Source organism: Anomaloglossus baeobatrachus, chromosome 4 (genome assembly GCF_048569485.1).
Source record: "Anomaloglossus baeobatrachus isolate aAnoBae1 chromosome 4, aAnoBae1.hap1, whole genome shotgun sequence".
Classification (NCBI taxonomy): Eukaryota; Metazoa; Chordata; class Amphibia; order Anura; family Aromobatidae; genus Anomaloglossus; species Anomaloglossus baeobatrachus.
The window spans coordinates 454,702,807-454,772,138 of record NC_134356.1 but is presented as its reverse complement, the minus strand read 5'-3'; the positions used below and the strand labels follow the sequence as shown (position 1 = coordinate 454,772,138).

The window sequence follows — 69,332 nt, the reverse complement described above, 5'->3', positions numbered from 1 at the left end:
GGCCCTTGTTTCGGCTGGAGACAGTGGATATATCCGTCCTCGAGGTGGTGTAGTTCCCGGGAGCAGGTCGATGGCACAATCGTAAGGACGATGTGGCGGAAGTACCTCTGACTCCTTTTTATCAAAGACGTCCGCGAAGGACCAATAGGCCGAGGGCAGTCCCGGTAGGGACTCTGGAACCGGAGGTCGTCGGATGGGTTGTATGGTCTTCAGACAGTTCTCATGGCAAGAAGAGCCCCATCAGGTGATTTCACCAGTGCCCCAGCTGACTGATGGTTCGTGTGTCCGTAACCAGGGAAGTCCCAGCAGGATTTGATGGGACATGTGTGGGAGGACGTAGAGAGCGATGTTCTCGGTGTGCAGGGCACCGATACGCAGTTCGACCGGCCTGGTGATCCAGGAGATGGTGTCAGAGAGGGGTCTCCCATCCACAGAGGCTATCACGAGGGGTTTGTCGAGTGGAGTAACAGGCACCTGGTACTTGTCCACCGTGGCCTGCTGGATGAAATTGCCTGCTGCCCCAGAATCGAGGTACGCCTCAGCCGTGAACCGCGTCTCTCCCGTTGTCACTTGCACAGTCCACGTAACCGGGTCTGAGAGAGTCCCAGCACCTAGGGTGGCCTCTCCTACCAACCCTAGGCTTTGGAGTTTCCCGGCCTCTCTGGACAGGAGCGTAGCAGGTGTGTGCCCTCTCCGCAGTAGAAGCAGAGGCCCTTAGCGAGCCGCTCTGCTCGACGTTGTTCAGACTGCCGCACACGGTCGATCTGCATGGGCTCGTGGAAGGAGACACCAGATGCCGTTGACTGGAGTACGGCGGGCTTCTGCGGAGGAGAGGAATGCCGTACCAGACGTCTCTCACGGGACACCTCTTTGGATCGCTCCTGAAAGCGAATGTCCACTCGAGTCGCTAGGGTAATCAGGGCATCCAGGGTGGACGGTACGTCACGACCAGCCAGCTCATCTTTAATTCGACCCGAGAGACCTTCCCAGAAGGCGGCGGTTAGGGCCTCGTTGTTCCACCCGAGTTCCGAAGCCAAGGTGCGAAAACGGATGGCGTATTGACCCACCGTCAGAGTCCCCTGACGTAACCGGAGAATAGATGAGGCAGACGCGGAGGCGCGTCCGGGCTCGTCAAAGGTGCCACGAAATGCCTGCAGGAACTCCTGGATGTTCGTGGTCACAGGATCCTCCCTTTCCCACAAGGGGTTCATCCACGCCAGTGCCTCACCCTCTAGATGGGACATGATGAAGGCGACCTTGGCTTGGTCGGAGGCAAACAAATGCGGCAGCTGCGTGAAATGGAGGGAGCATTGGTTTATGAATCCCCTGCAGGTCTTGGGATCTCCGGCGTACCGGGGTGGTGAGGCCAAACGAAGTCTGGAAGCATCCGAAGAGGCTGCCACGGGAGCTGGAGCCGTGGATTGTCTAGTGGAAGCCCGAGATGCTGAAGATGTAACTGACGCTTGTAGCGTGTTCAGGCGGGCATCCACAGAAGACATGAATTGCAGCATGCGGGTCTGAGTCTCATGCTGGCGTGAGAGTTCCTCCTGTAAGGCGGCTAGTGCTTCAGCGGGATCCATGGCCTGTTCTTACTGTTAGGGCCAGGTGGACGGGCAGACCCAGGAGGTGGATCAACTGGGCCGAACTCCTTGATGATGGTAAGGGGTCCGGTAGCTGGAGCACTACAGGTAGCAGGACAGTCCGTGCACAAGAGTATAATGGAGAAGTCCCTGGGACCACGGAGTCACTGATGGTAGTCCGGGTGACGGAGCTCAGGTTCGGAAGCCGAGATGATGTCAGGCGGAGTCCCGAACCGTTGGAGCGAGATGACGGGTCACCGCAGGGATCAGAGATGGTACGGACTGTCAGGATGGCAGATAGACAGCGTTCGGGATTCGGCAGGACCGGATGGCAAGGCAGGATCGGCTCTAGAAGAGAGAGAGGTGAGTATCTCACAGGAACACAAGGAGACCTGACTCCTAGCTTGGGAAACACGAAGAACAGGCCCCGCCCACTTGGACACTAAACCCCTTTATACCCTGTACCTGTGTGCTTCATTTCCTGTCAGTGGACGCTGGCCCTTTAAGAAAGGGTCAATGACCGCGCGCGCGCCCTAATGCGCATGCGCGCGGCCCGGGTGCCAGAAGCCAGAGCAGGAAGCGGTGAGGAGGAAGCAGCAGAGCCGGGCTGGGGCTGGGAAGCCGACGGGCGCCGGGAGCGGGGACCAGGACGCCTGGGAAGCGCAAGCAATGGAGGCTGGAGAGCGGGGAGCGACGGAGACCGGACCGAAGAACCGGGGAGCGAGGCAGGGGAGCCGAGGAGCGTGGCAGGTGAGCCGGGGAGCAGAGCAGGGGACCCGGGGAGCGTGACACCCACCCTGCAAAGTGTGTTTCGGACGCATGCGCCTGCAGGGCCATTCACTGTAATTGAGCACACTACATTAGCGTGTGCTCTGTTTTGTGCTATTTTTGCACATATACGTTTTCTGCAGACGGACACCTGAACGTAGTCGACTACATTCGGGTGTCCGTCTGCAGAAAACGTATATGTGCAACAATGGTACAAAACAGAGCACACGCTAACGTAGTCAATTACAGTGAATGGCCCTGCCGGCGCATGCGTCCGAAACACGCTTTGCGTGGTGGGGGAGGGGCTGTTCGGACGGATGCCCCGACAGGACCTGTGAATGTAAGGCAAAACGCAATGTGAAAGGAGCCTTAGGAAAGCCAAGTCCCCATCGGCGATTGCACCTGGCACAGCTGGTGTGCCTCCAAGATTGCCATGATGTACCTCTATGTCCTAGGCTGGGAAATACTTCCTTTCTACGATTTATAGGTAGTTCTAGCTATGATGTAAGGTGCAGTCAGAGAGGTCTCGCACTGCTGATCTTACTAACGGCAGACTAGAAGACGCACATAAATTTTAGCAAGACATTATCTTACTAAAAAGTGCGTCTTATAGCCAGAAAAATACAGTACTTTATACAGTCCCCGTTGTGTTATAGTTTTATTCATGTTAGACTACTTTCACATCACATTTTGTGTCATACTACACATATGACTTTTTTTGTCATTTACTAATTCCTCAACTGTATGTTGAATTTGATATGGAAAACTAGATCTAAAACCTCAGTTGAATAAATAAGTGGCTTCCATTGACCTGTTAACAGGTGACGGGAGCATTGAGATCTGCAGAATCCGCCATGTCTCGCCTCACTGAACTTAATAAAGTGGTTATGAGCCATCTAAGTCAAGCAGTATCAGCCGGAACACAGGCTAAACGGTAAATGTATAGTCCTCTTGGGGGCAGTAGGTAGCTGTTTAATATGATATTGTTAATCATTTGCATTTGGGTTATTTTATATAGAATATTTTGTGCTTAGTTTTTTTACAAATAGTTTTTTTGTCTCTGTGAACACAATGTCATTATAAACCTGACTATTTGTGAGACTACAGTGCAAGCAATTTATTCATTGTGTATAAATCTACTTTGCTAAAGCTGTAAATGAGTATGTACTCTGAGTTAAATAAAAAAACACCACAAAAACTTAAAGGGATTGTCCACTTATTGAACAACAGCTACTCATTCCCCTTGTTCGCCCCTGTAAAAATAAATAATCCTATACTCACCTCCAGTGCGGCCGCAGTTCCAGCAAGGTCTGAAGCCGAGTTCCCAGGGCCCACGTGACATTGTTATGACACGTGGGCTCCAAGCCCAATCAGCACCCCGCGTCTGTCTCCCTGCCTTCGGACGTTTGAGCAGGAAGTTAGGTTAGGAGGTGAGTATAGGATTACCACATTTATTTTTCCGGGGACAAAAAAGGGGAATGATTAGTGGTTGTCCAAATAGTGGACAACACCTTTAATGTGTGAATTGAAGGGAAGCTCCAGCAAAAAAAAAGATTTCCTATTATTCAGTATATAGAGTCCAAGTATAATATGCAATGGAAACCCAATACAGACTGTGAGCCCTCGCAGGCAGGGACCTCTGTCCTCCTATACCTGTCTGTGCCTTGTATTGTTTATGATTATTGTACTTGTCGCTGTTATGTACACCCCTTTCACATGTAAAGCGCGATGGAATTGATGGCGCTATAATAATAAATAATAATAATAATTTTATCCCAGTATCAAAAGATATACAGAATAAAAAACAACTGTGTATTTAATCATTATAATTTTCATTAATGGCACACATTAAAAACAACATAAAAAAAGGCAATATTAAAATAGTTAAATAAACAATGGGCATAGGGAGCAGGACATCACCCAGATGAAAAATATATATAACACACCGAATAGGTCATTAAATTGGATAAAAAAAGTTTTTGAAAAATTCAATATAAAAGTAGAAAAGTATAAATAAATATGTAAATAATAAATAAATAGTAATATAATATACCATATGTGATATATACTCAAAAGTGGTTCATTAAGTCACCAGAAATGATTCCATAGGATCAGTAAATATAATTGTAACTAGATAGAAAAAAGTGCTAGTGCAATAAATACCTAGCATATAGTACATCCATTTCATATATAAAGTGCAAGTGGTATGCGTATCATACAAAAAAATAAAAACAGGGATTATATCAATTGAACAATAGAACTGCTAAAAGATTAAATTAATGACCTTAAATAAGGATATCCCATCTACAGACCTGACGATATAATACTGGTGTGTTCCTGCTCCCCTGCTATGCACCCCAACACGCGTTTCACATTCACTTCTTTAGGGAAATACTTACACGCAGTTACATACCATCAAAGAAATTATTAATGGTTGTCTGAAGAATGTTCTGCTACTCTGAATGCGCTTAGGCAAATCATCAAGATTCACTGCTGGCAGTTCCCCTTGCAAGTAGCAACCAATGACAGCCCAGATGTGCTTGATGGGAGGCAAATCCAGAGATGCTTCAGGCCATAGTAGCATGATTAGGCCAGACGGTGTGCTCACAGTAGCATGAGTAACATTGTCATGTTGAAAAATGGCTCCTGGGAAACTTTGGAGAAATGGCCTTACCGATAATTTTAGGATTGATCCATTCTGTCCTGCAAGTGAAATTGGACATCACATCACAAACCTATGAATGAATCTTAAAGATGAAGAGGCTTTCACAAGGTAAAACCACACTGTTTCTACTTCCGGGATTATAGTGTGGGGTGGCATAATGTAAGGTAGCCGGACTGCACCGGTCTTCATTTTTAGTACACTAACAGCTTGCCCGAACATTGATTTGTTCATGGATCCAGTGGTACAGCCATTTCTCCAAAGTGTCTCAGGAGCCGTTTTTCGATGCAACATCAGGCCCCATGTTGCTCATGGTACTAAACATGCTACCATGGCCTGCAGCATCTCTGGACTTGTCTCCCATCAAGCACACCTGGGACCTCATTGCTTGGCAGATGTAAAGAGAGCTGCCGATCTAGATTAATTGCGTGCACAAATTAATTCAGTGAGGCAGAACAGTCTTAAGACAAGTACTAATAACGAAATAACAGCCAAGGTGTGTAAGTGTGTGTATTTATATGAATCACCTTGGGATTACACAGAACCAGTTATTTATTTTAAAGCTCGATTGACACTTTGGGCAAAATCGTACCCAGTAGTATAACCATGTTAGAATATCATTAATCTGTTCGAGTGTTGGTTTCACCCTAATGTATATCTATAATGATCATTTAGGATTACAACTGGTGAAAAAACAAACCACGCCAAATAGGATAGTATTGTAAAGACAAATCGAATATAAGGGTTCTCATCTTTTTGCGTGAAAAGTCAAATTAGCTGTTGTTGCATTTTGTATAAATGCCTGAAGTATGGCATGGCCACCTTGAGGTCTAGCTTCCATTCCAGGTGTATAATCAGATATAAGAACAAAATAACATGACAAGCACCTAGTTTCTACAAAAAAAAAGACAGGCTCTAGCGCTACTTGTAAAAAACGTAATATTTTATTAAATTACAATACCTGTTTTGGAGCAGACCTCTTCAGGTGAACAAGACAGGTATTATTGCTATAGTTACTTGTTTGTATTCATAAGATTAGGTTCACACGACAGAGTAAAATATCTGTCCAATTTTCATCCAGAAAAGTGGGCAGATTTTTTCCTCACGTGTCATCTGTGTGCCATCCGTGTACAATCCGTTTTTTTTACAGTAGCAGTTATTAATCATTTTCAGCAGCATTTTCAGTTTCCTATGCTACAGATTTGTAATGTACAGTTGAAACCAGAAGTTTACATACACTATCTTAAAAGACACATACATAGTCCCATCTTGTTTGTACTTACGTATTATTGTTTGTACAGATGAACAAGGCACCTTCAGGTATCTGTAAATTGCACCCAAAGGTAAACCAGACTTGTGCTAGTCCACAATTCTCTTCCTGAGATCTTGGCTGATATCTTTTGACTTTCCCAAAGAAGCAATGTGTTTCAGGTGTGCATTAAAATACATCCACAGGTGTGTTTCTAACTCAGATGTTGCCAATAAACCTATCAGAAGCTTCCAAAGACATGACATCATCATATGGGCTGTCCCATATTGTCCAAAGGCATAGTACTCTTCGTGTATGTAAACTGTTGACTTTGTGGAAAGTAATAAAAATGCCTTAAAATATTCTCTCTCATTATTCTGGCATTTGGCAAATATAAATGATTTTGGTTCCTAACTGACCTAAAACGGTAAAAGTTTATTCTAATTTCATGTTAGATAGTGGGAAAAAACATGCAGATGTGTCTTTTTAGATAGTGTATGTAAACTTCTGGTTTTAACGGTATCCATAAAAACCTGATACCATACTGTTGCCCTGGATATTTTTCTCGCACCCGTACACTTGAATAGGTGCGTCGCATCCAATTTCAGAGTCAAAACGGAGCATGCTCCGATTTTTTTTCACAGACAGATTCTCCGTGAAAAACATAGGTCATCTGTGCTGCCCCATTAAATAACATGGGTCAATGTGCGAGCTGATAAAAAAAATTGGATAGCACTCGGCCGATTTATACTTTTGTGTGCATGAGCTCTAATGATAATGTTTTTAATAATAAGTGATACATGCAAACATAGAAACTGTTTCTGGATATCTTCTAATCATATTTTCCCTCTTTTAAATGTTTAGAAACATTTTCAGTAATTGCAAAAAAAAAAGAAAATTCCTCTTCAGAAAAAAACGAGTTCAGACACAAGATATATAAGAGGCTACAGAACCAGCCTTCAAATACACACCAACATTTTTAATGTGATATTTAGATGAAGATTTAACAATAAAATCCTCTGCAAATAACGCTAACAAATAGGCGTATGATGTGAATATTCAACAGTAACAAACAGTATAGTTATCTATGTAAATTAATGCATTCACACACTTGTCTCTTTGCTTTTATTTTTCAGGAAACCTCTAGATGACAGGTATGTAACACTGAAGGATAAAGCACGGACATCAGGCCTGATGGATAAGTAGTGAACAGTGATCAAATGTTATAAAATTTCATACATCATATGACTACTTACATGCTACCACATGGTTTTTGCCATATAGGGGCAGGAAAAAGATGGACAAATTGCTACAACAAGCAAGACAAGATATTGGCCAGCTGACCGATCAGCTGTTACAGACACAGGAAGGTGAGCAGCTTTGCGCCATTTTTTTTTATTATAGGCAGGGAGTGTCGTAGTGACTAGTAAATGCCTGAAGCACGCAGTATCTCATCTCATTCAGTGTTCAACAAGGTTTGAGTGCAAAAAAAAGCATAGCTGCCGGCTAACGATAATGGCCTCTCATGCATAATGTTCTAGCGAAAAAGTGTCGGCATTTCTCATAACAACTAATCAGCTGAAAGATGTGAACTGACTATTATAGGGAATGCAGAGACTTTCTCTTATAACATATTTAATATTATTATTTGCCTATTTTACTTGTTATCTTGATGTTTCATTTTATATAGATGCGGAAAGTTCAGTATATAATTTATCATGGCGCTTGAGCTACCCATACTTGTAAACATATATGAAGTCTGTGTAGTCATGCAACATCAGATGCAGCTGTAAAGAGAAAAATGAGCAAATAGGGTCTTATCCAATGTCTAAATTATGAGGCATATCCTGGAGAGGCTCACCTCTTATGGTTGTGAGGGTCACAACCATCATGAAGGCATGTACGCCGCTGCAGACCCACATGGAGATCAAATAATAGTGTAGGAGAAAGGGTTAATCTTCCACGCAGCCACACAGTCTAAAAGCTGTAGATCAAATATGACTTATTAGTCAACGCGTTTCAAAGTTCCTATAGACTTCTTCATCAGGACAATCGTCCTGATGAAGAAGTCTGTAGTGACTTTGAAACGTGTTGACTAAGAAATCATATTTGATCTACAGCGTTTGGACTGTGTGGCTGCGTGGAAGATTAACCCTTTCTCCAACTATATTGTGCAGTCATGCAACATGTGATCCTCCACCAGCTGGAAGTATATAACCTGCTAGCAATGCCAGATCTCATACAAATATGTATTGGGAGCTCCAGCATCTTTAGAAACAACAGAAATATTCATTCCTCAAGCTTATAGGAGACTTCTATACTATATATTGGCAGTAAGACCATTCTATATAAATGGCTAGCACCTAATAAACCCACACTTTGGCAATGATTATTCGAGGCCTAAATCTGAATTGAGAGAAACTTAAAGGGGTTTTCCGATGAACAACATTAAATTGTTTGACTGTGCAGGGACATGATCTGATCATATCACAGCTCCTGAACAGCAAACAAGTATACAGATATTACAGCATGGTATCGCAAATTATTTTTTCTTTGAGGTAAAACATTATTTAAAATTAGAAAGGGAAATGTTTTACCTCACAAAAAGAGTACGTTATGATCCCGTGCTGTAAAATCTTTACGCTCTTTTGTGTCCTTCCCTGCCCAGGAGATGTGGTATGAATAGACCATGTCCCTGTACAGTCAGACACATCCATTACACAGTACATAGTAGGGGTTCATATATAAGATGAAATCAGGAAATGAACATTTTTTTTTAGTCACATCCAAATGTAGAACTTATTCTTATTGAAGATCTATTGATTACATTTTTTTTGTGTAAGAAAGCCCCTTTAACCCATTCAAGACCTTTGACATACCCATACATCATGGTCTGGAAGGGGTTCCCAACTTGTGATGAATGGGTACATCATGGCGATTGCATGGGGCACAGAAGTTGTGCCATGGCAACCAGAGTTCAAATAATGAACTCTGGGTTTGGTGGCTTAAGTGGCATGTTAGACGATGCCAGTAGCATGGTCTAAGAGGCTAATTGTCAGTGTCATACTGACAGGTGTGATCCATGGCAATGCATTATACCAATGTTCAGACTATTAAATGTTAATGACCCATAAAGTGCTAAGCAAAAAAAAGTTAAAAAAACCCCGTAAAAACATTTGTAAGTTTTTTTTTTCAAAAAAATCCCAAAATAAAGAGCAAACAAAGTGAATATACCTATAAACACATATATTTAAGTAATAATAAAAATAAAACAAATATTTTATTTTTATCATTAGTATTGCTGTGTCTGGAATAACCCGATCTATAAAACTATAACACTATTTAAACCGTTCAGTGAACACAGTAAAAAAAGAAATAAGTAAACAAACTTGCAAAAAGGATGTTTTTTTATCATACCACCTAAAAAAAGTGAATTGACATGCAATGAAAAAAAATCACATGAATATAAAAATGGTATTGCTGAAGCCATCATCTTGTTATGCAAAAAAACAATGTGCTACACAGCTCCATCAGTGGAGAAATGAAGAAAAGCTATAGCTCTCAGAATGAAGTGATGTAAAAACAATTATTTCATGTTTATTCTGCCTCCCAAAAATCGGAATAAAAAAAAGTGATTCACAGATGTTATGTCCTCGAAAATGGTGACAATAAAAAGATCTATTCATCCCGCAAAAACACAAGACCTCACATGAAGCCCTCATATTCAAAAACTTTTTTGTAAAAAAAAAAAGAAAAAAAAAAGTGTTTTTAGTGTGCGATAGTAGATAAACCTAAAAAACAATTTATCTGGTATTGCTGCAATCGCACCAACTGGAAGAATAAAGTCGCCTAATCATTTAAACCATACATTGAAAGGCCCAAAAAAATAAATAAAAGCAATTTTTTACCTGCTGTTCATTTATTCATTCCTCCTCCCAAAGATCGCATTAAAAAGGACAACTCTGAAGAGAGTTCAGACAGAGTCTATAATATCTCAGGTGCTTCATTATAGTGAATGGATTTCTCGGAGTATCATCTGAATCATGTCAGCCAGAGATTTAGATGGAAACTGCGATCTAAGTGTTCAGAGTAGAGCAAAATCAATTCAAATCTTTATTTTTATATAGCGCTAACATATTCCGCAGCGCTTTACATACATCAGGAACACTGTCCCCATTGGGGCTCACAACCTACAGTCCCTATCTGTATGTCTTTGGAGTGTGGGAGGAAACCGGAGGAAACCCACGCAAACACGGGGAGAACATACAAACTCCTTGCAGATGGTGTCCTTGGTGGGATTTGAACCCAGGACCCCAGTGCTGCAAGACCGCAGTGCTAACCACTGAGCCACGAGCACAGGATAAATGTGATCCAAACCTTTTATGTAAAATTTTCCCAATAAAAGCTTTAACACAAGCCACAAAAAAAAAACCAAAAAAAAAACCATAGGTCACAAGTCAGGTCTGTCATCTGTCAATGGAAATATAGGGGATCACCAAGTTACTGGCAACACAAAGGCTCTGGAAAATTGCTATGGCCCCTTGCCACCCAAAAGAAATCCAGCAAATCCTGTGCTCACAAATCTAAATGCCCCCTCCCTTCTGAGCACCACAATGTGCCTAAACCATATACAGTGGGGAAAAAATAAGAATTATTCTTACCGTTAATTCGGTTTCTAGGACCTTCCACGACAGCATAGGAGGTTGTCTCTCCACGCCCTAATTGGGACAGGAAGCACAAGAGAGGTTAAAAGGACCCTCCCACCTCCCATAGCCAGTGTCTTACAAAGAACCCATAGCATATGAGAAGTACAAACATATCCAGGAATATCGAGGATAAGGGAGGGAATTACGTGCTGTCGTGGAAGGTCCTAGGAACCGAATTAACGGTAAGAATAATTCTTATTTCTCTAGTCCCTTCCACGACAGCATAGGAGGAATACCAATGAATTGATACCTAGGGGGGGACCACATCCTGCAGGAGCTTCCTGCCAAAAGCCAAATCCCTGTTGGAATCCAGATCCAAACGATAATGCTTCGTGAAAGTATGGAGAGAAGACCACGTAGCCGCCTTGCAGATCTGCTCAGGAGAAGCCCCTGCCCGTTCAGCCCAGGAGACAGAGGTAGCCTTGGTGGAGTGCGCCGTAAATCCGGTAGGCGGAGGCAGATGCTGAGCGAGGTAGGCGTCTCTAATGGCCCGCACAATCCAGTTGGCGACGGTACTCTTAGCCACCTTCCTGCCCTTATTTCTACCAAAGGGCTGGATAAATAGGTTATGATCAATACGCCAAGGTGCAGTAATATCTAGGTAGCGCAACACTGTCTGACGAACGTCCAAAGAATGGAACACTTCCTCCCCCGGAGTCCTAGGATGCTGACAGAAGGAAGGCAGGACGATGGACTGAGAACGGTGAAAATCCGAAACCACTTTGGGAAGGAAGGAAGGGTCCAGCTGAAAGACAATGCTGTCATCTCTGACGGTCAGGTAAGGCTCCCGAATAGACAATGCTTGAAGTTCCCCGACTCTCCGAGCGGACGTAATAGCCACGAGAAAGGCAGTCTTGTGAGAGAGAGAACGGATGCTACAGGAGGACAGAGGCTCAAAGGGCGACTGAGATAGTCCGGTAAGGACCACATTGAGATCCCAGCAAGGTGTCAGGACCCTCTGCCGCGGACAGAGCCTACTAGCGGACACCAAGAAACGGCGGATCCAGCGATGATCTGTCAGAGCCGTGTCAAAGACTGCACTGAGCACCGATACCTGCACCTTCAGGGTACTGGGCCGAAGGCCTAAGTCCAATCCACTCTTGAGGAAGTCGAGAATCTGCGCAATGTTAGGCCGGAGCGGGTCAGGAGGCCGAGAACCGCACCAGGAGGAAAATCTCATCCAGATTTTATTGTAAATACTATTAGTCACTGGTTTACGGTTGTTCTGTAGAGTAGCCACGACCTTGTCAGAAAGTCCTTGGGCGTTCAGTACCCGGGCCTCAGAAGCCAGGCAGCCAACTTGAGTTTCCGGGGGTCCGGATGGAATATCGGACCCTGAGACAGTAAACTGGGGTCTGAACCCAGGAGGTCCGGTCCGTCGATCCCGAGAGTCAAGATCAGGCTGTACCAACTCCGCCGCGGCCACAGAGGAGCTACCAGGATAGTTACGGCTCCGTCGTCTCTGATCTTCCTCAGGGTTCGTGCAAGAAGAGGAATTGGGGGGAAGGCGTAGGCAAGGCAAAATGACCAATTGTGGCAGAAGGCGTCCACCCCCAACGCATTGTCCCGAGGGTTCAGGGAGAAAAATGTTGCGACCTTGCGATTTCCTGCTGAAGCAAAGAGGTCTACTTCTGGAGTACCCCACCTTGCCACCAGAGAGCAGAACGCTGCTTGGTCCAGGCTCCACTCCTCTGGGTGAACATCCCGACGACTCAGGAAATCTGCTTGAAGGTTTAGGGATCACTTTAGATGGACTGCAGAAAGGGATAGCAGGGACCGTTCTACCCAGTGGAAGATCCGGGATGACACAGACTTCAGGGCGCCTGATCTTGTACTGCCCTGATGGCGGAGATGTGCCACTGTGGTGACATTGTCTGAGTAGACCAGGACGTGAGTGTCCCGGACGAGATCCTGAGCAGCAAGGAGGGCTTCCCTGACCGCCCTGAGCTCCCGGTAGTTGGAGGATTGGGAGCTGACATAAGGACTCCAGACCCCCTGAAATGGGGAGTTTGCCACCATAGCACCCCATCCCCGCAGGCTGGCATCGGTTGTTAGTGTAACTAGGGGCGTCCGAGTCCAGGCAACCCCCACCTTCAGGTTGTTGGGACGCAGCCACCAGAGAAGGGATGAGGAGACGGTCCCTGAGAGGCGAAACCGTTTGTTCAGGGAGGAAGGGAGTCTGTCCCAATGCACCAGGATATGATCCTGTAGACAACGAGAGTGGGCCTGAGCCCACATGACTGAGGGAATGCAGGACGTCATAGAACCTAGAGCCGACATAGCCGCTCGAAGGGTCGGGCGAGCCTGTCGGCGAAGCATTGAGATTTTGGTTAGCAGGGTCAACCTGTGGTCTCCCGGGAGAAAGGATGCCTGTCTGTCGGAGTCCAGCAGCACCCCGAGAAACCGCAGAATGGAGGAGGGTTGCAGCTGGGACTTCTTGAGATTGGGGATCCAGCCCAAGGAACGAAGAATGCTTAACGACTTCTCCACATGGCTCCGAGGGTCTGAGCGGAGGGAGCCACGAGAAGAAAGTCGTCCAAATACGGAACCAGACCGACACCTTGCAATCGTATGAAGGTGACCACCTCTGCCATGATCTTTGAAAAGATCCTTGGAGCCGAGGAGATCCCGAAGGGAAGTACATTGAATTGGAAATGAAGCACCTCCTCCCCGTGCAGAACCGCAAACTTGAGGTATTGCCTGTGACACGGATGGATGGGCACATGGAAGTAGGCGTCCTTCAGGTCTATTGAGGCCATCTGGTGGTGCAGACCTATCAGTGGGATAGCCGATTTCACAGACTCCATCTTGAAACGCCGGTATCTGACCTGCCGGTTGAGACGCTTCAGATTGATGATAATCCGGACGTCGCCAGACGGATTTTTGACAAGGAAGAGACGGGAGTAGTGGCCTACCCCTCCTTCCTGACTCGGGACTGAGGAAACGACCCCCGAGTGCATTAGCTCCTCAATCTTTGAGTACAGGAGGGCCTGCGAACCCTGTGACGCCAGAGCCGTGACTCGGAGGCCCGGTAGAGGGGGGGAGATGAATTCTATCAATAGACCCTCGGAGACTATCTTCAGGACCCATTGGCAGGTGGTGATGGACTGCCACTGGGGAAGAAAGGCCGAGAGTCGTCCCCCTACCCGAGCCGAGTCACGATTTGTCCTGCTGAGGACGTTGTTGATGGGAAGGGATGAGAATGTTTCTCCCTCTTCCCTTAGGATAGCTTCACCGGCCCGACTTCCCTTTCCCCCTGGGATGGGAGGCCTGAGACATCGGGGAACGAAAGGACCGCTTCCTGGAGGGTTTAGGATCTGGCAAGGCCTTACGATCATTCGCCTTGTCCAGAATGTCATCCAGGGCAGGCCCAAACACTAAATCCCCTTTAAACGGAAGGGAGCAAAGTCTCATTTTGGAGGTGGAGTCTCCACTCCAGGCCTTAAGCCAGAGAGCACGTCTGGCAGAGTTAGACAAGACCGAGGTCCTGGCAGCCAGGCGGACCGACTCCACCGAGGTATCCGCCAAAAAACTGGTAGCTTTCCTAAGTAAGGGAAGGGATTCCAGCAACTCATCCCGAGGGGTACCCTGGGAAATATGAGCCTCCAACTGGTCGAGCCACCTAAGTAGGGACCGGGAGACACAAGTGGAGGCAATATTGGCCTGAATGGTAGAAGACGATGCCTCCCAGGATCGCTTCATGAGGCCCTCGACCTTCCTATCCATCTGATCTCTAAGCTGGGAAGTATCTTCAAAGGGGAGCGCCGTTTGTTTAGCGACCCTGGCCACCTGTACATCCACTTTGGGGACCTCCCAATGCAACCCAGAAGCCTCCAGGGGAAAACGGCGCCTGGGGTCACCCCGGAAACGCTTCTCAGGAAATTCCCATTCCTGAGAGACAATATCCAGAATATTGGCATGAACCGGAAACCCTAATTGTTTGACGGTTTTCAGGCCAGCGAACATTTCATCCTGGACCGAGGGAAGAACCTGCACCTCCTCTAACCCCATAGTGCTCCTAACCGCCCCAATAAGATCCCCCAAATCTTCTGAGGGGAAAAGGAAGGACTGGTCAGACCTCCCGGAGGAAGAACCTTCATCGGGACCCTCCGAGGCGGAATCAGCCTCCTCATGATCAGACGGGGCTGACTGGAGTTTCCTTTTCTTTGGGGGAGAAGGGCCAGGAGCAGGGAGGGAGGCTAGTGAGGCTTGAATCTCCTGTTTCATCATGGACCGCAGCTCGTCTACCAGGGACGGTTGTTCAGCCCTAACAATCTGGTCCGTACACTGTTGGCAAAGCTTCTTATCCCAGACTGCAGGGAGCTTTTTTATACAGACTGGACACTTTTTAATCTTTTCAGTCCTTTTATAGCGGTCAGGCTTATCAGACTTCTCAGACTTCTCTGACTTGTCACATTTGTCAGATTTCTTAGCAGCCTTGTCCTCCTGGAAAACACAGACCAGAAGGAGCCATAAATACCAGCCTGAGACCATGCATGAGGGACCACCCCCCTCCTTACTTACTGTGGCAGGGGGAACACTGGGCTCTGCAGATGCAGATGCAGGGGAAGACATGTCAGGAAGCACAGTAGAAGTCCTTACCATGATTCTGAAGTCTTCAGGGTGGCCTTTATGTAGAAGGGCCTGCCCCCCCCCCCCCCAGTGACAGGGAACGTTCCCCGCCTCCCGCATCAGGTCCCTGACAGGCCGTGGAAGCGACGGCGTGTCCGTCACGCTGCCTCCGCTACCGGAAGTGCCCATACCGGAAGTCGCGAGACTAGAAGTCCCGCTCGCGGTAGCACTTCCGGGTCGTACTGCAGCGTGCATACAGGAGGCGGCCGGCGGCTCAGGGAGGACGCCGGCCGGGGAGCTACACAGCCTGCATCACCCCAGAGGAGCTCCGGAAGGCTGGAGCAGCGGTCCCACACAGGGTGAGGGAACAGTATGGGAGGAGCGGCAAAGGCCCGACCGATACTGCCCGGCTAAGGTAGGGGGAAAAAAAAAAAAAAAAATCTATACTGCAGTTTGCCGGCCACCACAGCATAGGAGAAAAATAAAACCTCTTCATGCCCTATGGGGACAGGAAAGACACTGGCTATGGGAGGTGGGAGGGTCCTTTTAACCTCTTTTGTGCTTCCTGTCCCAATTAGGGCGTGGAGAGACAACCTCCTATGCTGTCGTGGAAGGGACTAGAGAAAAGTATTTAGTCATCCACCAATTGTGCAAGGTCTCCCACTTATAAAGATGAGAGAGGCCTGTGATTGACATCATAGGTAGACCACAACTATGAGAGACAAAATGAGAAAACAAATCCAGAACATCACCTTGTCTGATTTAGCAAGATTTTATTTGCAAATTATGGTGGAAAATAAGTAATTTGTTATCTAAAAACATGCAAGATTTCTGGCTCTCACAGACCTGTAACTTCTTCTTTAAGAGGCTCCGCTGTCCTTCACTCTTTACCTGTAGTAATAGCACCTGTTTGAACTTGTTATCAGTATAAAAGATACCTGTAAACAACCTCAAACAGTCACACTCCAAACTCTACTTTGGTCAAAACCAAAAAGCTGTCGAAGGACACCAGAAACAAAATTGAAGCCCTGCACCAGGCTTGGAAGACTGAATTTGCAATAGGCAAGCAGCTTGATGTGATGAAATTAACTGTGGGAGCAATAATAAGAAACTGGAAGACATAAAAACCACTGATAATCTCCTTCGATCTGGTACTCCATGCAAAATCTCACCACGTGGGGTCAAAATAACCACAAGAACGGTGAGCAAAAATCCCAGAACCACACGGGGGGACCTAGGGAATGACCTGCATAGAGCTGGGACCACCCTAACAAAGGCTACCATCAGTAACACACTACGCCGCCAGGGACTTAGATCCTGCAATGCCAGACATGTTCTCCTGCTTAAGCCAGTACAAGTATTGTGAGAATGTCATATGGTCTGCTGAAACCAAAGTAGAACTGTTTGGTGGAAACACAACTTGTTGCGTTTAGAAGAAACAGAATGCAGAGTTGCATCCAAAGAACACCATACCTACTGTGAAGCATGGGGGTGGCAACATCATGCTTTGGGGCTGTTTCTCTGCAAAGGGACCAGGACACCTGATCTGTGTACATGAAAGAATGAATGGGGCCATGTATTGTGAGATTTGAGTGCAAACCTTCTTCCATCAACAAGGGCATTGAAGATGAAATGTGGCTGGGTCTTTCAGCATGATAATGATCCCAAGCACACCATCAGGGCAACAAAGGAGTGGCTTTGTAAGAAGCATATGAAGGTCCTGCAGTGGCCTAGCCAGTCTCCAGATCTCAACCCCCTAGAAAGCCTTTGGAGGGAGTTGAAAGTCTGTGTTGCCCAGCAACAGGCCCAAAACATCACTGCTCTAGAGGAGATCTGCATGGAGGAATGAGCCAACATACCACCAACAGTGTGTGCCAACTATATGAAGACTTACAGAAAACGTTTGACCTCTGTCATTGCCAACAAAGGATATATAATAAAATATTGAGATGAACTTTTGTTATTAACCAAATACTTATTCTCCACCATAATTTGCAAAAAAAAAATCTTGCCAAATCAGACAAGGTGATTTTCTGGATTTGTTTTCTCATTTTGTCTCTCATAGTTCTGGTCTACCTATGATGTCAATTACATGTCTCGCCTTTTTAAGTGGGAGAACTTCCACAATTGGTGGCTGACTAAATACTTTTTTTTCCCCACTGTATTGCATCCACACGTGTATTGCCATGTTGAGCAGAAATTGTGTGACAGGTTTTGGTGCCATGTGATAGTGCATTCTTTTGCTCATTTAAAAAAAATAAATAAAAAAATGTCTAATATTTTTTATTTATTTGTTTGATTTGATTCTCTTTATTTATGTTTCTTACTTGTGTGAAAATGTGTTTTAGGTCAAGGTTAGCGAAAATTTTAAAGGGTTCACAATTTTCAAGCACCACTGTATGTGATTGACTTTACACAGAGATATGAAGGGCTATGTCAGTGCAGAAAACGTTTCATGGTTTATTTCCCTTCATAATCATTGTCGTTATCCTATTCAGATCTAACATTGAAAGAGCAGATGATGAAGGAGCTCCAAAAACAGAATGAAGTGCGAGTGATGGAGATCCATCATGTTAAAAGCCAAATGGAGGTCACTAAAGTAAGTATCTAAAATGAATTGAGGTTGTACACATACAATCGCATTAACATTTTATTAGTAGAGAACAAATTAAATTGTGTTACTATTTTAGGCCTGCAACACACATCCGTGCCGCCGGTATGTGTTTGGGACTTTTTGACACATACCGGCGGCAAGAGCACACGTGCACCAATGTTACCCTATGGTAACAGGCACACACACAAAGCCACACGGAACGTGTGTCCGTGTGGTTTGTACGTGTGTGCGCTTTTTAACACGGATGACATGACCGCGTTTCTCCGGCATCACGCAGACACAGACCCGCTAAAGTCAATGGGTCCGTGTCTGCACGTTCGTGACACGGACCATGTACCTATGCTTTCCGTACGGTCCGTGTGCGTTTTTTTTTTAATGGTGAAACGGCTCAAGACACACGGACTGCACACGGACATGACACGTACATATCTCACGCATACACGGACATTCAACACGCACGCACGGCAAGCATACGCCATCATTGTGATGTCATACGTACCGGAGAAACGGACATCCAAAACGGAACACGGACCCGAAAAACGGACCGCGAGACACGCACGCGTTTTCTGCGGACGTGTGTTTCAGGCCTTAATGTGCGTAGTTGCTAGTTACAAATAATTGGTTGCCAAATAATTCAGTGATCAAATAAGCACTGGAGGCTCCATTAAAATCTTTTGCTACAGATTCTCTCAAAAAAGTTGGAAAAAATGATAGACTCCATAATGGAAACCTGACAGAACCCATTGTTATGAATATATATGACAGATTTGGCATTGCTTCTTTTTATAATTTATCTCAAATACTTTTGTATAATCTCAATATAAGCCGTTGTCTGAGGCCAATTTTCATTTTTTTCTACCCTTCCTCCCATTGCCATATTTTTTTTTATTGTTCTGTCTACATAGCTGCATAATGGCGCTTTTTTTTGCAGGACAAGTTTTAGTTTTAAAACATTTTTAACATTCACTGCACTGGAAAAAAATTCCAAGTGCAGTAAGATTGTGAAAAAAATGAGTTCTGCCATGTTTTCGGGGGGGGGGGGGGTGGGTATTACTAATCTAGGGCTTAGTGGCAGCTGTGAGCTGTTATTAACCTCTTATTGCACAGATTGCCGCCACACCAGAGCAATCAAGATGAGCCTAGTAAAGTTCCAGGTTTGTCACATCAAATGGATGCAACAATCCTGGGTGGCTGCAGTCTACTATTTTTAGGCTGGGGAGGCCCAATAAGAATGGGCCTCCCCAGCCTGAGAATACCAGCCCCGAGCTGTCGGCTTTCATCATGGCTGAGAATCAAAATTGGGGGAACCACACACTGTTTTTTAAACATTTTTATTGAAGAAAAGAAAAAAAAAAGGCGCATACGGTCCATCTTATTTTGATATACAGCTAATATAACTACACAGCTGGGGGCTGCAGCTTGTAGTCGTATGCTTTATCTGTGCTGGGTATCATAATATGGAGGGACCCTACGCCAATTTTTTTATTTTTTTATTTATTTTTATAACAATAGAGAAACACACAGTGCCTTTGGTTGCAGTCAGCCACTCTGTCACACAGGGTGGGGGGGGCGTCTTACTGCAACCAATCAGAAATGCGGGAAGTGTTAGTGAGCGGGGGAAGCAGTGCATATATATATACTTATATACAGTATATGTGAGGTTAATGAGTGGCCCCAGAAGTAACGTTAGTGCCACGCGGGAGACTTGATAACTATAACGCACTTGCTCCAGTATCCCTATCCTTTCTACCACCATTTTAAAGCATCGGATTCTGGTCCCCATAGACTTATATAGGGACCAGTGTCCAGCTAGATTGCTGGGATGAGTTCCGGGCTCAAAAAGTTGTTGTTTTTTTTCTAAACCCAGCTGGACAAATCCAATCCCAGGTATCTGTGAATCTGCCCATTACTAATTACTTGTATTAAAAATAAAAAAAAATATCTTCAAATTTTCACACAGGCCACTGGTGATTTTTTTTTTTATAAAAAACAAACAAACAAAAAAGCATGTATATAACCAAACTAGTCAAACTCCAAACCTATTTTTGTATTGAAGCACCTAATTAGAGTGTGCAAGGGTAATTGTGAGGGGAGGAGCAGGCTCAGGTGTGATATCACCTATTGTGAATGGTGGATCCTGTGTTCTGCTTCTGATGATAAGGTGTAGGATTCCAATTGCGAGAGACTCACGCGTATCTCACATCGCATCATCGCGGCGTCACTAAGCGGCCGCCCAATAGAAGCGGAGGGGCGGAGATGAGCGGCCGTAACATCCTGCCCACCTCCTTCCTTCCTCATTGCCGGCGGCCGCAGGTAAGCTGTAGTTCGTCGTTGCCAAGGTGTCACACGTAACGATGTGTGTTGCCTCGGGAACGACGAACAACCTCCATCCTGCAACAATCAACGATTTTTTGAAAATGAACGACGTGTCAACGATCAACAGTAAGGTGAGTATTTTTGATCGTTAACGGCCGTTCGTTCGTGTTACACGCAACAACGTCGCTAACGATGCCGGATGTGCGTCACGGAATCCGTGACCCCGGCAATATATCATTAGATATCATCATTGCGTGTAACGGGGCCTTCAGGCTATGTGCGCACGTTGCGTAATTTCATGCATTTAAGCTACGTTTAGCACTGCAGCGTAAAGGCATGCACCCTACGTCCCCTGCACAATGTAAGAAGATTGTGCATAATCCGTGCGCACAATGCTTTTTTGAACACAGCGATTTGAAAGTAAAAAATTTGACAAAATCACTGTGTTTAAAAATGCAGCATGTCACTTCTTTCGTGAGCTTTGGATGCTGCTCCCACTCTGTCTATGGGAGAGGCAGCATCCCGAGCGCATGAAATTGGCATCTATGCTGCAAACACACTGCATCCATTACGCAGTGTTTCTGCAGCGATTTGCAGTGCACATGTGCTGTCAAATCGCTGCAGAAATTTCAGCATGGACAAGACGCAACGTGCGCACATAGCCTAAAGGGGGCTTTACACGCAGCGACATCGCTAGCGATGTTGCTCATGAAAGCACCCTCCCTCGTCGTTTGTGCGTCACGGGCAAATCGCTGCCCGTGGCGTACAAAATCGCTAATACCCGTTACACATACTTACCTTCCTAGTACCGTCGCTGTGACCGGCGAACAGCCCCTTTTCTAAGGGGGCGGTTTGTGCGGCATCACAGCGACATCACACAGCAGGCATCCAATCGAAGCGGAGGGGCCGCATGAAAGTCACGCCCACCTCGTTGCTGGAGGACGCAGGTACGGTGTTGTTTGTCGTTCCTGGGGTGTCACACGTAGCGATGTGTGCTGCCTCAGGAACGACGAACAACCTGAGTCCAGCACCAGCAACGATATTTGGGAAATGTACGACGTGTAAACAATCAACGATTTGGTGAGTATTTTGCATCGTTATGGTCGCTGGTACATGTCACACACAACGAAGTCACACTAACAAGGCTGGATGTGCATCACGAATTCCGTGACCCCAACGACATCTTGTTAGCAATGTCGTTGCGTATAATGGGGCCTTTAGAGTCTCTCGTGTAAATATTTGGTCTGATTCCGCTCCTCAAAAGTTGGATGAGTGGAATCCATATGGATAACCTTTTGTCATGCGAGTACTATGCGAGTGTGCATTTTGCAATTTTTTTTTACTCATCTACCATCCATATGTCATTCATTTGCAATGTATTTTTTTCTCAGAAACTTTTATTCTACAATCACTTACAGGATCATTTACAGTTTTCTTTGCTACAGAATGGTAATGTAGCTGTAAAAAAACAGATGGTCCATGTGTCACCCGTTTTTCTTCTCGCACCCATAGACTTGCATTGACGAACCATGTCTGATAGATGAGTGCAACCGCAGAATTCTGTAATTTTTTCATGAGTCCAATTTGAGCTGAGGAAAAACTCAGATCTGTTCTGCCTCATTGACGAAAATTGGTCCAAGTTCAATGCGATTTTTTTTTTTTCTCACACTGCATTCGCTCGTTTCATATGCTAGTGTGAGAGTGCCCTTATACTTACCCTCCACCATCTTCATTTTCTCTCACTGCCGATCCTATCGGTCTCCAGTAGTTTGTGGCATGCCATATCTCTCCAGTGTTTCATGCAGTGAGTCGGAGGTCACTGTTCAATACAAGTCTATGAGAGCCTTGTCCTGGCTCTCATAGACTTGAATTGAGAGCTTGTCATTGTTACATCTGTCAGTCAGAAGTTGCGGTCACAAGATGGCGCCTCGGGACTAGAGCGGTGCTGATAAAAGATGATGATGCTTCAAGTAAGTATAGTACTAGGGATAGAGAGCTTAGATTAAAAATACCACTCCAGTACTGAAAAACTAAACCCTCGAGTGGTGCTTAAACAAAGCAACATATCAATTTGCACTAAGTAATATAAGATGGGTATTTTTGATGATATCACTTCACTTTGACAAAACTATTTTTGTTTCTAGAAAAGTGTGCAGATTTTACAGGAGGAGATGGCAATTCAACATTCGCTTCTGGAGGCTGAGATTAGAAGACAGGCTGAACAGATGGAGGCGCTTGAAAGTCAAAAAATTCTTAAAAGAGATCAGCTTACTGACACAAGTACTCAGGTAAGTCATAGGCAGCCAATGGTGTCAATCAGTACCCGGGGCAAGGCAATTTTGTGTCTCCAACACATAACATTTAAAAAATAATAATCCTTTGTATTTTTTTTACTTTTATATATTTTATATATTATTACATTTTATGTTAATATATGTAGCTTAATATAAAGATATAAAATTGAAATTTTATAAAAATCTGCACCACTCCAAGTTTTTATGAATCAAATAATATTATGTAAAAATAGGATTAATAGACCAAAAGGAAAGATATACATTTTTTTTCCTTTTTTATTTTTTCAATAGAGACAATTATAAACATTCAAACAAAATAAAAATCAAGTAATAAGTAAAAAATGCGCATACAAGATAATAAATCACAGCTACAAATAGATTATAAGTGTGCAAAAAAAGACCCGGCCGGCGGCTAATAGTTGTGGTTCACAAGTTAATGATAAATATATATTTCTAAGATCGCAGGGTTTTAAACCAGCAATATTCGTAAAAAATGTATTTGGTTTAAGAAATATATATTTTTAGTTGTAAAATTTTGGTTTGATTTTTACAAAAAAATTCCTTAAAAAATGCCGTTTTTAGCTGTCCAAAGTCTATTCACATTTCCATCAATGTCAATGAGAATGAGAGGTTCAGAAGATAAAAGACATACAATTTGTTAGATGTTCATGGTGGTTAATTCACTGCCCGGGTGATTTTAAAGGCCCAGTTACAACCTGATGGGGATCGCTGGTAAGTTGCTAGGAGGTCGCTGGTAAGCGACGCTCCAGCGATCCCACCAGCAACCTGACCTTGCAGGGATCGCTGGAGAGTTGCTACACGGGTTGCTGGTGAGCTGTCACCCAGGCAGATCTCACCAGCAACCAGTGACCAGCCCCCAGCCAGCAGCGACGCGTGGAAGCGATAATTTAACCAACCCGATATTTACCTTGATTACCAGCGCACACCGCTTAGCGCTGGCTCCCTGCACACCTAGCCACAATACACATCGGGTTAATTACCCGATGTGTACTCTGCTATGTGTGCAGGTAACGTCCGCAGAAGCCGGCTCCTGCTCACTGCACATTCAGTTGTTGCTCTGTCGCTGTCACACACAGCGATGTGTGCTTCACAGCGGGAGAGCAACAACTAAAAAATGGCCCAGGACATTCAGCAACAACCAACGACCTCACAGCAGGGGCCAGGTTGTTGCTGGATGTCACACACAGCAACATCGCTAGCAACATCGCTGCTACGTCACAAAAGTTGTTTCTTAGGAGTGCTTCACACATAGCGAGATCACTACCGAAATCGCTGCTACGTCACGGTTTTGGTGACGCAACAGTGACCTCATTAGCGATCTGGCTGTGTGTGACACTGAGCAGCGATCTGGCCCCTGCTGTGAGGTCGTTGCTTGTTACACACAGCCCTGGTTCATTTTTTTGGTCGTCGCTCTCCCGCTGTGACGCACAGATCGCTGTGTGTGACAGCGAGAGAGCGACGAAATGAAGCGAGCAGAGAGCAGGAGCCGGCATCTGGCAGCTGCGGTAAGCTGTAACTAGGGTAAACATCGGGTCATCGGGTAACCAAGGTGGTTACCCGATATTTACCTTCGTTACCAGCCTCCGCCTCTCTCACGCTGCCAGTGTCGGCTCCTGCTCTCTGCACATGTAGCTGCAGTACACATCGGGTTAATTAACCCGATGTGTACTGTAGCTAGGAGAGCAGGAAGCCAGCGATAAGCAGTGTGCGCGGCTCCCTGCTCTCTGCACGTGTACTGTAGCTAGGAGAGCAGGAGACCAGCGCTAAGCAGTGTGTGCTGCTCCCTGCACATGTAGCTGCAGTACACATCGGGTTAATTAACCCGATGTGTACTGTAGCTAGGAGAGCAGGAAGCCAGCGATAAGCAGTGTGCGCGGCTCCCTGCTCTCTGCACGTGTACTGTAGCTAGGAGAGCAGGGAGCCAGCGCTAAGCAGTGTGCGCAGCTCCCTGCACATATAGCGACGTTATGATCGCTGCTGCGTCGCTGTGTTTGACAGCTAAGCAGCGATCATACCAGCGACTTACTAGGTCGCTGTTACGTCACCGAAAATGGTGACGTAACAGCGACGTTGCTGTCGCTATGTGTGAACCCAGCCTTAGCAGCGATGTTGCTAGCGATGTTGCTGAGTGTGACGTTGCCTTAATAACCTGTATGTGCTTGCTAATCCATTTATCAGTTGTTGTGCACATAAAGAGCTAACCGGTCTAGAGATAGCAATCCTCCTATATTCACAGACCCCCCTGCACTCCCAGTAAATCCAGTTCAGATAACCAGGAGTAACCTAGGGATGCCACAATACACCGAGCACCCGTGGCAGGTGCTTGGTGGAAGTTACCTGGTCTGACCTTTGAATTTCGGGGGATCTCTAATGTGAAGTCTCCATGCGGCGCTCATTTCAAATGCTTGGAAAACAGCGGTGCAGGCTGAAGTTCCTTTCCACGAAAGTGCACTGACAGCACTGATTTTAGCAAAGGGATATTTTCCGGAGCACGGGTTCACAATACTACCCTGGGCGTCCACCAGAAAGATATGATTATCTTGGATGATTCAGGCAATTACGACCTCCATGGATAGTTACAAGATACACTCTGAGCAGGGCCGTATTTACCATTAGGCACCCGTGGTCCCGTGCCTGGGGCGGCAGGATGCAGGGGGGCGGCACCTTCTAGCAGTAAAAAAAAAAATTTTTTTTTTTACACATTCATTAAATCCGCTGTATTTTCAGAGGGGGGAGGGGGGAAAGGTGCACCTTTATTTATTTTTATTCGCGTCAATTAAGACGCAAATGCAGACAAACTGCGGCGGCCGGGCACAGAGAGCTGATTGACCCCGGAACTGCCGGCACCTGCACTTCCGGGGTCACAGGCGCGCCAATCAGCTCCTTCCTCTGTGCTGCGTCCAATGCTGTGTGGATTTCACATGCAGAGCTCACAGCAGGACGCCACAGAGGACGCCGCGATGGAAGCCGGTGTCAGAAGAGGATACTCACGTGAGCCAGGAAGATGACGGCGGGCCCTGGAGCAGATAAGTGCTCGCAGAGCTGAAGATTCATAAGGAGCATGAGGGTGCCTCTAATGCAGACTGGAGATCTGCGTATGGGGTGGGAGGAGAGAGGCTGATACTGGGGGAGACTTGGGGGAAGAGAAGCTGATACTGGGGGAGCCTGGGAGGAGAGAGTCTGATGCTGGGGGAGGCTGGGAGGGGGGAGGCTGATGTTGCGGAAGGCTGGGAGGGGGGAGGCTGACGCTGGGGGAGGCTGGGAGGAGGGAGGCTGATGCTGAGGGAGGCTGATGCTGGGGGAGGCTGGGAGGAGAGAGGCTGATGCTGGGGGAGGCTGGGAGGAGGGAGGCTGGTGCTGGGGGAGGCTGGCAGGAGGGAGGCTGATACTGGGGGAGGCTGATGCTGGGGGAGGCTGATGCTGGGGGAGGCTGATTCTGGGGGAGGCTAGGAGGGGGGAGGCTGGGAGGGGGGAGGCTGATGCTGGGGGAGGCTGGGAAGAGGGAGGCTGATGCTGAGGGAGGCTGATGCTGGGGGAGGCTGGGAGGAGAGAGGCTGATGCTGGGGGAGGCTGGTGCTGGGGGAGGCTGGCAGGAGGGAGGCTGATACTGGGGGAGGCTGGAAGGGGGGAGGCTGATGCTGGGGGAGGCTGATTCTGGGAGAGGCTAGGAGGGGGGAGACTGATGCTGGGGGAGGCTGGGAGGGGGGAGGCTGGGAAGAGGGAGGCTGATGCTGAGGGAGGCTGATGCTGGGGAGGCTGGGAGGAGGGAGGCTGATGCTGGGGGAGGCTGGGAGGAGGGAGGCTGATGCTGAGGGAGGCTGGGAGGAGAGAGGCTGATGCTGGGAGAGGCTTGGAGGAGGGAGGCTGATGCTGGGGGAGGCTGGGAGGAGGGAGGCTGATGCTGAGGGAGGCTGATGCTGGGGGAGGCTGGGAGGAGATAGGCTGATGCTGGGGAGGCTGGGAGGAGAGAGGCTGATGCTGGGAGAGGCTGGGAGGAGGGAGGCTGATGCTGGGGGAGGCTGGGAGGAGGGAGGCTGATGCTGGGTGAGGCTGGGAGGAGAGAGGCTGATGCTGAGGGAGGCTGATGCTGGGGGAGGCTGGGAGGAGAGGGGCTGATGCTGGGGGAGGCTGATGCTGGGAGAGTTTGGGAGAAGAGCGGCTGATGCTGGGGGAGGCTGGGAGGAGAGAGGCTGATGCTGGGGGAGGCTGGTGCTGGAAGAGGCTGATGCTGGGGAGGCTGGGAGGAGGGAGGCTGATGCTGGGGGAGGCTGGGAGGAGGAGGCTGATGCTGGGGGAGGCTGGGAGGAGGGAGGCTGATGCTGAGGGAGGCTGGGAGGGGGGAGGCTGGGAGGAGAGAGGCTGATGCTGGGAGAGGCTGGGAGGAGTGAGGCTGATGCTGGGGGAGGCTGGGAGGAAAGAGGCTGATGCTGAGGGAGGCTGATGCTGGGAGACGCTGATGCTGCGGGAGGCTCGGAGGAGAGAGGCTGATGCTAAGGGAGGCTGATGCTGGGGGAGGCTGGGAGGAGAGAGGCTGATGCTGGGGGCGGCTAGGAGGGGGGAGGCTGATGCTGGGGGAGGCTGGGAGGAGGGAGGCTGATGCTGAGGGAGGCTGATGCTGGGGGAGGCTGGGAGGAAAGAGGCTGATGCTGGGGGAGGCTGGTGCTGGGGGAGGCTGGGAGGAGAGAGGCTGATACTGGGAGAGGCTGGGAGGGGGGAGGCTGGGAGGGGGGGAGGCTGATGCTGGGGGAGGCTGGGAGGGTGAAGGCTGATGCTGGGGGAGGCTGGGAGGAGTGAGGCTGATGCTGGGGGAGGCTGGGAGAAGAGAGGCTGATGCTGGGGGCAGAGAGACTGATGCTGGGGGCAGAGAGGCTGATGCTGGGGGAAGCTGGGGGAGAGAGGCTGATGCTGGGGGAGAGAGGCTGATGCTGGTGGAAGCTGGGGGAGAGAGGCTGAAGCTGGGGGAGGCTGGGGGGAGAGAGGCTGAAGCTGGGGGAGACTGGGGGAGAGAGGCTGAAGCTGGGGGAGGCTGGGGGGAGAGAGGCTGATGCTGGGGGACACTGGGGGGAGAGAGGTTGATGCTGGGGAAGAGGCTGCTGGTGAAGGCGGGGGAGAGCGGCTGATGCTGGGGGAATGGGAGAGAGGGGCCAATCCTAGAGACAGAGGACAAGGGTTGAGGGATAGTGCAATGACAAAATCGATGGGGGGAGTGTAAGGACTCAGAATGAGAGGGGGGCAGCATTGGGAGCTCATTATGGAGAAGGGGCAGCATGTGTGGGCTCAGTATGGAGTGGAGCAATGTAGGGGAGTCAATATCAAAAGTGGGGTAGTGTGTGTGTGTGTGTGTGTGTGTGGGAGGGGTGTCTCAGCATAAGCGTTAAGGCCCCGTCACACTAAGCAACATCGCTAGCAACATCGCTGCTAACGAACAACTTTTGTGACGTAGCAGCGATGTTGCTAGTGATGACGCTGTGTGTGACATCCAGCAACAACCCGGCCCCTGCTGTGAGGTCGTTGGTTGTTGCTGAATGTCCTGGGCCATTTTTTAGTTGTTGCTGTCCCGCTGTGAAGCACAGATCGCTGTGTGTGACAGCGACAGAGCAACAACTAAATGTGCAGTGAGCAGGGAGCCGGCTTCTGCGGAGGCTGGTAACCACGGTAAACATTGGGTAACCAAGAAGCCCTGTCCTTGGTTACCCGATATTTACCTTTGTTACCAGCCTCCGCCGCTCTCACTGTCAGTGCCGGCTCCTGCTCTGTGCACATGTAGCTGCAGGACACATCGGGTTAATTAACCCGATGTGTGCTGTAACTAGGAGAGCAAGGAGCCAGCGCTAAGCGGTGTGCGCTGCTCCCTGCTCTGTGCACATTTAGCTGCAGCACACATCGGGTAATTAACCCGATGTGTGCTGTAACTAGGAGAGCAAGGAGCCAGCGCTTAGTGTGCGCTGCTCTCTGCACGTGTAGCTGCGTGCGCTGGTAACCAAGGTAAATATCGGGTTGGTTACCCGATATTTACCTTAGTTACCAAGCGCAGCATCTTCCACGCGGCGCTGGGGGCTGGTCACTGGTTGCTGGTGAGCTCACCAGCAACTCGTGTAGCGACGCTCCAGCGATCCCTGCCAGGTCAGGTTGCTGGTGGGATCGCTGGAGCGTCGCAGTGTGACATCTCACCAGCAACCTCCTAGCAACTTACCAGCGATCCCTATCGTTGTTGGGATCGCTGGTAAGTTGTTTAGTGTGACTGGACCTTTAGTGTGGTGGTCTTAGTATGATGAATGGGGCAGCATGGAGGTGTCATTATGGAAAAGAGGAAGGCAGCAATAGGAGCTCATGGAGAGGGGCAGCATGCACGGGACACTGTGAGGAGAGAACAGCATGCATGGGAAACTGAGGAGGGAGCAGCATGCATGGGAAACTGTGAGGAGGGAGCAGCATGCATGGGACATTGGGAGGAGGGGCAGCATGCATGGGACATTGTGAGGGGGGACAGCATGCATGGGAAACTGTGAGGAGGGAGCAGCATGCATGGGACATTGGGAGGAGGGGCAGCTTGCATGGGACATTGCCAGGAGGGGGCAGCATGATGTGAGGTCAATGTGCAGATCAGATTTCATAACTCAATTATTATTATTATTATTCCTCAAGAAGGTGTGGTGGGTATAATTTATAAGGGAGGGCAGTGTGTAGTTTATTAGGGGCAGTGTGACAGTCACAGTATATAAGTGGGGACGGTGTGGTGGGAATATTTTATACTCATGCTATGTTTTGATGTGCCCGTGGTGATCCCCATTGGGGGGGTTAGTGCCCTTCGTTTCTCATTGATACTTTTTCAAGTGTTTTACACAGTAGATCTGCCTTAAACAGATGTCGTGTGCGAAAACTCAGTGTTACGTTGTCACTAAGGGGCGCGACCACTTAAAGTGCCTAGGGCAGCACGAAGGCAAAATACAGCCCTGACTCTGAGCTTAATCCGACGTGCGTTTCAGGGACTTATGAGGTTCCCTTCCTCAAGGATAGCCCAGGCTGCAAAGTAGATCCTATTTATAGGGTTAATCATTCACTGTTCATTTCTCCTCCAAAGTTTTGTTTTTTTTTACCCTTTTAGCCATTATTGGTCGTCATGTATAATGATTATGTCTGCGGAAAAATGTATTGGCTTTTTAAAAATCTGTAATTGATGAATCGCCTTCAAAAATTTGGAAACCTAAAAATACTTTAGGATGTCCATAACGCTTTATAGATATGGAAGCTGCCAGTTCCAATTATTTCATAGCTCTTAAGCTACTTTCACATATCAGTTTTTGGGTATCAGGCACAATCTGGCGTGTGCCTGATGCAACGGATCCAACGAAGAATATGCAAAAAACGGATGCGCCGGATCCTTTTTTTTGACAGATCCTCTATACCTGATCCGTCAAAAAACGGAGCCGTCGCATCTGTTTTTGCATCCGTTTCGTCCGTTTTTTTGCTGGATCCGGTTTTTTTTACAAAAAATTGGAGCATGCTCAGTTTAAAAAAACGGATCCGGTGGCCACATCCGTTTTTGCTGCATTATGCTGGATCCGGCGTACATAGGCTTCAATTGTAAATCACGCCGTATCGCGCCGGATCCAGCGCAATGCGTTTTTTTGTCAGAGACAAAAAACGTTACAAGAGATGTTCCATCTGGCCACTGCATTAGCCAATTACGACGGATCCAGCAAAAGCCGGATGCAACGCGAGGCCATCAGGCACAATCCGGCGCTAATACAAATCAATGGGGATTAAACGGATCCGGCGGTGTGTGAAAGTAGCCTTAATGTCTCTATTCATATTTCTGGCTAAAACCAATATGCCTACCAACTTACTGCACCCAGGAACTTTTGAAAAATGGCGAAAGCCACCTAAAAAAAAATATTTTTTTTGAGTGCAAAAATGATGTGCAACAATATTTTCAACATACTGGTAAAAAAAAAAAAGAAATCTGTGATAAATTTGTTCTTTTCTGAATTATTCATTCATTTTTACATTTAGTACTCAGATCCTTGTGTACAGACAGAAGTTATTAATTGTATGTTACAATCCCCCCTCCCCAAATTTGTAATATTTTTTTGTTATTCCATCAGTGTGACATAGTAGATTGCATGTTCAGATACAGTGATGGGAACATTACAACCAATAATGAACCGGAGGAGTCTACGGTAGCAGATGAAGAAATATCCTCTACAGTAAGTGACACTTGAGATTTTTAAGGTTAGGCTTCGCTCACATCTGCGTATAAATACGCCAAGCGCAATGCGATAAAAAAAATCAGATTGCACTCACACCAATGTAAAACAATAAGGCCATGCTGATCTGCGTGATTTTCCTTGCCTGTTTTAGACCTGAGTAAAAAAATTACCGCGTGCTGCATATGGCCGTGTAAAATGCTTGAAACTCATCAATGCAAAATGTATCATTGCTGTACTGTAATTTTGTGAACTGACAATAGAAAGTAGATTTCTAAGGCTATGCATGACGTTTTAAAAAGGGATTTTGCCAGGTATCATGAAAATGCCCAACAGCTGCTGCAACAGTATACACAGAGGCCACAATACAATGGAGGGCCCTGGCGCTATGGAGTGGAGTGCGGGATAACCACATGAACTCTTCTAAGGCTGTACCCTGCACTCCCTAACGCCCCTATATGGGCATTTCACCCCATCGCCGATCACTTGCCTAAGCCCTTGCTTGCCTTAAAGTCACCCTGGCTAGTGAGCAGCCTGGTGAGAGCACTAGTCTCACCTCTGCAATAAAGAAAGACAAGGGTAGGATAACAGACAGAGGAAATAGACAAAAAAGGGAAAAATAAATGCTAAGCAGCTACAATGCAGCTAACACCACAGCTGCAAATGACTTGAAACAAAAAGCTTCTTCCAGAGCCCAGCTCCTTCCAAAGTGGACTGCATAGAAGTAATGAGGATTCAGATGCTATCACTAGCATCAGATGATAGAACATGTGACTTTATATAGCAAAGGGGAGTGGTAGCAAAAAGGCTGCACCTGGGATTAAAGTTACAGACAGCAGTCAGACAGGAAATAGTGCTTAACCCTTACAGCACTACAAGCAAGCAGATGTTATTATATGCTAGTAGTGGATCTGTGAACACTAAGGCATTGTGATTTTCTGATTCAGACACGCCCTAAGGGGCACTTTGCACACTACGACATCGCAGGTGCGATGTCGGTGGGGTCAAATTGAAAGTGACGCACATCCACCATCGCAGGCGATATCATAGTGTGTAAAGCATTTTGATATGATTAACGAGCGCAAAAGCGTTGTAATCGTATCATCGGTGTAGCCTCGGTCATTTCCATGAATTGGGAATGACCGATGTTACAATGTTGGTCCTCGTTCCTGCGGCAGCACACATCGCTGTGTATGAAGCCGCAGGAGCGAGGTTTACGTCCCGCTCATCTCCGCCCCTCCGCTTCTATTGGCCGCCTGCCGTGTGACGCCGCACCACCCACCCCCTTAATAAGGAGGCGGTTCGCCGGCCAGAGCGACGTCGCAGGGCAGGTGAGTGCATGTGAAGCTGCCGTAGCGATAATGTTCGCTACGCCAGCTATCACCATGATATCGCAGCTGCGACGGGGGCGGGGACTATCGCACTCGGCATCGCAAGCATCGGCTTGCAATGTCGTAGTGTGCAAAGTACCCCTAAGGGTATGTGCGCACGTTGCTTTTTACCTGCTTTTTACCTGCTTTTTTGCTGCTTTTTCTTCTGCGCTGTTTAATGCCAAAATGGATGTGTTCTTCTATTCAAGCAAAGTCTATGGGAATTTGGGTTTCTTGTTCACACTATGTTGTTCAAAATGCTGCCTTTTTGTGGCAGAACTTTGGTCAAAAACTCAGCTTTGCAGTGCACAACCCAAATGGCAAAAACAATTGACATGTTGCTTCTTTGAAAAGCTGAGTTTTTGACCAAAGTTCTGCCACAAAAAGGCAGCATTTTGAACAACATAGTGTGAACAAGAAACCCAAATTCCCATAGACTTTGCTTGAATAGAAGAACACATCCATTTTGGCATTAAACAGCGCAGAAGAAAAAGCAGCAAAAAAGCAGGTAAAAAGCAGGTAAAAAGCAACGTGCGCACATACCCTAACTCTTCCCCGGGCAGGACACACTCATGACAGATATACTCTCATTTGCGTTAAACTAATGCTTCAGTTGGATGAAAACGCAGTTGACTATATTTTCCAAAGCAAAGTGCCCAGTAAAAAACGCATAGGCTAAACATGTTCGCTGTTTTAGAATGGATTCCTATGGTGACGGAGGCACTGTATGTGATGTGTACATAGCCTTAGATCAGATTTCTGCTAATGCTAAACATGGAGACACTTTGAGTTCTCTGAAATACTAGGTCCATTAGGTCTTGACAAGTCACTTCATATACAAGATATGATAAAAACAGACGTACTTCCAGTGTTATGATGACATAAGCCAGTGTTGTGTGTAAACATGGGCCTGTTTTTGCTTCTATTCTGTCTATAATACATTTTTTAATTACTTAACTTTTGAATTATCTCTAATCTTCTGCTTTGAAGAATCCAACATTACTAGGAAATTATCATTTGAAAAGGACATCTGTTTAAATTACATTTTTTTGCTTAATTGATTTTTTTCACAATTTTTTTTTTTCAAAATCTCCCTAAAAATTGCAAAATTGCTATATTTTATTTTTTTAAAAACAGATTGTGATATAGAAACAATTATTGCCCAAAAAAATAATACAATTAACACACACAATCCTGATTTAAAGAGAATCTGTCAACAGTTTTTTTTGCAATTTAACCCAGGGATGTGTCACTTGCTCAGCAGTTTGATATAGTCTCAATACAATCAGTGTTTTATCTGCAGGAGATTATCACTACTGGACAAGGTGTTAAGGCCCCGTCACACTAAGCAACATTGCTAGCAACATCGCTGCTAACGAACAACTTTTGTGACGTTGCTAGCGATGTTGCTGTGTGTGACATCCAGCAACAACCTGGCCCCTGCTGTGAGGTCGTTGGTTGTTGCTGAATGTCCTGGGCCATTTTTTAGTTGTTGCTGTCCCGCTGTGAAGCACAGATCGCTGTGTGTGACAGCGAGACAGCAACAACTAAATGTGCAGGCAGCAGGAGCCGGCTTCTGCGGAGGCTGGTAACCAATGTAAACATCGGGTAACCAAGAAGCCCTGTCCTTGGTTACCCGATATTTACCTTTGTTACCAGCCTCCGCCGCTCTCACTGTCAGTGCCGGCTCCTGCTCTGTGCACATGTAGCTGCAGGACACATCGGGTTAATTAACCCGATGTGGGCTGTAGCTAGGAAAGCAGGGAGCCAGCGCTCAGTGTGCGCTGCTCCCTGCTCTGTGCACATGTAGCTGCAGCACACATCGGGTAATTAACCCGATGTGTGCTGTACTAGGAGAGCAGGGAGCCAGCGCTAAGCGGTGTGCGCTGCTCCCTGCTCTGTGCACATGTAGCTGCAGCACACATCGGGTAATTAACCCGATGTGTGCTGTACTAGGAGAGCAAGGAGCCAGCGCTCAGTGTGCGCTGCTCCCTGCTCTCTGCACGTGTAGCTGCATGAGCTGGTAACCAAGGTAAATATCGGGTTGGTTACCCGATATTTACCTTAGTTACCAAGCGCAGCATCTTCCACGCGGCGCTGGGGGCTGGTCACTGGTTGCTGGTGAGCTCACCAGCAACTCGTGTAGCGACGCTCCAGCGATCCCTGCCAGGTCAGGTTGCTGGTGGGATCGCTGGAGCGTTGCAGTGTGACATCTCACCAGCAACCTCCTAGCAACTTACCAGCGATCCCTATCGTTGTTGGGATCGCTGGTAAGTTGCTTAGGCTACTTTCACACATCCGGTTTGAGCCCTGCGGCTCAATCCGGCTGTGAAAACTATGCAACGGATGCGGTGAAAACACCGCATCCTTTGCATCAGTTTTTACATGCGGCCGGTCCGGTTTTTTCCGGTTGCGGCATGCTACTGAGCATGCGCAGTGGAAAATACCGCATGCGGCGACCGGATGCGGTTTTTTCCGCATCGCGCCGCATCCGGCCTCCATAGGGATGCATTGAAAAATGCGCCGCAGCGGCCGGATGCGGCGCGATGCGGTGTTTTTTGCCGGAGCAAAAAACGTTGCAGGGTACGTTCGATCCGGCCGCCGCATCGGCTAAATCTGCCGCATGCGGCAAAAACCGGACCGAACGCAAGCCCCTACGGCACAATGCGGCACTAATGTAAGTCAATGCAAAAAAAAACCGCAATCGGCGTTACAAAAGCCGGTTGCGGTTTTTCTGCAGAACGCCGTATTGTGCCGCAGAGCAAAAATCCGGATGTGTGAAAGTACCCTTAGTGTGACTGGACCTTTATGTGCAAGCCAATCAGGCGTAACACCACCCCCACTACTGATTGGCAATTTGTTGACAATGCATAGTGTCCATAAAAAGCTACAATCAGGGGTGTGGGAGGGGTTATACACAGCTCAGCAATCTGAATATTGCTACATCTACAGCAGAGAAAACAGAGATTCTATCAAAACCACACCAATCAATCCAGTAAGTGATACATTGCTGATATCCGGCTCTCTTCCGCTAAATCATGCAGCTCTCAGATTCCATAGCAAAAACATGCTGACAGATTTCCTTTTAACGCTATGTCACTCTTTAATGATAGCTTCCCTTTAAAGTGAGTGATTCAGGCCTTTCTTTCTCAAGTGTGAAACAGTGGTGTTAATTAAAAAATACCACGTCATACATGTGGATTACTTTGCTATGATAAAATATTTTTTTTCTCATGATACTTTTTATTGGAACCTGCTATTCTTAAAGGGAATCTGTCACCAGGTTTTTTCTCTCCCATCTGAGGGCAGCACACTGTAGAAACAGAGACTCTGATTCCAGCGATGTTTCCCTTACTGAGCTGTTTGTTGTCATTTTGATAAACTCAATGTTTTTTCTACTGCAGATCTAGCAGTTATACAGAGCTCATGAATATGCTGGACTACCTGGCAGCACGCCAAGTTGTCCTTTAATGTTAATCTACTGCTGATTAAACAGGGATTTTATCAAAACTATTCTAAGCTGCTCAGTAAGTGACACATCCCTGGAATCAAGATCGCTGCCCCTACGTTCTGTTGCTCTCAGATTAGGTGGCAAAAAACCTGGTGACAGATTCCCTTCCAGAAACACTTTACAATAGTTAATATCTGTCATTATTGATACTTCACTCCATGTTCTTGGTTTTCAAGGATGAGCACAATAAGCTACAGGACTTTACAATGGAATTGAAGTCCATCAATTCTGATAGTGATCCTATGGATGATATGACCAAACCTGAGTCCCAGGAATCCACCAGTCCATCTTTTCCGATATTTGAAGAAAATACTTCAGCTAAATCATTGACCATTGAAGAAGACAAAGCCATTCTTGTGCAAACCTTGTCTACTATGGAAGAGTACACCCCAACGTCAGGTCATCTGCCTGTCAACAACAGACCCCTCATGACTCCACCATCTTCTTTACCAACAATACAAAGTGATGCTAATATTCATCCCGGAGGCAATGATTGTTCAGATCTGGACTTCACTACATCCCCTATTCCTCAAGAGATTACTCCTTTATCTGGAAGGAAATTAGAGCAAGTAAGTATGACAAATGAAAATGATCTACCTGCAATGTGCCAGCCAACAGTACCAGATGGCAGCAACGTGCCGTTCCCTTTTCCTGATATTACGATTCCCGACAATGAGACTGATGAGGTGAACCATGTTATATCTTCAAGTGAAAGGTGCAGGAGTCTTATTTCTAAGGAAGGAGCACAGAGCACACAGGACAAGAACAGTGTCAGTGTTCATCTCATTCCCACCGAGAGGTCCAGACCGACCATATCACTCATTCCTGACCAAGATACAAACCCGATAAAAACAATGGAGAACGTTTACACTACAACGCCTGAACCTGACCAAAATGTCCAAAGAAGCATATGGATGACTCCACCTGAGAAGGACACTCCGTCACATCCTGGGATGTCCCCTCCGCAGGATCTGAATGCAGAAAGCAGCGTCCATTCGATTAATACACTCCCTATAACTAATAAGAACATCAACATGGAGGATCAAAGTCATTGTACTGCCTCAAACTCTTTACCAGGTAACGTAATCTGTATCTAATACGTAAATAGATAATTAGCGGTTTAACTAGAAATTGTAGGACACTATGAAAAAATCTGCATATAACAACAATATAAAAATTATATGGCATTCCCGGAGTGTAAATATGTCTGTATGGATACCCTATATACAAAGTCATTTCAAACAATCAAAACCAGCATGTATGGAATAGCAGGAAAGACTAGGCCCCATCTGCATTCAATCCTAGAAGAACATACAGTGCCTTGCAAAAGTATTCGGACCCCTTGAATTTTTCAACCTTTTCCCACATTTCGGGCTTCAAACATAAAGATAAAAATGTTAATGTTATGGTGAAGAATCAACAACAAGTGGGACACAATTGTAAAGTTGAATGAAATTTATTGCTTATTTTAAACTTTTTAAAAAAAAAAAAAAAATAACTGAAAGTTGGGGCGTGCAATATTATTTGTTCCCTTTAAGTTAATACTTTGTAGCGCCACCTTTTGCTGCGATTACAGCTGCAAGTCGCTTGGGGTATGTCTCTATCAGTTTTGCACATCGAGAGACTGAAATTCTTGCCCATTCTTCCTTTGTAAACAGCTTGAGCTGAGTGAGGTTGGATGGAGAGTGTTTGTGAACAGCAGTTTTCAGCTCTTTCCACAGATTATCGATTGGATTCAGGTCTAGACTGTGACTTGGCCATTCTAACACCTGGATACGTTTATTTGTGAACCATTCCATTGTAGATTTTGCTTTATGTTTGGGATCATTGTCTTGTTGGAAGATAAATGTCTGACCCAGTCTCAGGTCTTTTGCAGACTCCAACAGGTTTTCTTCAAGAATGGTCCTGTATTTGGCTCCATCCATCTTCCTATCAATTTTAACCATCTTCCCTGTCCCTGCTGAAGAAAAGCAGGCCCAAACCATGGTGCTGCCACCACCATGTTTGACAGTGGGGATGGTGTGTTCAGGGTGATGAGTTGTGTTGCTTTTATACCAAAAATACCGTTTGGCATTGTGCCCAAATAGTTCGAATTTGGTTTCATCTGACCAGAGCACCTTCTTCCACACGTTTGGCGTGTCTCCCAGGTGGCTTGTGGCAAACTTTAAACAACACTTTTTATAGATATCTTTGAGAAATGGCTTTCTCCTTGCTACTCTTCCATAAAGGCCAGATTTGTGCAGTGTACGACTGATTGTTGTCCTATGGAAAGACTCACTCACCTCAGCTGTAGATCTCTGCAGTTCATTCAGAGTGATCATGGGCCTCTTGGCTGCATCTCTGAACAGTCTTCTCCTTGTTTCAGATGAAAGTTTGGATGGACAGCCGGGTCTTGGTAGATTTGCAGTAGTATGATACTTCTTCCATTTCAATATGATCGCTTGCACAATGCTCCTTGGGATGTTTAAAGTTTTGGAAATCTTTTTGTAACCAAATCTGGCTTTAAACTTTTCCACAACAGTATCACAGACCTGCCTGTTGTGTTCCTTGGTCTTCGTGATGCTATCTGCGTTTTAAACAGAACACTGAGACTATCACAGAGCAGGTGCATTTATACGGAGACTTGATTACACACAGGTGGATAATATTTATCATCATCAGTCATTTAGGACAACATTGGATCATTCAGAGATCCTCAATGAACTTCAGGAGTGTGTTTGCTGCACTGAAAGTAAAGGGGACGAATAATATTGCACGCCGCAATTTTCAGTTATTATTTGTTTTTTTGTTTTTTTTTTTTTAAAGTTTAAAATAAGCAATAAATTTCGTTCAACTTCACAATTGTGTCCCACTTGTTGTTTATTCTTCACCATAACATTAAAATTTTTATGTTTATGTTTGAAGCCTGAAATGTGGGAAAAGGTTGAAAAATTCAAGGGGGCCGAATACTTTCACAAGGCACTGTACAGTACAGCCATTGATTTGTAAGCGCAGCTGCTTCTGAGCCAATTATAGTTTCATAGTTTAAGGTTAAAAGAAGATAAGTCCATCGAGGTCAACCATCTAACATGTTGTTCCAGAGTAAGGCAAATACCACTTGAGGAAGATGCCCTATATTAGAGCGAAGTGACTCTGACGTATAGCATCTGATGCGAGAGAGCGAGAGCCAGGCGTCATTATACATTGATCTGATTCTCTTACATACGAGTTATGTACTAAGGTGTGAATACCCAGAAACGTGTAAGCCTTTGTCTATGTCCTGTTTTCAGATTTTTTTTTATTAGAACTTCAATAAAGGTAAGGTTTTATAGTGCTCAATCGTAGTTTTTCTTTATTTCTATATATGAGAATCAGAGCACAGGTCAGGAGAAGAAGAGATTATTCTCTCCATCTTCTCCATTATTGTCTGTCTCAGCATATATCGGACTAATGACATCCGAGTACAGACTGAAGTTTTCCATGGATCCATATACTTGTATGGGTATGCATGATCCCAGAGTGCAGCTATTTTTTTCTCACGCCGAATTGGCATGAAAAATAAAATGCTGATCGGCACTGCAGCATAGTATAACATGGGGCCAAGTGCTATCTGGGCAGAAAGAAGTGCACGTGCGCAGGAGCACAAAGGAGGACTCTGTGTGGACGACGTAGAACGCGTCATCCACACAAAGCAAGAATTAGGATGGCGCTGCACCGAGACCAGTGACGCCCATCAGACTGAACCGCCCCGCAGCTAAGTATAATAAAAGATTTTTTTATGTTATACAGATCGACCTGGGCCCTTATATACAGTATTCTAGAATGCTGTATATAAAAGATCACTGGTGGTGGCCGCAGCTGATAGAATACAAATCTGGCGACAGGTTCCCTGTAATAATCTACAATCAGTCATCAGAGTGGAGCTGCTCCTTGTAAAGAATCAGAGACTGGTCCTCTCTGGATTAATTGACCTCTCACATGTGCGGTACAACATGAGAAGTCTCGTCCACAGCATCCAGCACATGCACAGCGCAGCAGGGTATACTAGCCTATTCACATGTGCGGTAGTTAGCTGCTGGTGGCATACCAAACCTGTGCGATGCCAATGAAGATTGACCAGCGCAGCGTGACTCTTTAGATGAGTAACTCCATCTCCCATGACTTCTTACAGGTATGGTATTGTGAATATTGTGCATTATATTAGCCTCCATTGGCATTGACAATTTGTTACTATCCAGGATAATAGGTTATTGGCAGGTTAAGGACTTGCATCCTCTGGCAAGTTTCATTTAAAGCAGATTATGTGCTTTCCTTATTAATACCCAATTGTGTCACTGAATATTTTTCAGTTGACAAGTTTTATCTTGGAAAACCTATGGGATCATATTGTTCTTGTAGATATGAAAACCCACACTGCTGAAACAACCGAGGAAGACGTTACAGCAAATGAGATAGACAAGAGATCGATCTTATCCATCAACACTGATTCTGGACACCAGTCATCTGAACTGCGTATGCTGAGTGACGATCTGCTGGAAACACAATGTCAGGTAATTCTGCTTGGTTAGTGTGTAATGCTTAGGCTATATTGTGGGTTTTTGTTAGTATATTGGTTGAAATAAGTTCAAACACAACGTTTATAAGTATTTCTTTGCTATTGTTACTGGTTTTCATATAGTTTGCTTACAAGATTAGGACAGGACTGAAGCAGATACCAGCTGTAATATACAGTTGTTATCCAGTGACAGGAGTAGAGATTCCCATGTTACATTTTTTAAAGAGAATCTGTCAGCAGGTTTTTTCTACCTTATCTAACAGCAACATATTGTAGGCAATGAGATTCTGAATCCAATGGTATATCACATAGATTACTGGCTGAATCCATTCTGTCATAATCAAAGATTTTAGATTCAGGAACACAGCAGAGCTGAGATAGCTGACCCTGCCCAGACCAGGCTCTAACTAGAGATTGGGCATTGGTAATGAGATATCAATCATAGCAATCATAGCCGGGGGTGTCTCAGACTGCTGTGCTCCTCTGTTTCTAGCTCTGTAATGAAGATCACAGGGTAATAAACCCTTTAGTTTACATAAACAATTGCACACACACTGATAAAAGAAGCACAGTTGCTTTTGGTTTTTTAACTCTTACAGCATTCTGTCCTTAGCTTACATAGCAAAAAGCTTTTGACAGATTCCCCTTAATCTCTAAAGCCTGCTTTACACGTTACGATTAAGTATACGATATCGTATGCGATCATAACCGCCCCCATCGTATGTGCGGCTTGTTCAATTTGTTGAACGTGTTGCACAATCGATTAAAAGCTGTCACACGTACTTACCTTCCATACGACCTCAATGTGGGCGGCGAACGTCCACTTCCTGGAGTGGGAGGGACGTTCGGCGTCACATCGACATCACGCGGCAGCCGGCCAATAGAAGCGGAGGGGCGGAGATGAGCGGGACGTAAACATCCCGCCCACCTTCTTCCTTCCGCTTTGCCGGCGGGAGCCGCGGGACGCAGGTAACATCTGTTTATCGTTCCCGGGGTGTCACACACTGCGATGTGTGCTACCTCGGGAACATTGAACAACCTCACGTTCAATTTTTAGCAATTGAACGACGTGCATGCGATGATCGTTTTAACATTGAATCGCAATCGCACGTAGCTGTCACACGCTACAATATAACTTACGATGCCGGATGTGCGTCACTTACGACATGACCCCGCCGACACATCGTAAGATATATTGTAGCGTGTAAAGCCCGCTTTAGATCCTGCCATGAATAGTGGCCATGGCAATCTAGGCAGTTATGGAAACTTTCTGCTAAACCTTTGTACATTACGCGATTGACAGGAGGGTGGAGGTTGTCAATACGTTGCTATGGCTGCTAAGGCTTTAATATTGGCCCTCACATTTGCCATCTTTGAACATATATTAGGCTTCATCTATAGGCAATACCCAATAAGATTCAAGCTGCAAATTGTACAATGCAATGCAATAATTCTGAATTGGAATGTATTATTGCCTATCGAATGGTTGCATGTCATTGTCCCCCAATAAATCTAAATATGTAGTAGAATGTTAAAATTAAACCCACAAGTAAAACCTTTTCTTGCTTTATGAAAAAAAAATCTAAACAATAAAAAAGCTGAAGATAATTGGTGTGCACTATGGTACTTTACCTGTACACTTGTTATCTCACCTCCAAAAAACCTAATCCAAATAAAAAATATCATATTCACCCACAAAAATGGTACCAATAAAACTTCAGCTTGTCCGACACAATAAAAACCGATTACAAAACTTCATTACCAGAAAAATAAAAATGTTCAAGGTCTTTAAATGCTGCAGAAGAGGGTGGAGGAAAGCAGCATCGTAATGGCCACAAATCTGTTTTCATTCCGTGTTGTTAAATTGCAATTTAAAAAAGTACTTATTTAATCATATCTAAATGTAACATCACAAGAAAACGCCTGGGAGGATAATTAATCCTTCTCTTTACCTGACATTGAACCTATTACTGCAGGATCTTCTTATAGACTTTACTCTGCAAATGATCTGATTATATTATAGGAGCATTGAGGCTGATTACACGTTTCTTATGTTATGAACATACTACAGTCACAAGATGTATAAGTAGTAGTGTCGCGGGCGGGGAGGAGGGTGTCAGCACACTACGCTCACCCCTTCTGCTCGGGTCCGGTGGTTGCTGCTCAGTGGTGGCTCGAGCTGTGGGCCGGATCCCGGGGGTTTCTCGAGCGGCACTCCTCGCCCGTGAGTGAAAGGGGATTGTTGGGTGTGGGGATTGTTTATTGTCCGTGACGCCACCCACGGTTGTGGTGATTGCACCACCGCTGCTCTGGATGGGGATCCTGGGGATGGTGATGCGGAGCAGCCAAGTGTTGTGTTGCCCCTCCGTGGGTAGGGGTTGATGATCCCGGGGCCCGGTGATGGCTTGGGGGGTGCAGGGCCTGGTGGGCACAGGGACGCGGGGGCAGCGCTGTGCCTTGCGGCACTGTGGTACTCACTCAGCCTGAGACGTTGACACAGTTTTTACGGTAAACCAAACGGCTGGTAAGACGGTCCCACGGACGGCTGCACTTGCTCTCCCGGTAGGTGACGGTGATGTCCCTTTTCCTAGCACCTTGGTGCACTTGTTGGTTGCGATGGGTCCCCACCGGTAACCCGCTCCCCGGCTTCAAGCTGGACCGGAGGAGCTCTACTCTTTGCCCGCAGGCGCTGGCCCTAAGAAACTGGTGCCTTGGCGGTGGCGGTGTCTCTCTTACACTGGCTGGGCTGTTGCCTTCAATCGGGACTTGGTTGTTGGGGGATCTACGTCCCCTTCACTGACGGATTCGGCAAATTATGGCGACTCCAAGCCTTGCCGGGGTCCGAGAGGCCCCTGCCCTGGTGCTGACTGTCCTTCGGAACACTGCTCCAGACCACCGGGCACACAGCCTACGGGGTCCTTCCAGGAACTTCCAAACGGTCCCCCTTCAGACAGTCACCGCCGTTGCTGACCTTGCTGACCTGCCCTGCACTCAGCTGGACTCTTCAGGCTTTGCACGCTCTTTATGTTCTGTCACCACTCTTGCTTTCCTCCTTTACTACTTTTCTTTCCTTCACTTTCACTTAGCTCTTTACTTTAGCCCTGTCTGGGCTACTCCTCCACTCCTTCCACTTCCTCCTCCCTGACTCCTTCCACTTGTTTACTCAAGCTCGTCCCTGAGCTGACTGCCTGGTTTCTCCCGCCTCCAGAGCTGTGATCTCCTCGGTGGGCGGAGCCAACCGCCTGGCCCACCCCCTGGTGTGAATCATCAGCCTCTGGAGGAAGGCAACAAGGATTTCTGGTTAGCTTAGATGTTCCTACCTGGGATGTAGGGTGTGGTGGTGTGTGACCTGTGTCCCCTGGCTTGCCCAGGGCGACACAGTAGGATATATATAACAATGTCTATTAATGTCACCTTAGGCAGGACCTACAATCCACACAAGACCGGGGGAAGAAGCAAAGGTGGATAATTCTGACAGTGGTGATCGTCATACAGAGTTATGGTGGCTCTCGGAACGATTACGTAAATGTGTAGAGGAGATAAGAAATCTGCTTGTTACTGAAGGTTGGTGAAGTCGATTTATTACCTATAGCAGCATGATTATTGTTATTATTTGTAGTACAGGCAAAGGCTACAGAACATAGTGGGAAGATTGTGATCACCATACGACTCCAAGTATATTCTATGGTGAAAATGATGTATGTGTCCTGTAACCATCCTAAACCGTCCAACATATGGGTTTCTGTTCTTCTGCAGCCTCATGCTTATACTTTGCATTAGGCCATCTTTAATCTTTTTTTTTTTTGTATCTAAAATCATGGACCATTGTTCATTAGTGTTTTTCATTAGTGTTTGGTCAAAGTGACAGTTTTTACCATCAATGTTTCACCAATGATTTTCAGTGATAAAAAAAATCAGACTGCAAAGCTTCTCTTATCCATTACAATCTTAGGCTATGTGCGCACGTTGCGTAAATACATGCAGTTACGCTGCGCTTTGTAGCGTAGCGTAACAGCATGCGTCCTGCGTCCCCTGCATAATCTATGGAGATTGTGCAGGGGCCGTGCGCACGTGGCGTTTTAGAGCGCAGCGCTTCGGCTGCTGCCAGAAGCGCGTGTTCTAAGAAGTGACATGTCACTTCTTCCGTGCGCTTTGCCGGCAGCTCCTGCTCTGTCTATGGCAGGAGCTGCAGGCAGAGCACATGGAATCGGCTTTTTTTTTCACTACGGACATTTTCTGCAGCGATTTGAAGCGCACGTATGCTCTTCAGATCGCTGCAGAAAATTCTGCAGTGACTGTACGCAACGTGCGCACATAGCCTTAACCACAGACAACACTGCACACAGATGCCATTTGTGTCCTATCCGTGATTTTAACGGACCCATAATCTTGTGTGGTCAATTTTAATCCATGACTTGAATCAAAAACAGGCATGTGTCTGTGATTGTTTGCAGACCAAAAATGCTCAGACATATAAACAGCCCAATAGACTATAATTGGTTCATGTTCCACCTGTGAAAACCATGGAAAGATCACATAAGTGATCCACAGACATGTACATGAGGTGTTTTACTGATGACTCTATTCTCTTTTAGGGCTCATGCGCACGTTGCTTAATTGCATGCATTTACGCTGCGTATTGCACTGCAGTGTAAATGCATGCGTCCTGCGTCCCCTGCACAATCTATGTAGATTGTGCATGATACGTGTGCACGATGTTTTTATGAACGCAGCGATTTGGATGCTAAAAATTTGACCCAAATCCGTGCGTTCATTAAATGAGCATGTCAATTATTCCGTGCGCTATGGATGCAGCTCCCACTCTGTCTATGGTGGGGGCAGCAGCCATAGCGCATGAAATTGGCTTTTTTTGTACAGAAAAACTGCATTCATTATGCAGTGTTTTTGCAGCGATTTGACGCGCACATGTGCTGTCAAATCGCTGCAGAATATTCAGCAGTTACGTGTGCATGAACCCTTATACTTCTTTTTCAGTGCGGCTTTTTGAGTTATTTTCACTTTTGTAAGGTTGTACAAAGATTAGGGTATTTTTGCAGGTTTGCATATCTGCTTTACTACTTAGAACGGTTGAGGGGCTAAATCCGCAAGTCTGCAAGCACTTTATGAATTGTGATTCCTCATACTGCATGCACTGTGCGCTGTAAGGATTCACCAATGTCAGAGCCAAGAATAGCAGTCATGTGGCCGCGAGTATGGAATATACCATATTCTGACTAGATGAGTGAGGCCTCGCTCAATGCAAATGTATAGAGTTTGACCGTGCCAGGATTCTGGCCAGGAGCTTGCATATTGCATACTCGTGGACCACATGACCATCGTTCCAGACTCTGACACTGGCAAATCCTCACAGCGCAGAGTGCATGCGGTCTGAAAATTAACAAGTCTGCAGCCGCATAAAGTGACACATAAAGCGCCTGCTGACTTGTTGATTTAGACCTGACAACCTAATTAACCAATACTGTGATAACTATTTTACTTTGTCTCATAAATACAAATATATTGACACTTATTTCCTTTGAGTTTAGGTTTTCACACATTGGCTGATGTATTAGAAGAAAGAATACAAGACGGAAGTTCAGAAGGTCTATCCACAAATCTTACTCAACTTGAAAACTTCCCGACAGGTGCAGATTTGGTTTCCCTGTAAATGTGTGTTCATGTATGGTAAATAGTATGAACATCTCACCTTCCATGTATGATCCGCATACAATGCCCTATTCCTTTTATTGTTTCATCTAATATCAGTATTACAGAGTTTACTCCATAACTTCGTAAGGAAGAAATCTGAACATGAAGAGTTAAGAGATGGACATTCTTCAGATTCTGTCATAAGGTAACCAGTTATGACATGACATATAGGACAATGTACCTCCTACAGTAAAACGGAAGAATATTCCAAGTCACTCTATGGCCATATAAAATCACAAGGCAAGAAGTAGCATTCTTGTACTCAGGTCCTGAGTCTCAGGACATGGCAATTCTTATGAAATAACCATAAGGTCGACCACCAGTATATACTAGTGTATCTACTATACTTGTGAATTACTATATTCCAATAAATCCTTTCATTAGTTCTAATTTTCCTAAAAAAAAATTTCTTTCAGTTCTTTGCCTCTGAAACATTCTAGAGAAGAAAGTCAAAAGCAGGATGGACTTCCGGTGAGTACTAAAATCTACAAGGAATGCCACTGTCAGTGCCGTGTACGGTCGTGGCCAAACGTTTTGAGACCGACACAAATTTTGGTTTTCACAAAGCTTGCTTCTTCAATGTTTTTAGATCGATTAGTCAGATGTTTCTATGGTTAGTGAGGTACAATTATAAGAATTTCATAAGTTTTTACACTTTAATTGACATACATCAAGGTTATGCAAAGATTTATTATTTAGTGTTGGCCCTTATTTTTCAAGACTTTTTTAGTTTGCTGTAACAGGCTGGATATCTGCTGCTGGGCCAAATCCTGACTAATGGCAACCTATTCTTGGCTAATAGGTGCTTGAAGTTTATGACAACATTTATGTATTTGTTTCTCCGCCACCTTATTGAGGATTCATCATAAGTTCTGAATGGGGTGTTTCCTGTCTTATGCAAACACTATTTGTCTGAAGGGCAACAAGAGGTACCCTAACTAAAGACCTAATCAAATAAACTTTATTAAATTATATAAACGGACAAAGATTAAAAATGGTAGGTGGGAGGCCAATTCCGAATTAGATGAGTGCGGCCGCGGACCGACTGCTCTGGATAAATTCCTAAACGTAATATGGCTGGCTATCACCTACACTGCCTGTTAAAAACTACCTAACAACTAATAGCCTCCCCGACATGTTTCGCTATAGCCTCGGCTCCCTGATGAAGCCAGTCATGAGCAGTGTCGGTGTTTGTATAATTACCCCTACGCTGACCGGGTGTGACAATCAGAGGTTAGTGTTTTTCCTGTCTTATGGACCCAAAATTTCAAAGTTTTGTTCACCAAGCCATGTAGTTATCATTTTTGCCTTGAGACATGATGATTCATCGTTGTTCATCCCCACATCCCCACAGACATGTTATAAGGGCCCAGGAAAGTGTATCCACCCTTACTGTATCTTCCATTGGGCTTTTGGATTATGTTGTTGAAACTAAAGCAACGAGAGGTCTAATCTCCTTAATGTACAAATCTCTGCTATTGAATATTATGGGGCATCCAACATCCATGACTAGGTATCATTGGGAATGAGAGGTGGGGCACATCTCCTCAGAAGAGAGGGAGGATATCTTGGAATCTTTAGGAAAGGTGTCAATAAATGTGGCACAAAGAAGATCACAGTTATTTCTTATTCATAGAGTTTATAGAACAGCAAAGATTATGCTAAAAATGAAACTCAGGAGGGATGTCCAAGGTGTAGTGAAGAGGGCGCAGATATGGTCCATATGTTCTAGGCCTGTGCTAGACTCAAGGGATTATGAAACAGTTTGGGTAGGCTGGTTGATGAGGTATTCAACATTCACCTAGTTATGAATGCCAACTCTTGCAACTTAGGGTATGTGGGAGACAGTGGAGCCTCTCCCCCAATATAAGTGTCCATAGGTAAAATTCTATACCACACAGGAAAATATGTTGCTAAGCATTGGCTGTCGAGTAGCCCATCTACAATGGAGGAAGTGGTTCAGTGCTAATGGAAAAAAGGTCTACATTAAGAGGGGAGCTACAGCCAAGTTCGGGAAGCAGTGGGGATACTGAATTAGATGCCAAACTGTGATATCCAAATATCTTGCCAGGGATGTGATTTTCAATTTCTTTATTCTGATAATCCTTTTGCTGTTTTTGGAACAATTCCAACATATTTAAGTATTATAACACTGGTTTATGATTGTATATCTGCTTTTAGTGACGTGCATTCCAAACAAGGGTGGGGGAAAGTTGGTGTGGAAATAAATGGGTTTGTTGTTTTTGCATTAAGAACCAAGATCGAAACAAATGTTCATGTATTCTGCTAAGATTTTGTACACTTGATTATGGGAGCTGCCATCTTAACTGAACTGCTGCCAAAAGCCTTCATAGAAATGCTTTGCAGTGGCCACATAGCCTTTGTCTTTTGCTTCCTATGGCCTATGTGCCCACATGTGTGCGCTCTGCACCGCAGCGTTTAGGTCACTGCATGTCCGATTCAGAGCGCAGCTGAAAAGCTCCGTTCTGAAACTTTGGTGACTGCAGAATTTGTGCGCTCTGGATGCTGCCTCTCCCTATAGACAGAATGCAAAGTGCACGAAAGAAGTGACATGTTGTTTTTTAGAACTGCTGCCGAAGCGCTGCTTTCTAAAACGCCATGTGGGCATGGATTAGGCACAATCTACATAGATTGTGCTAGGGACGCAGGATGCATGCAGTTATGCTGTGGTGCAGAACGCAGCGTAACTGCATGAAAATACGCTATGGTGGCACATAGCCTTAGGTTGTGTCCGCACTTTCCGTTTCCACCTGCGTTTCAGCTGCTTTTTAGATCCGTTTTGAACTGCAGCGTTTTCATGCCAAAAGGCATGCGTTTTGATTTTCCAGCAAAGTCTATGGAAAATGTGAATTTCCTGTCCGCACCTTGCGTTTCCAAACGCTGTGTTTAATTTGCATAATTTTGGGCAAAAACCATGCGTTCAAAGAAGCAGCATGTCAATTGTTTTGCCATTTTGGCTACGTTCTAGACCCATTGAAATCAATAAGTTGTAGTAAATCACTGCCAAAATGTTAAGCAGTGCGCTTGCATTGCATTATTATTGCGATCCACATGTTTTTATTTAACATAACAAAGGCAGGTCTTTCGTCTTTCTCTCTCTGTCAGTCGGTCTGTCTCTCTCTCTCTTTCTCTATGTCTCTATCTCTCTCTCTGTCCATGTTGGTCTCTGCCTCTCACCCCCTCTCTCATACTCACCGATGCACGATCACCGGCGCTGCGCAGCACGGCGTTCACACTGTGGCGGCTTCTTCTCTTTTGAAAATGCCGGACGCTCATTAATCCATCACGTATTCCCTGCTTCCCCCGCCCACCGGCGCCTATGATTGGTTGCAGTCAGACATGCCCCCACGCTAAGTGACAGCTGTCTCACTGCAACCAATCACAGTCCCCGGTGGGCGTGTCTATATCGAGCAGTAAAAAAAATAAATATATGAAATAAAACTGACGTGCGGTCCCCCCCATTTGGATACCAGCCAGGGTAAAGCCACACGGCTGAAGGCTGGTATTCTCAGGATGGAGAGCTCCACGTTATGGGGAGCTCCCCAGCCTAACAATATCAGCCAGCAGCCGTCCGGAATTGCCGCATCTATTAGATGCAACAGTCCCGGAACTTTACCGGCTCATGCCAAATTGCCCTGGTGCGGTGGCAAACGGGGTAATAACGAGTTAATGATAGCAGCCCATAGCTGCCACTAAGTCCTAGGTTAATCATGGCAGGCGTCTCCCCGAGATACCTTCCATGATGAACCTGTAAGTTAAAGTAAATAAACACACACATCCCAAAAATCCTTTATTTGTAATGAAAGACAAAAAAAACCCCTCTTTCACCACTTTATTAATCCCTCAAAAACACCTCCAGGTCCAACGTAATCCACGCAAGGTCCCACGATGCTTCCAGCTCTGCTACATCGGAAGTTGACAGGAGCGGCACTAGAACACCGCCGCTCCTGTGAGCTTCATGCAGCAACTGAAGTGAGTCGCGCGATCACCTGTGCTGTCACTGATGTTACTCGCGGCTACCGCTCTCAGGAGGAGGACTGCAGCTGTGGCCACGAGTAACCTGAGTGAAAGCACAGCTGATCGCATGGCTCACTGCAGTCACTCAGGGGTTTTGCGATCACAGGTGAGTCCTTCACGTGTGACCGCAAATCAAGCCGCGGCACACGCACAGAGCCGCGCGATCACAATGAAGTCAGGTGAACTTCATCCTGATCGCGTGGCTCTGTCCTGCAGCCAGCCATGACAGTGACAGTGTGGTCCCACTCGGCTCTGCGGCAAGTCTATGGGGATGCTGCAGAGCCGAGTGGGTGCGTACTGTGAAAAATGTGCATTCTGGATGCTTTTCCCACTCTGTCTATGGCAGAGAAAGCATCCAGAACGCATTAATTCTCTCCAGGAATGTCCGCACTTTGCGTTCTGCCGAATGCGTCTCAGAACGCAGCTTTTTCGGCTGCGTTCTGAGACGCACACGCAGTGACTTATACGCTGCAGAATTGAACTGCAAAGTGCGGACACAGCCTTAAGATGTTCATTAACTTCTGTGGGAAAGTTCTGTAGACATGCTATGCAACCTGAGCAAGGAGGGGGAGAGATGAGCTGTGACTATCACCTACTGTAAATGGTGTGATTCTATATTATCTGTATAGAGGTGTCACCTTGCCTGGTAGACCAGTGATGGTAATAGTTTAACTGCTAAAAAGTAATCGCTACAGAACACATCTCAGTCTATCATTAGACGTCTGTGGAAAGAAAAAGAAATTCACTTTTGTCTCTCAGTGAATGCGGAGATTATATGTCATTGATTTGATTTATGATGAGCTCACATTAATGATGATGTGGCAGAGGCAGTCACTCCTGTGATAAAACAAGCAGGGAAATCTGTTACCTGAGAAAGTAGGTGTTGTGAGTCCCTGCTGTTTCATCTGTGTACTCACTTATCATTAGTGACATATGCTTCCTCCCTGGCCTGGAGCGGTGGGGTGTACTGAACAAAAACTGCAGAAGCTCTGCATGGTTGGACACAGCAAATAACAGTACACAGCAGGGGCACATTTAAAAGATTATCTTGGTACAGGAACATTTTTGTTAATCCATCCAATTGTGGAACTTATTATTATTCCAAGCTCTATTAAATAAAATGTACTTTGCTCATGGGACCACCCCTGTAACATAGATCTTTGAATAGCAATTCACCTGAAAATAACACATAGGGACTAAATTGTCATAATGTTCTCTGTTCTGTGTGCCTAGATGAAGACTTATCTTGGCTATGATTTTGGTCGTGCTCCCTCATTAATATTTACACGTACTGATGAAGAACACAACAAACGAGAACTGTATCAGGCATGTTGCCAGGGCAGGATTTCAACTGACATATACCAGGTAAAAACTCATAGTGATTGGCACATTTTATAGATGGTCTTCTGATAACCCTTTTACCTATTCCTGCAGGATACCAGTAGAATGATGTCAAGATACCGTGTTCTGTGTCGGGAGAGACTACATTGTCTGGTTTGGGGATATATACAGTATATATCCTGGAACAGGGCTGAAAGTCTATTGAGAAGGCAGTGCCTCAGCAGACCAGAAACCAGTCCAGGGCTATATAAACTGCAAAAGCGAAAAGATCAGGCAAGGCTTAAGACTGTACTGATAATCATGTCCTATTCCTACTGACAGTAGCGCTACATTTCCATGTTCTAGCAAGATACTAAAACAATGAGTCTAGTGGGTTCTAAATTACACCTAAGTGGTAGCTTATTGTAATTGAAGGATGTTTTTCCATACAAATGTACTTCAGGTGCTGCTACAATGGAGGGACAAAATATTGCAAACCCAAGAGCAGCGTTCGCATCTCTCAGCTGCTCTTAGCCAGACTTTACAAGGAGTGCATGAGGACACTGGAATATTTCTAATCAAGCCACTGATTTCTTCATCAGGAAGGTAATGCACTCACCAAGAATGTCAGGAAAGCGTCTTGTTAATGAGCGGATAGATTATTTTTTACTTTACTGTCTCTTTAACTAAAAGTAACAAAAAAAAAATTTAAAATCCCAGTGCTGTAGTTTTGAAAAACTCTCTAAAACCATGTGATTTTTTTAGACTCATTGTGTGAATATAATTTCAGAAAATCCCATTTACTATAGAGTAACATCTGGCAGCTGTCATATTTTACTGCAATAAATTAAAAAAAAAAAAACATCCGCTGTGCGTACTACTGTTTCCCTGAAAATAAGCCCTAGTAAGAATTTTTGGCCTTTTTGGAGTATGCTTAAAATATAAGCCCTACTTCAAATATAAGCCCTAGTTGTGGTTCAGTAAGGAAGTGTCCAGGCAGCTAAAAAAGTTAAAGAATGTAGCAGGAGGACTCTTCATTAAAGAAAGCAGACATCCTCAAAAGAGAGGACACCCCTAAAAGAAATCAGACAGCCCCCCTCCCCCAATAAAAAAATCGCACTCACCAGACTCCAAAAAACTACAGCTGGCATGTGCCGACGGTGGATGGGCTCTCCAACAGAAATCTGCATTGCTGTCAGGTCTCTCACCATTCTGCTAACACACATCAGGTCCAGTATCCCTCAGCTCACACACACACACACACACACACATCCAATTGCAGTATCCCTATGCTCTCACACACACATCTGATCACAGTATCATTCCGCTGTCACACATACATACAACGACAAGCAACACACATGCGATTACAGCATCACTTGGCTCTCACGCACGCATCGGGTCGCAGTATCACTCCGCTCTCAGTAACTTTGCGCGAGTAAGCTTCTGGCCAGCAGGGGGAGTGACTGCTGTGGACGTCAGTGGGACCTGACAGCGATGCAGATCTGTATGTAAGAGGAGCCTATTCACTTGCCAACTCTACATGTCCTGGGTCTGGTAAGTGTGATCCTGCTGGGGGGTCTCTGCCTTCTTTTGGGGCTAAACTTAGCTGTGTTTCCCCCAAAAAACAAGACCTACCCCGAATATAAGCCCTAGCTCATTTTTCGGGGCAAAAAAAAATAAAAAATATAGAACACTGACTTATTTTTGGGGACACTGTAGTATTTGGCACTCTTGATTTTTTTTTGGCCATCATTGCCTCCCCACTCTTTTATCTGATAAAACATTAGGCTTTATTCACATTATGTTTTACTCTGTGTGAGATATTTGTCAGGGGCTTCTGAAAAAGATTAGGAGGAAACCCTGACAGCACTATTTCATATGGTGACAGCAATTTGGAAAAGCTCCCAGAAAAATGCTCGAGTTTTCCATTGACTTCCATTATACCTGGTACTCGAGTCGTGCCCATGCGAGCATCCGACTGCTCGTTTTCAGCACCGAGCACTGGAGCATTTTAGTGACCGCTCATCACTAGAGATCATTTCTATGCTATTACATTTCAAATCAAAAGGTTGTTCAGATCTTTGTGCTTGGTAACATCCATAAGGAAATATTATGTTTCACTTCTACTTTGAGATGAGGACCAATTCTTCTTTCGATCATAAAATATTTACTGGAGAATGGCTTTCATGTATGTTATGTGCAGCTTTCTTTTCTTTTGTTATTTCCTGATTTTATTTAGATCTGTGCAGGAGATTTGCAAAGAAGTCAACTCTAAAAGAACTGTTCAGCGCTCGTCTTCCCCCACAGTGTGTCAGGTGATATCAGTTGTTACTTTTCTGTTTAAAATTCAGAATTGATTACTATTGGAGTTCACATGGTTCAATGCATGTATTAAACAAAATCTGTCCCAGATTTCTGCTAACCCATCCGAGAGAAAAATAATGTAATGGTAGAGACCCTGATTCCAGTGACGTATCACTTACTAAGCTTCTTGCTGCAGTTTAGATAAAATCAGTGTTTTACCTGCTGCATATCTAGCAGTTCTCTGATTGCTGAGCTCTGTATAACCCCACCCACACCTCCCCCTGGATACTGCAAGCCTGCATTAATCCCTGCACATGTCTGCTGATCTGATCAGCAGACATATGTGGCTAACAGGCGCGGGAGGATCAGAGATCAACCCGCACCTGTAAACCCCATAGTTCGTGCTGTCAAACTCTGACAAAGCGATCACAGGGCGCCAATGTGTTGCTATGACAGCGCGGGGTCAGATGATGAACCATGTCGCTGTCAAGACTCACTTCCTGTGAATGTCGGCAGAACACTGCCACTCACAGGAGATCAGCATTGCTCTGATCAGGAGAGGCGATCGCACAGTGTAGGCATAAAGTCCCCTAGAGGGACTAGTAAAATCAGTATAAACAGTAAAAAAAAAAGAGTTTTAAAAAATATTAAAAATCAAAAAACCCTAAAAGTTCAAATCACCCCCCTTTTGCCCCAATGATAAAAAATAAAACAATAATAATAATAATAATAATAAAACAAATACACATATGTGGTATGTCCGCGTTCAGAAATGCCCGGTGTATCAAAATATAAAATCAATAAATCCGATCGGTAAATGACGTAGTGAGAAAAAAATTCCAAACGCCAAAATTACAGTTTTTTTGGTCGCTGGAACATGGCATTAAAATGCAATAACAGCGCATCTACACAAAAATGGTATAATTAAAAACGTCAGCTCAAAATGCAAAAATAATCCATCACTGAGCCCCGGATCCTGAAAAATAAGAATGCTACAGGTCTTGGAAAATGGTGACAAAAGCACAATTCTTTTTTTGGACAAAATTTCAATTTTTTTTCACCACTTAGACAAAAGTAAAACTATAAATGTTTGGTATCTATGTACTCTTCCTACCTGGGGAATCATAATGCCACGTCAACTTTACCAAATAATGGGCAAGGCAAATAAAAAAAAAACAATTGTGCAATTGCACTTTTTTGCAGTTTCACCGCACTTGGAATTTTTTCCCATTTTTCAGTACACTATGTGGTAAAATTAATGTTGTCATTCAAAAGTACAACTTGTCCCACAAACAACAAGCCCTCTTACAGCAAGATTGAAGGAAAAATAAAAAAAAGTTATGGTTCTTGGAAGAAGGGGAGGAAAAAACGAAAACTAAAAACAAAAAATCGCCAGGGGGTGAAGGGGTTAATGTGGAGGACTACATGCCAGCGGTTTACCAGTCCTCTAATGATCTCTTGCTGAGAAAACATTGATATTTTCAAAACTACAGTAAGCAGCCCGATAAATCACACATTACTGGAATCAACACCTCTACATTATTCTTTTCTCGGTGCAAAAACCTGATGATATATTCCTTTGAAAGGATCATAGTAATTCACTATAACATCAGGACAGTTTTTCTTATTTTTTTTTTTTCAACATCAGTTTGCTCTTTTCTTCTTCAGGATAGCATATCATGCCGTGGCATATCCCCGAAACATGTGACCAAGAACTGGCACTATGTGCACACCCACAAGGAGCTGCGACCATTAGTGGTCACCCCTAAGTTGCTGGAGATGGATGTACACAGATACTTGTGTCAGGAATGTTGGTAAGAGCAAAACCCAGTACAGAAGTATGGCAGCATCTGATTGTATTAGACTATCTAAAGCCTGCTTTTACACGCTGCAATGTATCTTACAATGTGTCGGCGGGGTCACGTCGTAAGTGACGCACATCCGGCATCGTAAGGTACATTGCAGTGTGTGACAGGTACGTGCGATTGCGATTGAACGGTAAAACGTTCATCGCATACACATCGTACCTGTCTCTAGAATTGCACGTCAGATTGTTCATCGTACCCGGGGTAGCGCACATCGCAGTGTGTAACACCCCAGGAACATTGAACAGATCTTACCTGCGTCCTGCGGCTCCCGGCCCACAATGCGGAAGGAAGAAGGTGGGCGCGATGTTTACGTCCCGCTCAGCTCCGCCCCTCCGCTTCTTTTGGCCGGCTACCACGTGACGTCGATGTGACGCCGAACGTCCTTCCCACTCAAGGAAGTGGACGTTCGCCGCCCACATCGAGGTCGTATGGACGGGTAAGTACATGTGACGGGGGTTAATCGTTTGTGCAGCACGTTCAACAAATTGAACGTGCCACACATACGATGGGGGCGTTGCAAATCGTATACGCTATCGTACGCGAAATTGCAACGTGTAAAGCAGGCTTTACAGTGAGAAGAAGTATATTGGGAAAAGACTATTTAACGTTTATCCTCTCTACACTAAGGTCTTAGGCCTCCAACACACATCCGTGCCGTCGGTACGTGTTTGTTACGTGTTTGCACGTACCGGCGGCACGGAGCCACGTACACCAATGCTACCCTATGGTAGCAGACACACACACGTAAAACCACACGGAACGTGTGTCCGTGTCGTTTGTACGTGTGTGCGTTTTTCAACACGCTCAACATGTCCGTTTTTCTTCGGCATCACGCAGGCACAGACCCGCTAAAGTCAATGGGTCCGTGCCTGCACGGACGGCACACGTAGCATGTCCGTGTGCTACACGTATCGTCCCTGTGCGTTTTTAATCAAAAAATCACCAACACATGTTACCAATCCTGCAGTTCAACTGCAACAATTAAACACACCAGTATCTGATGATGATGCTTTGTCTGTCATTTTTAAAGAAAAGCGCATTATTAGAAACGGATATCACACGGACAATCAACACGCACACATGGCGAGCATACGCCATCACACGGATGTCACACGTACCGGAGAAACGCCAAAAAAAACGGAACACGGACCCGAAAAACGGAACGTGAGAGACGTACGTATTTTATGCGGAAGTGTGTCGGAGGCCTTAAAGAGGACCAAGCACCAGAATTTTGCAATATGAGCTAAAGGCAGTGCCATGCTGGCAATAAGGGTACGCTCATACTAGCGTATAAATTGGACTAGTGCAATGCAAAAAAATCTCTCATTGCACTCGGACCAATGTTAGTCAATGAGAGACGTCAGATGGTCAGCTTTTTTCTCATTTAGATTCTGGATGAGCGAAAAGTCGCAGCATGCTGTGATTGTCAGCGAGAGACGTGTCTCCTGCACCCTTACAAGTCTTTGGGTGTGAGTGAAACATCGGGCTGCACTCGAATGTCAGTGCGATAATGGCATCAGCTGACAATAGAGGAGATGGGGAGATTAATCCCTCCCTCTCCTCCGCAGCTGTGATCCGATTGCGGGGTCGGATCACAGTTGCATGACACTCGGCTCACGCTGGCAGCAGAGCGGGAACTGAGGGTCATTAGCATATTGCATCCAATGCTCTCGCATCAGATGCCATACCATTGTTTGAATCAAGCCTAAGACGTGGACTCCAGTGCCATTTTAATGAAGACAGAATCACTGTGTCAATGCGCATGCACAACCAGCAACAGCGGCGCGGCGTGATATTTAAATAAAGAAAAAGGGGCACATCATAGAGGACGCTGGAGGAGGACTTTACAGCGAGGACCCAACCCACAAAGACCCGCCCCTTATTGCACCTGTCAATCAAAGTGCAGTGCATTTCTGCAACTTTGATTAAAGATATTTCTGCAACCAAGCATTGGATTTTTATATAACAGGTATGCCTGGATTCAGCATCATAGTGCCAATATGGCACTGCCTTTACTTCATATAGAAAAATCCTGGTGATTGGTCCTCATTAACAAGAGTCATATCTAAATACTAACATACTATATATTTTTTCAAAGTAGGATGCTAAAATGGTCAATCTGGACCCATTCATATGAATAGCCTGTAATGTAATTAGTAAATAACGAGCTTTTTCTTATCAAAGCTTGGTAGTTTTGGGTTAAAGTTGTATATTGTCCTTTTATCTTACAGTGTGATGTCACAGCTACGCCAGTCTATACCCGGGTTACCTCTAAAAAAAGGGTCTATTCAAAAGAACATTGTCCATGTGCAGCGGACTGCGGCTTTCCCTGCACTGTGAGAAATAGAAAGAAGGGAAAGTGATTATTACCGTTCTGGTCTCCGTGTGGAGGGACAATGTATTGGAAAGGTCTCGAGTGGCTTCTGTCACTAGTGAGAAATCAGAATGTGAGATGGAAAGGAAAGCAATAATCTGAATATTCCGAGTGTAGTGCGAAAAATAAAACACCCAATTCAGACATTGTGTTTTGTTGTTATGGTATCCAATATTTGCTGAAAAAGACTTGGTATCATGATTCTTCAGGTCAATACGATCACGGTGATTTTTTTTTTTTAAGTAGTAAAGAAGAATTTGGTATATTAAAAAACATAACTCTACTTGTGGGGCTATTTTTTCCAAGACGTATGGTTTTTATTGACACCCTTTTTTCACACAGATGTGGCAACAACAAAAATCCCCACAAATCTGGCGTCTCTATTTTTTTATCATTAGGGCATTTACCAACCGGATTAATTTTCTATATTGATAGATCAGGTTTTTACAAAGACATTGATATCACATATGTGTATTATTTTATTTCTGTGTTTTCAATAGGCAAAAAGAAGGCTGAGCAAAACTATTATTTTTTTTTATATTTTTCTCAACACTTTTTTTTTATCTTATTTTTTAGACTCCTTTGAGAATTTGAACCTGTGATCAGCCGATGGCTTGTATTATATACTGGTATACTGGTATTGCAGCATATATTGAAAATCACAGTCACAGGCTGGTTTTCATAGGAGCATTGTCATGACAAGTACAGGAGCTTTCCATAGACCCCTGTCTGTCATGGCAACCCATTGGCACCCCAAATTTGCATTGCAGCGGTTAAAGCGATGGGGGTGTCCAACTGCACATCATCAAATCTGCGCCCATTAACTACTGCTGTCAAAGATGGGCAGCGCATTTAGGCCTAAGCCACACGGCATGAAAATCGGACTGAGTGGAATGCGATAAAACATCACATTCCACTCGGACCAATATTACCCTATGTCCCAGCACCCATGAGCAAATATTTTCTCGGCCCCAATCGGACCGAGAAAACAATCGCAGCATGCTGCAATTGTAATACGAGACTCTTTCTCTCGCACGCATTCAAGTCTATGGCGCGAGAGAAAGATCGCACTGCACTCGCATTACACCGGTGTACCACGAGTGCAGTGCGAGAATGGCAATAGCCGGCAACTGAGGAGAGAGGGAGCTAAATCCCTCCCTCCCCTTCTCCGTCCCGGCCTACCCCTCCTCAGCGCCGGCCCATCCCCCGCAGCTGAGGTCCGATTGCATGATTGGACCTCAGTCGCAGGGACATTCGCATGACACTTGGCTCTGCTGTGCTGCCAGCATGAGCCGAGTGGCATGTGAGGATTGCATTAGTCCCCGTGTGGACCCGGCCTTACGCTGAGTGCACATGTCCAGTAATCGTCTGTTAGAACGGGATCCAACAGCAATCCATTGTGCACACAGAACGTTTTTGTCCGTTTTGAAAATATTGATTATTGCAGGATCCAGTTTTTTTAAACATTGGAGTCTATGGAAAACGGATCCGTTAACTGATTGCTAATTATCTTCCATCTGAAACTGATCCAGTAAGAAAAAAATGGATCCTTTACAACTGAAAGAAAAACCGATGGCTAACTAGCAATCAGTTAACGGATCCGTTTTCCATAGACTCCAATGTTAAAAACCGGATCCAGCTAAAATCAATATTTTGAAAACGTCCGAAAAAGTTCTGTTTGTACAACAGATTGCTGCTGGATCTGACGTGTGAACTCAGCCTAAAGCTGGTGTCACACACAGCGACAACGACAACGACATCGCTGCTACGTCACCATTTTTTGTGACGTTGCAGCGACGTCCCGTCGCTGTCGCTGTGTGTGACATCCAGCAACGACCTGGCCCCTGCTGTGAGGTCGCCGGTCGTTGCTGAATGTCCAGCTTCATTTTTTGGTCGTCACTCTCCCACTGTGACGCACACATCGCTGTGTGTGACAGCGAGAGAGCGACGAAATGAAGCGAGCAGGGAGCAGGAGCCGGCGTCTGGCAGCTGCGGTAAGCTGTAACCAGCGTAAACATCGGGTAACCAAGGGAAGACCTTTCCCTGGTTACCCGATATTTACCTTCGTTACCAGCCTCCGCCCTTGCTGCCAGTGCCGGCTCCTGCTCTGTGCACATGTGGCTGCAGTACACATCGGGTAATTAACCCGATGTATACTGTAGCAAGGAGAGCAAGGAGCCAGCGCTAAGCAGTGTGCGCGGCTCCCTGCTCTCTGCACTGTGACATGTCGCTGCAGTACACATTGGGGTAATTAACCCGATGTGTACTGTACCTAGGAGAGCAAGGAGCCAGCGCTAAGCGCGGCTCCCTGCTCTCTGCACATGTAGCGACGTTATGATCGCTGCTGCGTCGCTGTGTTTGACAGCTAAGCAGCGATCATAACAGCGACTTACAAGGTCGCTGTTACGTCACAGAAAATGGTGACGTAACAGCGACGTCGTTGTCGCTGTGTGTGAACCCAGCTTTAGACCTCTATACACAGGTGATAACACAGGAGCCACCAATCATAAAAAGTGATGTCGACCCCGCTCCTCCCTCACAGTGACCAGTGCTCACACTTCAATACACAGATAGGTTCAGGGTCTGTTTATTGTACAAGAGCAGAAGAACTGTTTGGGGGACATAAGAGCACGTACATAGGGCAGTATTGCCTGGTACAGATTGCGAAAAGGAGGGAGTATACGCTCTCTCCTGGCGCTGTTGAGTTACGCTACAACACCTGTAGATACTTGTAACTGCTGCTGCGGCCCAGTGGCTGGGGGAGAAAATGCTCTTCCATATGAAGAATAGTGGAGGAGGATGATATCATGTTGAACAGGCTACTCTATAGTAAATAAAAAGCCTTTTGTTTTTTAAAAATGATTCTTTATCGTTACAATGCGTTTCGCGGCTGAAACCGTGACTTTTTCACGGATTTGAGAAAAAAGAATTGTATTTATTTTTTTACCTTGGGAAAGGCACTGATTTGTTGTAAGAATGCATTGGGACAACAGAAGGAACAAATTTGGAACACAAATAGCTTCTCATTTACCATTCAACGTGATATCATCCTCCTACACTGTTGTACAAGTGTTGTTTCCGTAAAGGGATAATGCTATCTCCAAGATCCTATCCCAATATGTAGTAGGTGTAATAATAATATTAGCAAATACCTCCAATTAGATGTAGCATAGTTCTCCTGATTAGCTGTGTCGCTTACTTCATTTTCAGGGCATTGCAGGACTTTAGATATCCATAGTTACGACCACACATATAGGGAAAGTTAGTTAGCCAGTTTCTTGTGGTCATAACAATGGTTACCTAAGGTCCTGCAATGTAGGTGTCTGGTATATGTCAACTCCTCACATTTTTTCATAGCACATTCTTTTTTTTGTATATGAGTTTTAGTAGTGATGTGAGTTTTTCTGCTGTTTGTATGATGCCGGCTGTGTGAAACCATAATTTAGTTAAATTTCTATGGGTATTATGTTGATCATGTAGCTATTTACGGTGTGTGGTACAGTATTGCACTGTATTGGGACGATCAAGCCAGAATACAGAAATGTTTGACATCACTTCTTTTATCCATGCTCAAAATAAAAAAAATTAAACACATAAAACTATAATTTGCTATCACAAAGTCCATAAAGAAATCTAATATATAAAGCTGAGTGTATAAATGTGTGTATGTACTGTATGTATGTGTATGTCTACAAAAGGAATTCGCACCGTTGCATTTACAATCACGAAATTTTGCACAGACACCACATTTGACTCAGGGAACATCATAGACTATGTTTTGATGGGAAACTGTAACCCCGAACTTTACAGTTATTTGCCAAAAAACCTCCTTACATTAAAGTCAATGGAGCTGGGGAGCTACAGGTCATTAATAGGAGCTGTGAGTGGTTGCTATAGGCAACGAAGGACATTGTTAGTATAACTGCTGATGTGTGAGGTAATATGATGTTGGTGGAGACAGACACACACACACAGACAGACAGACACACACACACACACACACACACACACACACAGAGAGACACATATCAGAGACACAGACTGATACAAAGACACAGAGACTGATACAGAGACACACAGAGATACACACACAGGAACAGAGACGCACAGACACACACACACACACACACACACACACACAGATCCATACAGAGACACAGACACCCAAAGACAGAGAAACACGGACAGAGAAACACACGCAGACTGATACAGAGACACACAGAGATACAGACACCCAGAGACACATACCCAGAGACACATACCCAGAGACACATACCCAGAGACACATACCCAGAGACACATACCCAGAGACACATACCCAGAGACACATACCCAGAGACACACACCCAGAAACACAGACGCCCAGAGACAGACACAGAGACATAGACCCACACAAAGAGACACAGACACACAGAGACACATAGTGACAGAGACACATAGTGATAGAGACAGAGACCCACACAAAGAGACAGAGACACACACAGACACAAATTCACACAGAGACAGATGTGGCGCCCTGGACAAGCCAGGTCGTCACAGGTACTACACCAACACACCCCACACCCCGGCTAGGCACACCTAGGTCAAACACAAATCCTTGTTGCCTTCCTCCAGGGGCTAATGTCCACACCAGGGGGTGGGCCAGGTGGTTGGTCCCGCCCACCGAGGAGTTCACAGTCCTGGAGGCGGGAAAAGTAGGCAGATGAGTTTTGGAGTTAGAGAAGTGAAGTGGTAGAGGAGCAGCCTGACTGTGTCCGGGTGTGTGGCCCAGGTACATACGGCAAGGTTGGCGGACGGTGCTGACCGTCTGCAGGAGAGGCTGATTGGAGTGAGCCGTAGGGACCGGGGACAGGCGGTGGCCCGCCGGTACCGGATCGGGGAGTGAAGAGAAGCCAGCACCATTTGGCAGGGCCTACGGACCCCGACCAGACTAAGAGTCACCGTAAAACTGGGCAAATCCGTTAGCGAAGGGAACCTCCGGGGGTTTCCCAGCAGTCAAGACCCAATTGAAGGCAACAGCTCACACCGTAAAGGGAAACACAGTCACCGCCACGGCTACAGTTCCCAGGGCCAGAGCCTGTGGGCAAAAGGGGCTCCCTCAGCATCCATCCAAGCTGGGGAGCGGGTTACCGGTGGGAAGCCATTGGAACTGTAAACACAACACAGGTGCAGGGAAAGGCAGTCACCATCAACCTACCGGGAGGAGAACAACCGCAGCCGTCTGTGGGACCCGTCTATCCAGCCGTTTGTTTGACCAGAGACTCCGTGTAAATTACTGGCTGACTGAGTACCACCGTGCCGTGCGGCACAGCGCTGCCCCCGCGACCCTGCACGTCACCAGGCCCCGTAACCCGCCTGTCATCCCTAACCCTCACCAGGGCCCCGGGACAACCAACCCCCCTACCCACGGAGGGGAGAACCAACATCCAAGCTGCTCCCTGTCATCGCTCCCAGGATCCCCGTCCAGAGCAGCGGTGGTGTCACAACTTCACCACAACCGTGGGTGGCGTCATGGACAATATCCCCAAAACCACACACCACCCCCTTTCACTCACGGGCGAGGAACGCCGCTCGAGACCCCGGGATCCGGCCCACCGCTCGAGCCACCACCGAGCAGCAGCAGCCGGACCCGAGCAGTGGGTGAGCGCAGCGTCCCCTCCTCCGTCCGCGACACAGACACAGAGACAAAGACACAGAGACAGACAGACACAGAGACAAAGACACACAGAGACAGACACAGAGACAGACACAGAGACAGACACAGAGACAGACACAGAGACAGACACAGACACACAAAGACAGAGACCGACAAAAACAGAGACAGAGAGAGAGAGGCAGACAGAGGAGAGTGAGAGAGACATTTAGTTACTATCCTGGGCAGCGCTGGGCACTACAGCTAGTAGGAACATAAAAAATCTAACATTATTGATCCCACAGGATGAAAATGGTACAAAAAAAGGCCAGAACTACAATCCAGTCTACAAATATAGTCCACGCTGGCAGAAAAATAAAAATGGATTGATGATGGCAGATGCGGACAAAATCATTCTGAAAAATAGAAACTGGGAGCTGCTAGGAAATCCTCCTTATTGAGTTTTCTTATTGTGCTTCTCTGTACCACGCACATTTACTAGAGTTTTATGTTTTATCTCCATAAATACATTCTGTTGTGGCCCAATTTTTGGGACTGAGACAAATTTTGTTTTTCACAGTTTATTTTAGTCCGAAGTTTCTATGGTTACTGAATTGCAATTCTAAGCATTCTGTACATTTTTACGCTTTTATTGACAAGTGTATGCAAAGGTTCAATATTTGTTTAGGTTTACTTTTGACGAGGTCTGCAATTCGCCCTGACCTGCTGGGTATCAGCTTCCGGGCCACATCCTGACTGATGGCAGCGCATTCTTGGCTAATCAGGGTTTAGTTGTCATCCTAATTTCTCTGTCCTTGTTTGGTCAATCCTCAAAAAATAGGAGGACATAGATTCTTAGTGGAACTGATATGTGGGTAGTTTCCTGACCATGTTTAGTTCTGTGACATGGGGACCCGTGTACACACGTATATACACATTACTATATGAACTGTATGCAGGGCTGGACTGGGACTAAAATTCAGCCCTGGCATTTGGGGGTACACAGGTGTGACGCCCTGACCTATCAGGTCGTCACAGGGTATTGTGCAGTCTGCCCTTATGCACAGTATCCACCTCCTTGGTTATGGATCCCTGACCTTTTGGTGTTGCTAAGAGCCAAGCCAATCAAAAATCCTAGAAATACTCTGCACCACACCCACCAGACACGCCAATGGGTAGCCTGAAGGGAATAGGGATGCCCACTTGGGGGGGTTGATTTGGGAGAGTCAGGAATGTAGGAGACAGTCAGTTGTGGAGTGACTCTTGAGAGGAGAGGTCACAGGTTGGCAGCTGGGCTCCTCAGTACTAGGTGGCAGACATTGATCTGGGCCTGGTAGGAGCTGGAACCCCGGTCGCAGGGGATCGTATCAAGGGGCACGGAACTGCCGAGGAGGGCAGCCAGTGGCCTTGAGACATTTCCGGGCAGGGGCCAGGGCACAACGGGGTACGGGGACCCTAGGCCGGGAAGAAGCTTCACGCGTCCTGGTAATTTACCCGACGAGGGCGAAGACTTCATGATTCGTTCTCCACTCGCTCCAAAATCAGGGTACTATCGCAATGAGGGGGATAAGACTTTCCCAATACACAGTCCAGAAAATCCCAAGCGTCAACCCTGAGAGCAAGCTCACTCCGTTAGCCATACGGGTGAGCGGGACCCGACTAGTTTCAAACTAAAGGGGCCAACAAGTAGAGACAGTGCCAAGGAAAAGGTCACAGGCTAACAAGCAACACCATCGGGTACGGACCCCAGCGTACTCCCTCCCTGCTACAGTGGTGCTAAGAATTCCGGTTTACAAGTTGTCGGTGTCAGCGTTATTGGACTGAGTGAGTACTCAGTGGCCCTTTCCTCCCCAACGGTACTCCCCTCTCCCCATCAACAAGCCCCGGGGCACTTCCCCCTACCCACGGAGGGGTTAAACACCTGGCTGCCATAACATCACCACCGGGCGCTTCCAACAGCAGCGGTGGTATCCCTCCAGTCCTTACCACACACCGTGGGTGGTGTCACAAACTCTAACCACAAAATCCCCTGTAAATAGCCCCCCTTTTATTCCGGGTGTCCGCGCGACCCCTCTCGGATCTGGAGACACCTCGAGCCACCGCGGATCCGGGTCCGAGCAGCAGCCCGGCTGCTGGCGCTGGGGCAGTACACAGGGCCACTTTTTGTGTGTTGAATGTGTAATATCTTTGTGCACTTGTAGATTGTGTAACAGGACCATATAACATATAGTCACGGCTGCATCCAGTATTACAACTCAGGACTATTTATTGCTCTTAGTAGCAGGACCTGGTGAAGCCACTATTTTCCCTACAGAGCTGGGTGTCACAGATAATGAAGAGGATGCTGCTCTCCATATAATGCTGCGGTCATATAGCTGATGGGCAGGGATATGAAAAATACTCGAATGACCATATCCATCTATTGCTGTGCAGAGGTTCAGGCTTTTCAGCATTTTTTACCCACTTTGGGTTTCTAAGGCCTTGTGCGCACTGGGAAATGGAATTTTCTTGAGAAAATTCCGCATGCTCTCAAAGATTACCGCACCCGCGGTAAAAAACCGCGGGAAACCGCACCCGAAAACCGCATGCGGTTTGCCGCGGTTTGCTGCGGTTTTACCGCGGTATTATTCGCGGTATTGCCGCGGTTTTGCCGCGTGCGGGTTGGGATGTGCTTTATTGCATTCAATGCAATAAAGCACATTGAAGAAAAAAAAAAAAGTCATTTAATTCTGAGATAGTAGATAGACAGAAGAATAGATAGAGGGATAGATAGATAGACAGACAGATAGAGGGGATAGATAGATAGATAGATAGATAGATAGATAGATAGATAGATAGATAGATAGATAGATAGATAGATAGATAGATAGATAGATAGATAGAGGACAGATCGCTGCATTTCCCACGGTCGGCAGTGAGTTCACATTACCGGCCGTGGGAAATGACCAGTAATTACCTCTGCTGTCTGCTGCTTTCATTCAGCGCTGTGTCTGTGACAGTCGCGGCTGGATGTAAGCAGCGCAGGACCTGTGGATTACGCCGGAGCAGTGGATTACGCCGGAGCTTTGGTGCGGGAGGGGTTAATAAAAGGGTGAACGAGGCTTGTTTGTTTTATTTAAAATAAAGGATTTTTCGGTGTCTGTGTTTTTTTCACTTTACTTACGGGTTGATCATGTCAGCTGTCACATAGACGCTGCCATGATCAAGCCTGGAGTTAGTGGCGGCGATCCGCCGCCATTAACCCCTTGTATTACCTTGCTGCCACTGCTACACGGTGGCAAGAAGAGCCGAGGACACGCCGGTACTGCCGCATAATGCATGCGACAGTGCCGGGGCAGCTGCGGCTGATATTCTCGGCTGCCGGAGGGGGAGTGAGGCGGGGGACATTAACCCTGCCCCTCGCCCTTCCCAGCCTGAGAATACCGGGCCGCCGCTGTGTGCTTACCTCGGCTGGAAGGTAAATATGCAGCGGAGCCCACGTTCTTTGTTTTCTATATTTCCGTTTTCTTTCTATGTGTGTTCTATGTGTCTGTGTCTATGTCTGTGATGTCTGTGATGTCTGTGTCTGTGATGTGTGTGTGTTTACTCTCTGCACAGCTTCCTCTTCCTGTAATGACATCACTTCCCTGCAAACCGCAGACAGGCGATGTACATTACCGGAGGTAAACCGCGAAATACCGCAGGGAATAACGCAGGAAAACGCAGTGAACCGCACAGAATTTGCTGCCTGCGTTATTCCCTGCGGGATTTCATGATTAACATTGGAGTCAATGGAGTGAAATCCCACAGCGATGTGCGGAAAAGAAGTGACATGCACTTGTTTTTGCTGCGGGATTCCCGCAGCGAAACATGCAGCTGTCAAATTCCGCCCAGTGCACACAGGATTTTTTTTCTCCATAGGATTTGCTGGTGATTCACTGCAGAGTAGTGATGAGCGAGTACTAAAAAGCTCGGGTGCTCGAAGCTCGGGCCGAGCCTCCCAAGATACTCGTGTACTCGGGCCGAGCAACGAGCCCAATGTTATCCTATGGGAGACCCGAGTATTTTTGTGAAATGACCCCCCGGCAGCATGGAGAAACCCTAAAAATGGCACAAAAGTCTCAGAAGAGTGCTCAAATGACATGGCAACAGCATGGGGAAGACCCCTTGAAGCATTTATCACTCAAAAGTCACAGCTGTGAACAATTTTGTCCGCGTTTCACGCCATTTTTACGGACTCACCAGAAAATCTTCCAAAATGACCCCAAAATGATTTTTCATGGCAGAAATGTTAAGGGCACATACCCAATAGTGAGATAGAGCTGGTGTATGTTACTTTTTGAGATTAATACATGAAAGATTTTACGTGAAAACATTGTGTGGCACTCCGATGTCCCTGAGAAGAGACGTACATGAAGGCCTCTTGAGTCTAATGTGCCCATTTTGAGGAAGTGAGTCTTTGTAGTATTTTCCTTTGCCAGGGCAGTCCAAAATTGTGAGGTTCACCAATGCCCCTGCATAGAGACGTGCATGAGGTCCTGTAAACCTGAAGTGCCCATTGTAAGGAAGTGGGTGTATTATAATATAGCCCTTTGGCAGGGCAGCCAAAAATTGAGAGGCTCCACATTGTCCCTGGATAGAGACATGCATGAGGGCCTGTAAACTTGAAGTGCCCATTGTAAGGAAGTGGGTGTATTATAGTATAGCCCTTTGGCAGGGCAGCCAAAAATTGGGAGGCTCCACGTTGTCCCTGGGTAGAGACGTGCATGAGGGCCTGTAAACTTGAAGTGCCCATTGTAAGGAAGTGGGTGTATTATAGTAGAGCCCTTTGGCAGGGCAGCCAAAAATTGGGAGGCTCCACGTTGTCCCTGGGTAGAGACGTGCATGAGGGCCTGTAAACTTGAAGTGCCCATTGTAAGGAAGTGGGTGTATTATAGTATAGCCCTTTGGCAGGGCAGCCAAAAATTGGGAGGCTCCACGTTGTCCCTGGATAGAGACGTGCATGAGGGCCTGTAAACTTGAAGTGCCCATTGTAAGGAAGTGGGTGTATTATAGTATAGCCCTTTGGCAGGGCAGCCAAAAATTGAGAGGCTCCACATTGTCCCTGGATAGAGACGTGCATGAGGGCCTGTAAACGTGAAGTGCCCATTGTAAGGAAGTGGGTGTATTATAGTATAGCCCTTTGGCAGGGCAGCCAAAAATTGGGAGGCTCCACGTTGTCCCTGGATAGAGACCTGTTAGGTTCTTAGTGCCTCCGTGCTTGCATTTAAAAACCGCACGTGTGTGCCTGTTGGTGGCAGCTTTCCGCTGCACTTGTGTGCGTTTTGCAAAAACTTGGATATAACGCACAAGTCTAGTGAATACACATCAGCACAGCATTGCAAAATGCGCAAGGGCGTTGTCAACGAACAAGGAAGTGGACGTGATGGTGGTGCAGGCAGAGACCGAGGTCGTGTGCAAGCTCTAATTTCGCCACAACAAAGGGCCACATCTACTCGCTCGCACGTCCTTTCCCAAATTCTTGGGGACCGCAGCAGTACACCGCTGTTGAACCAAGACCAGTGTCAACAGGTTGTTAGTTGGATAGCGGATAATGCTTCCAGTCAGATTGGCACCACCACAAACACTCTGTCTTCCACACGGTCAAGTGTCAGTAGCCGTGATACTGCACCGCACATTTCAGAACCTGATCCTCCTTCCT

General features: G+C 46.0%; 1 protein-coding gene and 1 long non-coding RNA gene across 2 annotated transcripts; both read left to right on the top strand.

The window, feature by feature from the left end:
- Positions 1–22,422: 22,422 nt before the first annotated feature.
- On the top strand, positions 22,423–51,810 carry LOC142302504 (uncharacterized). The gene is made up of 11 exons (XM_075343584.1): positions 22,423–22,437; positions 22,612–22,755; positions 30,888–30,989; positions 36,047–36,947; positions 40,248–40,399; positions 43,824–43,968; positions 45,951–46,049; positions 46,171–46,258; positions 46,530–46,584; positions 51,385–51,516; positions 51,586–51,810. The coding sequence occupies exons 1-11, from the start codon at positions 22,423–22,425 to the stop codon at positions 51,808–51,810; spliced, it is 2,058 nt and encodes a 685-aa protein (XP_075199699.1).
- Positions 51,811–53,711: 1,901 nt separating this feature from the next.
- LOC142301669 (uncharacterized) lies at positions 53,712–58,206 on the top strand. The gene is made up of 3 exons (XR_012752863.1): positions 53,712–53,789; positions 55,447–55,592; positions 57,878–58,206. It is a non-coding gene; the product is annotated as an uncharacterized LOC142301669 (long non-coding RNA).
- The last annotated feature ends 11,126 nt before the right edge of the window (positions 58,207–69,332 follow it).

What these genes read in the sequence shown, in the direction of transcription:
- LOC142302504 (XM_075343584.1), top strand. An exon ending in TCTTCAGATTCTGTCATAAG is followed by an intron (nt 46,259 to 46,529) that starts GTAACCAGTTAT and finishes AATTTCTTTCAG; the next exon opens with TTCTTTGCCTCTGAAACATT. An exon ending in TTTCAACTGACATATACCAG is followed by an intron (nt 51,517 to 51,585) that starts GTAAAAACTCAT and finishes CTATTCCTGCAG; the next exon opens with GATACCAGTAGAATGATGTC.